The sequence below is a fragment of the Chenopodium quinoa genome, unplaced genomic scaffold (assembly GCF_001683475.1).
Source record: "Chenopodium quinoa cultivar QQ74 unplaced genomic scaffold, ASM168347v1, whole genome shotgun sequence".
Lineage (NCBI taxonomy): Eukaryota > Viridiplantae > Streptophyta > Magnoliopsida > Caryophyllales > Amaranthaceae > Chenopodium > Chenopodium quinoa.
The window spans coordinates 6,756,819-6,828,907 of record NW_018743292.1 but is presented as its reverse complement, the minus strand read 5'-3'; the positions used below and the strand labels follow the sequence as shown (position 1 = coordinate 6,828,907).

General features: G+C 35.5%; 4 protein-coding genes across 5 annotated transcripts; 2 read left to right on the top strand and 2 right to left on the bottom strand.

Annotated features, from left to right (window-relative positions):
- Window positions 1-13,493: 13,493 nt before the first annotated feature.
- LOC110736723 (MDIS1-interacting receptor like kinase 1-like) lies at window positions 13,494-17,782 on the top strand. The gene is made up of 2 exons (XM_021917020.1): window positions 13,494-16,555; window positions 17,100-17,782. Exons 1-2 carry the CDS (start codon window positions 13,912-13,914, stop codon window positions 17,516-17,518), a joined length of 3,063 nt encoding a protein of 1,020 aa, XP_021772712.1. The 5' UTR covers window positions 13,494-13,911; the 3' UTR covers window positions 17,519-17,782.
- A 74-nt stretch (window positions 17,783-17,856) lies between these two features.
- On the bottom strand, window positions 17,857-31,175 carry LOC110736722 (probable inactive ATP-dependent zinc metalloprotease FTSHI 5, chloroplastic). Its single transcript, XM_021917019.1, has 20 exons — window positions 29,902-31,175; window positions 27,332-27,806; window positions 26,911-27,114; window positions 26,542-26,835; window positions 26,177-26,446; window positions 25,315-25,404; window positions 25,106-25,237; window positions 23,556-23,729; window positions 22,519-22,640; window positions 22,219-22,420; window positions 21,620-21,748; window positions 21,294-21,476; window positions 20,948-21,067; window positions 19,858-20,043; window positions 19,626-19,700; window positions 19,030-19,089; window positions 18,808-18,915; window positions 18,398-18,478; window positions 18,226-18,309; window positions 17,857-18,152 (listed from the first exon to the last, which is right to left on the bottom strand). The coding sequence occupies exons 1-19, from the start codon at window positions 30,876-30,878 to the stop codon at window positions 18,238-18,240; spliced, it is 3,954 nt and encodes a 1,317-aa protein (XP_021772711.1). The 5' UTR covers window positions 30,879-31,175; the 3' UTR covers window positions 17,857-18,152; window positions 18,226-18,237.
- A 10,783-nt stretch (window positions 31,176-41,958) lies between these two features.
- Window positions 41,959-61,000, top strand: LOC110736721 (protein CHROMATIN REMODELING 20-like). 2 transcript variants are annotated; one of them, XM_021917017.1, is made up of 26 exons: window positions 41,959-42,036; window positions 42,683-42,906; window positions 42,991-43,053; window positions 43,153-43,248; window positions 43,336-43,428; window positions 44,075-44,265; window positions 44,355-44,601; window positions 45,235-45,348; window positions 45,793-45,873; window positions 46,324-46,776; window positions 47,511-47,791; window positions 49,007-49,097; window positions 49,228-49,440; window positions 50,396-50,515; window positions 50,713-50,879; window positions 54,257-54,401; window positions 55,333-55,482; window positions 55,561-55,616; window positions 55,693-55,993; window positions 56,458-56,575; window positions 58,021-58,061; window positions 58,489-58,715; window positions 59,161-59,364; window positions 59,457-59,535; window positions 59,617-59,873; window positions 60,286-61,000. In XM_021917017.1, exons 2-26 carry the CDS (start codon window positions 42,706-42,708, stop codon window positions 60,704-60,706), a joined length of 4,410 nt encoding a protein of 1,469 aa, XP_021772709.1. In that variant the 5' UTR covers window positions 41,959-42,036; window positions 42,683-42,705; the 3' UTR covers window positions 60,707-61,000. The 2 variants fall into 2 exon arrangements, with proteins under 2 accessions (XP_021772709.1, XP_021772710.1); XM_021917018.1 differs by lacking the exons at window positions 41,959-42,036; window positions 42,683-42,906; window positions 42,991-43,053 and having other exon boundaries at window positions 43,157-43,248; window positions 43,340-43,428.
- A 3,043-nt stretch (window positions 61,001-64,043) lies between these two features.
- On the bottom strand, window positions 64,044-67,648 carry LOC110736719. Its single transcript, XM_021917016.1, has 2 exons — window positions 67,239-67,648; window positions 64,044-66,048 (listed from the first exon to the last, which is right to left on the bottom strand). Exons 1-2 carry the CDS (start codon window positions 67,345-67,347, stop codon window positions 64,511-64,513), a joined length of 1,647 nt encoding a protein of 548 aa, XP_021772708.1. The 5' UTR covers window positions 67,348-67,648; the 3' UTR covers window positions 64,044-64,510.
- Between the last annotated feature and the right edge of the window lie 4,441 nt (window positions 67,649-72,089).

The following is a 72,089-nucleotide window of genomic DNA, read 5'->3' as shown; positions in this document are numbered from 1 at the left end:
TACGATAATGATGATGTGTAGAAGAAATTTCATCAAAAGATAAAGCTTTAAAGCATGTTATGTATGATGATGATGATGGTAAATGCATGATCTTGGAGGGAATGTTGACCTCTAGGCAAGTCTGATGCTTGGCTTTCTCTCTACATCTTTTCTCTCTTTTTCTCTCTCTTGATCAAAATTCCTTCTTGTTTTTAATCTCTTTTTTTTTTTATTGTTGTGAGAAATTGAGAGAATTGATAAAAATGGGAATTTTTGATCTTATAATTATAGTATATTAATTAGTTTGTAAGATTTTAGACTCTTTAATTTCTCTCTTCTTCTTTGATTGATTAATTAAGCTTGTTTTGATTACATAAACTTGGCAATTAATTAAGTTTCACTTTAATTTTTATATTTTAATTGATTGTATTTATCTAGTTTGTTGATTTATTATGTAAAGGTAACGAAAAAGTAAACATTGTATCAGAAGACTCTTCTCGTGAAGAAAACTCCTAATGCAATATCGATATTTAAGTGGATCCTCCCAAAAGATTCATCTTTTGACTTGGTCTTTATGTCTTCAACCTTGGTTCTTGTAGTCTTCTTGATACTATGTGATTTATTTATATAAAGATTTCTCATTGGCTATTTCTAGGCGCATGATTCCTTAAATTTTGGTTTGATTTAATTGTACCCATCAAATGGGGGAATCCCATAAACTATGCCCCTTTTCAAAAGTCAATGGTTTGATTGATTTTAATTCTAGCTAGCATATAATTTGAACTTGGAATCTAAATCCAAAATCGTGTGAAATAAAGAAAAATAAAATCTTTTTAAATATAGAGTATCTTTGTTTGCAAAACAATTTAACAATTTTTTGTGTCTCCTAAACTCATAAATTTTGTGTCTTTTCCTTTACTATTTACTCAAGTTTGCATTCTAGAAGAGAAAATAGTAAAGGAAAAGACACAAAATTTATGAGTAAATTAAGAAAATTACCCAAATACCCTAACAATCTTGTTACTCGTATAAATTTTACAGATTGTAGCATCCTTAATTAAGATATGCAAAATTTGAAATTCTCCAATACACCTAGCTTAGCACCTAATCAATTGTGCATTTGTGCACAATCATTGTTACCCCTAGGCCCTAGTCATTTCATACAAATAGTAGGGCTTTTAACCTTTTCCAACAACTTGGATCACTTGTAAAAGTCAGCAATTTGCTTATTATATGAATATACGTTGTACACTTGTACTACATACATGAATATGATCATAGTTATATTTCTTATTTTGAGAATTGAATCGAATTTCATATTCATTCTTTCTAATACGTTACTGTACAAAAAGTCGAAAACTTTCAAAAAAAAATTACTCCGTACTTAATAATTTGTATTGAATAATGATTATTCTTAGTAAAATCAATCCTTGAAATTGTAGGATGTGGGGAGAGAATGGTCAGAGCACTTTATCTACAAATAATTAGTGTAGTACTCGTAATATATTTAGGGTAGTTGGTTTAAAGTGGGAAATGAATTGTAAGATCCACCCAAAAAACCTAAATTTAAATTTACTGTTTATTTATGATAAATAAGTACTTCGATATTTGGCCGACAAGTGATGAATAGAGTTTAGGTAACACAAAGATTAAGGCTTGAATTGGTTGTCTCATGTCACTCGTCATATCAAAAAGTAAAATGAAAAAAATATATATACTACTAGAATTTTGTAACAAATATAGCGAAAAAAAAAAAAGAAACTAGAAATTCAAATAAATGAAGTATTAGTCACTTTAAAGTAACCAGCGATAGCTCGCTAGATCAAGGAGTAGTGCGTAGGCAAGAAATTAAAGTTGCAATGAACGGTAAGCTATAGCTCTAGACGAGTGAGCTTCATCAACATAGAAGCATCGAGCTACAGCTCTAAGCTAGGCGAGTGAACTATAGCTTAGCTTGGCCTTATGGAAGCTTGCGGCAGGCTAGATCTAGCTTATGAGCTATAAATTTGACAGTTTCGATCAAGGTGTTATAACTTATGATATTATTTCCTAATCAGCTTTCTCCACATGACGACTATTAGAATTTACTTGGGGAATACTCTTAGGGTTTTTATTAGGATTTCTTTGATTATGTTATAGAAGGACCCATTAGATGATCAATTAGATCACGCCTTTTAAGCCATTAAGATTTAAGACTCCTTGTATTATTCTCTTTCTTTCTCCATTATAGTGAAGAAACTCTTGAATCCCTCACATGTGGACCGTGGAAGTATGTTTAATTTGACCGAACCACGTAAATTCTTGTGTTCTTTAATTTGTTTATATTCTTTATTGTCTTTTTCCGTTCTTAAATAATTTTCATTGACTTGTTCAACATTAATCAACACAACACCACTCGATTTCCTAACAGAGTATTTTGAGTACGTTCACGTTACATCCTTAATTGTGAAAGAGTGCACGAGATAACCAAACATATAATTAGCTTCAGATGAAATTAAAGCAATAAGGAAGTTGATGTTATGAATATGACATTATGCGGATTATGCCCCTATTGCCAACAACGGATTGTGTCTTCTAATAGTAGTTCCATATATTGCAGACTATGTACGGCTTTTTTTTTTTTTTTTTTTTTTGGGGGGGGGGGGTTTGACAGTGAAATCGAGATTGCAATGATCCACGCTAGAACTTACAAAGATGTCAATTATAAACGTATCAAATTACCAATTATTGTATAGCTTAGCAATAATGTTACAATATACACCGTATGCACACGTATAAGCATAGGAGGTACTGAGGTAGGACTGGTATTAAAAACTTAACTGATCGACACAAATTGATTTGACTCGAAAAATACCCGGTTTAGATTCTCATATGGACACAACCCGAACCAACTTTGCAAAACCTGACCCGAGTTCCCGAATTATTAACACCTCTACGGTAGGAGTTTCACTTGACAATCCAATGAAAGAATGTTTTTATTTGATTCAATTTTCATACAGTAATTAGATATAAATCATTTTGTAGATGTCAGTATGATTTTTTATTTATGAATTGAATCAATCTTTAAAACAAAAAAATAAAATAAAATTACGGAGTATTTATCTACCAATAAATGTCGTATAAATTGATCGAAACTTTCATTGTTTTACATTATCTTCTTTTTATTAAAATTAGGTTAAATCCTGTGCAATAGATGCACGGTTTTTAAATACTTTTAATGACAACAAAGTTATAAAAAACGTATAAAAAATAAGTACTCGACACACCAATTATTTAAAAGTATGAAGTATATTTGAAAAAATAACCACAAATAATAGTTATAATAAATTATTTAATATTTCGGAAAGTTTAATTAAGATTTTATGTAAAGCGAATGTAATAATCTAGATACAATCCTTTGTTAGAGTAAGATTTTTTTTTCGCAAATACTTTTGGAGGGAAAATTTCAATTGTAACGCCGCCAAGTGTCTCTCTTAATTTTGCCTTTAATAACATGTAATAGATGATCATTTTTCCCGTTTAATTTGCGTGAGTGTAATTTTTACATGAAAATGAGATTCTTCTTTCTATTTCTTTCTCTAATCATGCTTTTCTTAGTTCATAAGGGATACGTAATAGTATATCATTGTTGCTCGTCATAATTGACATGTTGCGCACATAACACGTTTGTTATATGATGGACCATTCACACATAGTAATTGCACTGAGTAACTCGCAAGTTTTTTTTAAACATAAAATCAAAAGGAGTAAATTTATTTAACACATACTTAGTAGTTAGTACATATAGTATTTGGAACATCCGACAGTACCCCTAATCTGAGGAAATATGAAGTTGCATTCCGGGAAACACTCTAAAGTCATTGACAAATTATATTAAGAACTAATTGTAGACCTTGTAATGCAATTTTGTGAGAATTGGTCCTAATAGGGTAATATCAAGTATGTAGTAATCCATAATTAAGCATCGCATTTGTCTGTATTCATCATTACCATCCAATTACTGTATTAATTAATTTTGGCACGTATTATTAGAGATTTTTTAAAGTGATAATTAATCGTTCTTTTTAATGAGTGCCTATAGAACAGTACTTTGTATAATTAGAGGTATTGATGATGAAAGTTAAATATTAGCAATAAATTGTAAAATCGACATGTTGCATACTTGATAGTACGTATGTGCATAGACAGTGATCAACCACAATCATAATGAATAATTAAATTTTTTAGCACGAAAATAATAATTAACTAACCATAATCAATCTCTCCACAAAAATTTTCTTATACAAAAAATCAAAGTATCGGTGTAGTGTACAACTGTGCATAGACTTTTTTTTTTTCTTTTTTTAATAATAATAATAATAATAATAATAATAATAATAATAATAATACAGGATCTTCTCCTTTAACACAAATTGGGCTATCTGTCTTTGTTCCTGGACGGGTTGTGGCTGATGTGGCTCATCGGAAGCGGGTCAAGTACGAATCCAGTTGTCAAACAATTGGATATGGTTTCCTCCCCTTCTCCTTTTCTTCACTTGGAGAATTAGAAAAGGAGACTGTTGCGTTGCTGAAAAGGGTTCAGAATTTCTCAGCGACTCAAGACATTGGGGCACATGCTGCTGCTCATATTTTCACTAGGATAGACTTTGCTATAGTTAGAGGAGTGGAGGCCCATATTGTATCTCGGCTTCCCATTAATTTTCTATAGGTTGTATGTCTAATTTGTCTGTTTTAAGATATAATAATAATAATAATAATAATAATAATAATAATAATAATAATTAGATTCAGATTCTTGCCATTTCCTTAGTAAAGATGGAATCTTCATAGCCAATTGTCACGATGATAAAGGTTGCAGTCCGTATTAGAAAGTATATTAAACAACTAATCGGATACCCTTTCTTCATTGATTTGGATTAGAATATATATGAAGACTTAGGCCATCTATCACTTATAAGCCATTAAAGATATGAATTTGATGGTTCAAAGGACAATTGTCAATCAATCAACATAAAAGAAAAATAGTTTTATTAATTTGATCAATTAAATAAACATTGGATTTTTTGAACATAAACAGACAAACCTTTGGCCGGTTCTCCCGTATTGGACAGAAGTTTGTATTTTTTCCTCCCAAAATGGACCAAGCAGGTCACCCTACCTGTTTATACCAGGTAAAAATCCACTTGTCATTAAATCATTGGTCGCGTTTTTTTTTAATTTTTAAATTTTGATAATTTTTACAAATAAAAAAAAAGAAAAAAAAAAACTCCAAAACCACCCCCTCACCACTGCCAGCCCCCTCCCCTCACCCCACTGCCAGCCACTCCCCACAACAAAGAACAACCACAACGTCACCACCAAACGCCAGCAACACCTCCAAGCACAGCACCGCACCGCAACAATCAACGATACAACCACCTCCTTTGCACCCGCTAACTAATTTCTACAGCAACAATTCAGACAACCACCACTGCAATCACAACAGCCGCAACCCACACCCCTGCTCACCCACGCTCCCGAATCAACCACCCACAAATCAACACAACAACAGCTAACACTACAAAAAATAAAAAATAAAAAATAAAAAAAATTGATAAAATCAGAGATTATAACATGAAAACCAAACACCCACAGAGCAACCACACCAAAAACCCACAACTCTAAAATAATTGAGAAGTAAAACGAAAATTTAAAATGAAAATCAGATATTTGAATTAGAATGAAATCATGAACTTTAGATCGAAAAAAAAGCCAAAAAAAAGAATATCATATCAATCACCTTAAAACAACCAAAACACGAATTTGAACATTGAAATTCGAACACAAATGAGATTAATCTTCATTGAGGGGTGAATTGTGGATAATTGAGGGATGAATGGGCGCTGGCCGCCGTCAGACGAAGGGAGGAGGCACTACTAGAAATAGGCCGTTTTCCGAGGGAATCGTTCCGACGAACCTAAATTCCGTCAGAAAACTAACGGAATTTGTTAACGGCGGGATAACGACAAGATTAGTGTATATAAACTAAATGTATTTTGTGGTTATAGTGTGGATTTCTCAAAAAGGGAGGCACACTGTAGAAAATAAAAAGTTAGAGGGTTACTATATTGAAAAACCCAAAAATAAAAAAAAGTGGCATAGGTTACAAAAGTTGATGCAAAAGCAAATGACATGCATTCAAATCGACGGTGAATTATTGGAGTACAAAAAAAGTAATTACAAGACTGCGTGTTTCTGTCTCAGCTCAACACAGTCAACAAAAAAGTACCATGCTCAAGAATATTCTACTTGCAGCAAAGTAAAAGACAGCTATATTCGATTTTCTGACAGTAAAAAATTACTTTTTCCATGTAAAGATATACTTGTATTGATTTAATTGAGATCAATCCCTACACACTAGATAGTAAATACCAACTCTAAACCTTTAATTAACCTTACCAACTTAATTTAGCTGACATTCTACTCAATTTTATTACATGTAAAATGTTTAATCAGTTCTTTAATAATACTTTTGATCCCTAGAGTAGAGTATGATTAGCCGCTATACTCATAGTCATCAGAATAAGGAGTTGTGAACTTGTATTCTCATTCAGTCATTCTTATACGAAGTATATATACTTGTATATTCAAGTTGTTATATGTGTGTCTATTTGTCTATTGAGGCTCCATTTGATAGGGTGTAAAACATTTTCAGTGTAAAATTAATTTTTTGTGTACAACATTTTATAATAAAATGTAAAAATACATTGGGAAAAAAAAGGTGGAAGGGAAAGGGATAGGACGGATAGGAGGAAAGGTAAAAAATTGCTAAGGAAAAAAGAAGAAATGAAGGAAAAGTGTTTTCCCGCCATTTCAAAAGGAAAATAAATTTCACTCATACAAGAGCTTTTATACTCTTGATGGAAAATTGTTTTACATCCAAATAGTGGAGAAGAAGAGAAAATGATGTAAAACATTTTACACCCTACCAAACGGAGCATGAATTTGTTTATTTTTTTGACAATGCCATTGAATTTCTTAACCCTACTAGATGAATTAATAAGCTAGGTCCACAGACCACCATCTACACTTACAAGTCTTGCTTGTACCACCTTTCGTACAGAGTACACAACACTAACTACAAAGGAACACTGTACGACAATACTCTTTAGTTAGCTACACCAATAATGTTGTTATTAACACTAGTTCCAACCACACACAAGCCCCCGCCCAACGGCACACAACACACACATTTCACTTACTCCTATCCAATGGTCCAACGATAATTAATATATACTTGTACTGTATTACATATACATAGTAACATAGACGACGTATTACACTTTAATTAATATGAAAACAAATGGATTAAGTCATATTATTTCTTGAAGGGATCGGAATTGGTTTGGTTTAAATAAGTAGTTGTGAGTCAAACATTTTCCAGTACTATTGAATAGCTTAAGCTGAATTGATTTTGATAAGTGTAATTATTGCGCAATATTATTGATTTTGATAAGTGTAATTATTGCGCAATATTATTGATTTATTGCACTAACTTGGACACCGTATTCATGTCTCCTCTTGCATTGGATGCTAAATTGCCAAAATGCACACATGAACTTATACTAATTTTGGCAGGAAAATAATGCTCTTAATTCTTAAATCAACCTAGCTATTATTTTAGGCAAGTATTACTTCCTAATTCAGTAATTTGTATTAAGATCACCTTACAATATTTTTTGCACCACGTATATAGCTTTCAATGTGGATATTCATGCAATATTCTTTGTTGGTTTAAAATACAAAGAATTGTAAAACAAAAACTTTTAGCCCTAGCCTGAACTTATTTAAACTTGTTAGTCTAAATCTAATCTTATCTAATTATACTCTAAATACTCCGTAAGTTAAAATGAAACAATAGGCGAATGGAGCCTAAACATGATCTTAACTCTAACATAAAAATGTCAAGGTTAATTATGCATTTATGGTCCGTTTAGCTTGCCCTACCATGCCACGCATATTTTTTTCTTATAGCCCACATAAAACACATGATAATGCAAGTTGATGAGCTGGGACCATAATTAGCCAATTGAACTTTGATTAGATGATCCTTTTATCAGATAAATGATGAGAACATTTTTTATTTTTTTTTAAAAAGATTTCTTTCATATAAGAGTAATAATTAGAAAATTAATAGCATGAACTGTTAAAAACGGAATTGCACAAATAAAATAGTAAGAACAATGTTACCGAGAATAAGACTGAATCGCGGACTATGTCGCTCTCTTTAGAACATTCGCGGCACTGCCTCAAACTTGTGCAAGCAGCTCGTACCAAACCGGATGCCCCCAGGATAAAACAGTCTTTCACAAGTATAAAATACCGGCGGTTTTGCACCGAACCACCGGACAACGGAACACCAGAAAATCAGAAAGAAACTGCTGGACTGTTTTGAGAGGAAGAGAAAATATATTTTGCAAAGTGGTTTTCTGTATTTTTTTGGTGTATTTAAAAACAAAGCTGGAACCGTCCTTTTATAGGTAAAGATACGTAACTGCAATTAGTGTATTCGTTAAGCAAGAATCAAGGCATTAAATCAGTGCAACGTTTAGCAGTAAAACAACAACGAGAATCAAGCAATGTAACGGAAAAATTTAAACCAAAACAGTAAAACGTTTTGTAACTGAATATTAATCAAACCGGTAACAAAAATTAAGTTTGTTTAATAACCCAAACCTAACCTGACCCAGCCCGGCTCGGTTCGGCGCGTGTGTGATATATGGTTTACCATATAGATCCTCCCTCTCCACAAAATGTGGGTGGCCCAAGGGCCACACCCCTTTAGCTCACTCTCTATATTATAAAGAGAGTAAAACTCTCATTTCCCACCAATGTGGGACTTTGAGTTTTTTCACAAAATTCACATACTACACACTTGTTGTTCCAACATGAACTAGCTCATATTTTGCTACTTTAATTCTTCCCCGTCAACAACCTTCATCAACGCAATGCAACTTGTTCAACCACAATCATTATGAGCATATACGAGTAGTTTCCAATAAAGTGGGAACAAATTAAATTAATACCACGTATTACGGAGTATATTATAAGGTACGAGTAGTATGCATGAAAAAAAAAATATTCATCAAAATTAATAAATCAAGATTTAAGCTCACAATAAAAGATTATGATGACTTTTTCACTTTACAGCTAACTAAAAATCTATCAATTTTTTCTCTTTTTCATAACAATAAACAATATTTTGTACGATTATCTATAAACAAGTTTCATTATGAGTCAATGGGTTAGGTTTGGTTGTGTCCAGTCAAGTCTGGTTTTGGTCGAGGTTAAATCATGCTAAATTACTGTGTTTATATAAATTGGAATATGAATTGGGTTACTTTTGAATTAGATTGAATTGGATCTAGTCAAGTCAATTTTTAACACCTCTAAAAATTTAATAGTCAATTTTTTTTTCTCCTTGGGGTGTGGGGTGGGGATGGGAGAAGATTAGTGTGTTTGTGAATCGAAACATAATGAGTATATTTATGACCCACTAACACTAAAGTCATAAGTTGCTCATTAGTCATTATCCATGGAAAAATTGACTAACTGAGGATTACACGAATTGGGCCAAACATGAAATTAAGAAATTGTTGTGTTAGATTATTACTCCTTATTTTCCATTCATAGATTACAGCAATAAATATTTTTACTAAAATTTAGCTTTGTGGTTTTGGATAAGGCATTAGAGATTGTAGGATTTAATTTCAGTCGCATTTCATTCCTGGCAAAATTAGCTAGATCCGAAATTCTATCTCAAAATTGCACATAAATCTATCCAATTTAATCCCCATGGACCACAAGTCAATAACTACACCAAATTCAAGTGGACTTAACCCAAATTGTTCTAGATTTCCATTTACTCAATCCAAACTTGATTTTAATGACAAAAAAAAAAAAAAAAAAAAAAAAAAAAAAAACTAAAAATTAGGCCGACTTGATATTGACTTAAATCGAACCCATTAAAAAATTGATAAAATTGATAGGGACTAAAATATATCTACAATTACTATTTCTTAAAGTAATTGACATTATAACAAAATTTCGTACGACATGAATTTGACATGAACACAAATGACAAATCACTACAAATGAATCTAACAATTAGTTTACCACCTTAACATGGCTACATAACTAACTACATCCATCATCAGTGTTACAACTTATTAACTAATATTTGGGTTCCAACGATGTCCCAAATCATTACATGAATTTGCAATCATACACTTAATTACATGATGGTCAATGTCACATGACAAGTAGACTTTCTTTAAAACTCTATTTAATATACTACGTAGAAGTATAGATTTACTTTTGTAATGCTTCTTCATTTGGTGGATAGTAAGTGGCCGAATGTTGCCCATAAATTTCGGTCCAGGCATAAAGCTCGGTTCAAGCCCAAGCCAGAAATAGTAAGGCTGGGTTCAAGCCCAAGCCTATATGTTCTTTACCCAATGGACCTGATTTCCAACATTCATTGAAACCTCTCAGCCTAGAAAAGGCTTTTTGGCCCAAAGTTAAAAAGAAACGTACCTAACTGGCCTTGTTAACTTGTTGTCCACAACAAATTCTTCGTTGCTAAAAGCTTAATTTACTTCTTTAAAACTTATTTTTGAGGGGAATACCAAGATTTCCAATTAATCAAGGGATAAAGTGTCCGAGAGTATATATAGGAAATTTTCTTCGGAGCATGATTTATTAACTTAAATGAACTTATTTTAGTCCCTCAAAAAAAAAAAAAAAAAAAAAAGCTTATTTTAGTTATAATTACACTTATTTTCATAAACTTATTAAAAACTTAATTAAACTATCGGGAAATAAGGTGAGCATGACCTAAAATACTATTCCCTCAATAAAACTAATTTGTACTTTATTTTTATTTATTTTTTATTTTTTAATTGTCATTAACTAATTCAAGTGATATATATTTTTTTTCATTTAATTTACATTGTTATAGTAATTGAGTAGAAATTGGGGAAATAAAAGAAATGCTGGTAAATGATACTAGTTTTTGCACTGAGACAATGTCTCTGGTTGTAATCTTATGCTTATTTTTTTTGACGGAATGTTATGCTTAAAATTGATGAATGCACAATATCATCTTTCCTTAATTTTCATTAAAATATCTGTATTTTCTTAAAAAAAAAAAAAGTATATGTGAGTTAGTAAGTTACTTCCTAAAAAATATCATGATTAAGTGCATGGAGAAAAGTACACAAAGACAAAGATAATAAAAATAAAAAAAGAGTGGAATCTAAAATAGATAATTTAGCATAATAGAGCAAGTTAATCATCTTATAAATGATGGAAAAAGGAAGGTGGTGTAGCATAATCCCATGTGGGGCAACTAATTCTCACAAGCTTGGATTCTCAAAACATGGGCTCAATTACAATTTTACATAAATCACAAAGATTTCCTAAAGTTTAATGCCAAAATCAAATAATCCTACAACTAATTGAATAACTAATTATTGTACAAATAAAAAATTAAGAAGTAAAGGGTAAAAAAGTAATTTAAAGGGTGTCCCACAAATAATGGGACAGTACAGTAGTCCTTTTATCTTTGCAATGTTGCCTGGGAAGCTGCCCTTCTTCACATGGTCTCCAGCAATTTCCAACTTTTTCATTCAAGTCCCTTAAATGATTGCTCTTATAATTATATATTGAATCTCATTTTTATTTTCATTATTTATTATTTTTAATTTTATTTTTATTTATTTGGAAATGCACCGTTTAAATTATTTTGGAATTTCTCTTTTAATTGAATCATATAAAAAAAAATAAAAAAAAATATGTAATGTATAGTTGATTAAAGACAGAGAAGTGCATGTGAGCTATTGGGGGTTCAATGGGCAAGGAATGGAACTCCACAGTAGAACATACCATGAATCTATGATTGATAAAACAATATATTCCTTTTCTTCAAGAAAAAAAAAATAAATAAATAAAAACAATATATTCCTTCCTTGTTTTTGATTAATTTCATTTTATTTAGATTTTGGAATGAGTATAGCAAATATGCCAATAAATTACATGTTGTGATTATCTTTGTATCGATACATCCATAAATATTGTGTTAAGGTGACATGCGTAATAGGTTTATCTATCCTTAAGAAGGGTTAGTAGTGCCTAATCTAGTGTATGTTATATGTTTGAATATTAATTATTGTAACAGGTTAAGATTTTGAGTGTGGTAGCGTGGTAAGTAGGATTTGAGATCAAATTTCATCTATATTATTGTCTTTTGTAACTTTCTTGACACCAAAAAACAAAAACAAAGAATTATTTGTTTGGATTGTTCCATATACTATCCAATAAAATGAAAAGACGCAAAACAATTGCAATTTATCTCCAAATTAACACAACATTTTAACCCCCCAAAAAAGTAATTTAACTTGCATTGCCAATCTTTTTTCATTGAAAATGGTTTAACTCAGTTGCACATCATGATTATATTATTTTGTGCCTAAAACAAGTAAATATAAATTTTGTGCCCAAAATCATAAAACTAACTTAAAATTCAGAAGTAATTCCTATTCTTATCAAGTCAGAAAATTGGCACAGGTAAAATTATAGATGTCGGACGTTAATAGGCAACTTTTTGCCACCTCATAAGGTGCAAAGATTTTTGATTTAGCATGAAAATTTCTTTTAGGCAAAATTAAAGTCAGACGACAAATTGGGAATAAATACAATTTAAAACCAACTGCTATTCATTTTTGCAAACCAAATATTACAAAAAGACTATATTTTGTGCATATCCTTATACCAAACTTTATAGTGGGGTTATCAAATTTTGTGGGGCTTTAAGTTGCATAAATAGCAAACATCCATATCAAAAATTCTATTAGAAAATGACATTTCTGATCTTAAATCAAATTGAAAATGATTTTTCATTCAATTCCAACAATTAATACTTGTCTAAGTATGGAATCTGAGTTGATGATCATGATAGGTGATTGGACTAGGATACCGGTGAACTTGTAAGGTGAACTTTAAGTCTTGGGAGGGTCCTTAAGATGGAACCTCTGAGAAATTCAAGTTAGTTGTCATCCACAGTAATAAAAGAGATAGAAATAAAGGAATCATCATATTTGTATCTCGTGAGGCTATACTTGATGACTTAATGTAAGAACAATTGGAAATCTAATGCATTTATAAATAATGCAATGTCATTAGTGCATAACTATAGAAGGCTTAAAGGTGTTACTTACCAGAATTCTAGGATAAGATGAGTATTGTATGGTAAGGTAAGAGTGACTTTGTACGAAATATAAGATAATTTTTATGAGTGACTTTCATGTAACTTATCATATGAATTAGCATGTTATATTTCTCTAATTCTCTGACCAATAATCTTAGTTATTATGTTTTATGTGCAACAACTATCAAGTACAAAACTTACAGCTTTAAGAAGAAAAAATTGCACAAAACAGATAACATCACTAACAAAAAAAAGTTAATTTATGTAATTTAATCAACTAGAGGCAAAAGACTATAAATTAAGAACATAATTTAATTAGAAAAATAATTTGGGTTGACCATGATCCTAATCATGCAAACTAGAAGCATGTCAGTAAATGACCACAAAACACATTCTCTCCATGTTTTAATGTCGGAATATAACTCCAAAAAACTTTTACATTCATAACATTACTTAGCTGTTTTAGATTCCCAAGACCTCACGAATTAACTTAATTTAATCATCTCACTAATCAATCATTTTAATCTAACTTTATTTCTTTCTTATAGAATAAGAACCTGCCACTTTTCTTCCATAATCTCTGATCATCATAACCTCCAAAACACCCCATTTTATCCAAAAAAATCACACAAAAATGTCTTCATAACGAGAAAAAATTAAAGGGAAGAAAGATTTGATTGAGCAAAATGCAAATGAAAAACAAAGTTTTGATCTTTTTGTGTTTTTGTTCATTTTGTGTTTCTCTTGTTTTAGCAACACCAAATGATGAACTATCAACTTTGTTGTCAATGAAGGACTCCTTTATTGATCCCTTGAATCAGCTCAAAGATTGGAATAACAACACCAAAAACCCGGCTTCGCATTGTGAATGGAAGGGTGTTTGGTGCAACTCTGAAGGTTTTGTAGATAAACTTGATCTTTCCAACATGAACATAAGTGGGAAGATACCAGATACTATACAAAACCTTAAGAGTTTGACAGTTCTTAATCTTTGTTGCAATGCATTTGCTTCGTCGCTGCCTAAATCCCTTTCTAATCTCACCTCATTAGTAAGCCTCGATCTTAGCCAAAATGACTTCATTGGTAGGTTTCCTTCAGGTTTCAGCGAAGCAAAAGGGCTAGTTACACTCAATGCTTCTAGTAACAACTTTGAGGGTAACTTACCTGATGATCTCGGCTTCTGTAACTCCCTCGAAGTGCTAGACTTTCGAGGGAGTTTCTTCGAGGGATCGATCCCTACTTCCTTTCGAAACCTACAGAAGTTGAAGTTTTTAGGCCTGTCAGGAAATAATCTTACAGGGGAACTTCCTCCTGAACTTGGTTTTCTGTCATCTTTAGAGACTATGATTCTTGGGTATAATGAGTTTAATGGGTCTATACCTTCAGAATTCGGAAACTTGAGTAATCTGCAGTACTTAGACTTAGCTGTTGGAAGTTTAAGTGGGAAAATTCCTGCACAACTTGGGAAGTTACAGAAGCTTGACACAGTTTATCTGTACATGAATGAGTTTGAAGGGGCACTTCCATGGGAATTGGGAAATCTTTCATCATTGCTGTTCTTGGATGTTTCAGATAATCAAATTTCCGGGGAAATTCCAAAGAGTTTTGGGAGGTTGAAGAATCTGCAGCTTCTGAATTTGATGTGCAATAAGTTGACAGGTGAAGTACCAAGTGAGATTGGTAATTTAACCAACTTACAAGCTCTTTCATTGTGGAAAAACTCCCTGACAGGTCATTTGCCTGTTAATTTAGGTGAAAATTCCCCTATGAAATTTGTTGATGTTTCATCAAATTCTTTGTCAGGTGAAATTCCTCCCAATCTTTGTGATTCTGGCAATCTCACAAAACTTATACTCTTTAACAATTCTTTCTCTGGTCCTATACCTTTAAGCCTTTCGAAATGTGCTTCATTGGTCAGAGTTAGAATACAGAACAACCAGTTTTCTGGTAGTATTCCTGCTGGTTTAGGTACCTTACCTAACCTTGAGAGGCTAGAATTAGGAAACAACAATCTAACCGGAGCAATCCCGGATGATCTTTCCCTCTCATTGTCGCTTTCCTTCATCGATGTGTCATACAACAACCTCTATTCATCCCTCCCTTCAGGGATTCTCTCCATTCAGAACCTACAGAATTTTATAGCTTCTAAGAATAACTTAGATGGCCATATTCCTAGCCAGTTGCAAAATTGCCCTTCCCTTTCTGTCCTTGATCTTTCCTACAATCATATCTCCGGCGTGATCCCAAAGAGTATTGCTTCATGTGAAAAGCTGGTCATTTTGAACCTTAAGGAAAACCAACTCTCAGGTGAAATTCCACACTCAGTTGCAGGAATGCCCACTTTATCAAAACTTGACCTTTCTAACAATTCTTTAACTGGTCAAATACCTGAAAATTTTGGGAACTCACCTGCTTTGGAAATGCTCAATTTGTCCTACAACAAACTTGTAGGTCCTGTACCCACAAATGGCATGTTTTCTGTTATTAACCCGAATGAAGTCAGAGGCAATGCCGGACTTTGTGGTGGCGTACTTCCCCCATGTTCTAGGAGCAATGAAAAATATTCAGGTCGGCCAAAACACAAGCACATTAATCATGTAATAATAGGATTTGCAGTAGGAATATCAGCCATTCTAGCTGTCGGGCTAGCATTTTTTGCAGGAAGGATGGTGTATAGAAGATGGTATTTGTATAGCAGTAGAGTAGAAGAGTGGTTTACAAGCAGCAGCAAAGAATGGCCTTGGAGACTTGTAGCATTCCAAAGGCTGAACTTCACCTCTCCTGACATATTAGCATGCTTGAAGGAATCAAATGTGATCGGAATGGGTGGAACCGGGATTGTTTACAAGGCCGAGATCCAAAGGCCACACTCAATCATAGCAGTGAAGAAGTTGTGGAGATCAGCAGGTGACGCTGAAGCAGGGGAAAACTTGCTAGCAGAGGTTGAACTTCTAGGAAGATTGAGGCATAGGAACATAGTTAGATTGATAGGATACTTGCATAATGAGAATGATGTGATGATGGTTTACGAGTATATGCCTAATGGGAATTTGGGAACAGCATTGCACGGTAGTAAACAAAGTCCAAAGAACAACATGCTAGTCGATTGGGTGTCTAGGTATAATATAGCACTAGGAGTAGCTCAAGGCCTGTCCTATCTCCACCATGATTGTCATCCTTCAGTGATTCATCGCGATGTCAAGTCAAACAACATCTTGCTAGATGAGAACTTTGATGCTCGAATTGCTGATTTTGGGCTTGCAAAGATGATGCTTCACAAGGATGAGACAATCTCCATGGTTGCGGGATCTTATGGATATATAGCACCTGGTGAGTATTCATATCCAGTTTCTTGCCTATTTAATCATGCTTATATTGGTCAGTATCATTTTGACTCTTCTACATAGTTACTTGTATTATTTATATCATGAACTTCCACATAAAAGCTTAGGCACTTGAAAACCAAAAACCGGGTAATTCAGAAGTGACGATGCCCAAATAGACTGTTCCTAAGAACTTTGCAAAATTGTTTCAAACTTCCATATGATTAAAACTTGTGAAATGACTGTGCGAAGATGTTTCTAACAAGATTTTTCTAACAATATATCCCTTCCCAACCAGATCATTTAATTCAGAATGGACATTATAAAATCCAATCTTGAACGGATGCAGTTTTAGAAAATGTGACAACTTTTTCCAGACATCCTATAATAGTATTGTGGCCCTTCTAAATTTAAATAGAAGAAGTATATAATGGATTGAATATGGAGTGCATTAATTGATCATTACATCTATAGTTGAACTTAAATTCTTGAAATGCTTTTAACATATTTTTTTCAGCTAGAAACTGAGTCTATGAAATTTTCTGTCACAGAATATGGTTACAGCTTAAAAGTTGATGAGAAGAGCGACATCTACAGTTATGGAGTCGTACTCCTAGAGCTCGTCACTGGCAAAAAGCCATTAGATCCAATTTTTGGAGAATCAATCGACTCAGTCGGGTGGGTGCGAGAAAAGATTAGAAAGAACGGAGGATTAGAGGAAGTGCTTGACCCTGAAGTATCAGGCCAATGCAAGTACATACAGGAAGAGATGTTACTGGTTTTGAGGATCGCCCTTCTTTGCACAGCTAAACTTCCAAAGGAAAGGCCTTCCATGAGAGATGTTATATCAATGCTCAAAGAAGCGAAGCCTCGGAGGAAGAGCATTTGCAACAATAATGGATATCAAGAGTATCAACCTAACATTGACAAACCAGTCTTTAGCACGTCCCCAGTTACAGGCCTGTTGTAGAGAATTTCATGTATTTACCAGCATTGCTTGTAATTCTTCCACCCCACCTTAATTTTTCTCCTGTAGATTCCTACTTTTCTATTTCTGCTTCCATTTTTTTTTCTTCTTAATATAAACTTCTAGCACAGATATAGTTGAAAGATTATAAGACTACACTTGGTAGTCATTTATAAGTTATGTACATTGAGATCTGTATTATAAGATTAGGCGGGAGCTTCTTGGTTGAGCTCCGCCAGCTTTTCTTACCTCGTCAAGGAAATTAAAAGAGAAAGCCAGACTTAAAGAATAGCAGGTCAAAGAGACAACAATCGATGATCAATGCAGACAAGAGAATAATATTAAGAACAAAAAAAGAGATCATACTCATTTTTCCTTGCATTATACCTTAACTTTCAAGATCAAAATTTCACAAGCACGAGGCTCAAGTGCTTAACTGCTTACAAAATCTCCAGTTCAAAACAGCTCAGGCTTATTTCTGTACACAACTGTGGGGTGAAGAAAGAAGAAAACACGGCAGCTTCTTACATTTCATGCTATGTATGTACAAATGATCTCCAGTCGTGCAAAAAACATGTATAAGTGAGTGTACCAGACTTCCTGCAATTTCTCACTCCCACTCAAAATCATCATACTCCTGGATGAAAGAGATTTGAGCCTTAGAAGAAAGAGAGGCATTCAACTGTGTCCTAAAGTGGTCAATTGCATACCTTTGACAATCTCTAAGTTGCTGCACCTAAAAGAACAGTTTTTGATGCACTGCCATCATCATCGAGATACCTAACAGACAAGGACTGCAGAAACAAATAGAGCACCAAACTATCAATTCTAAGAATAAGTAGGCTAATATGAGAAAAAATTTCATAGTTGGAACAGTATTACCTCACTATCATAAACTCTTGACAGGGAGAAAGGCTCAATCTCTCGAATTCCACCATTATTTTCATGAATTCTGTCCAAATCCTATTCAGGGAAACAGAGAATATGAAAACTGTCAAGAAAGCTTGACTAAATAGTGAAGAGAGATAGTGTCACTTTTAAAATCAAGGGGTAGCTAAAAATGCAGCAAATTTTCCTAATTCATCCAACTAAGTTAACTAAATTCTTTAAATCTAGTACAGGGTGATTAAAAAAAAAAGTACTCGCTCCATTTCGGAACAATTGGTAAGCTCCCTAGGGCACATAGTTTAAGAAAATAATGACTATATTTACTAAGCTGTATTTTGGTTTTCTTCTTCTCTGCGAGTTCTTAGTGAAACAAGCTATCATTTCAACAGCAGAACAGGTCATACCTTTCCTGTCAAGATTTCAAAATCAAGCAATTCATCAACAATTTTTTCCAGCACTGGTCGATTTTTCAGTAGCATATCTTTAGCTTTGTCATATGCAAGATAGTACATCTGCCAAAGAAAGGCAAGGTTTCAGTTTCTGAATCATGGATTTTGCCTCAACAAATCTATGAAAGCCTTAGTAGAAGTGCATAATATATTTGAAAAACTGTATGGTGTACAAACCTTCTCAACTTTAGCTGCCATCTCAAATTCATGCTTGTTTCCCATGCTTAGAGCGGTAGCCTGTAAAAGATTTGAAAAAGAGGAAAATAAAAGGCAGAAGAGCTAAAGATAATAGATTTACAGAACTCAAAGTAATATTTTAAATTATATATAAAAAGGGATCCCAATAAACGAGACAGATGGGTGAAGCATCACTGCTGCTGATAATTTTACTCTTCCTTTCATGCATTGGCTTATGTAAATCTAGTTAAATCCCACAATAGTAAATCATCTCTTAATTCTTCTACAAGTTCCCATAGTTTCTCCCTAATGCTAAATGAGAGCCATACAAGTTTTCTTAATTGACCAAAAATCAAATGGGAAGTTTATATATGGACACAAAAAAAAGATCAGGGGGAAAAGAAGTAGAAAAAAGAAAGTGGACACTTCTCAAATGATCAAGAATGCAATTGGCGCTATCAAGCGAGGTACCTAGCAGTTCTCCCTCCTGAATTCCCACTAATGATATTTAAGGATCAAACAAGCATCAGTTTAACTTTCCTGCCCGTAATTATGACACAATAATAAAGATCAAAGATTGAGTATAAGAACAATACCGCATTTCCATGATAGTAAACTGTAGGACTGTCATCAGGCCCCCATCCATACTGAATCACCATCCTAGTAGCTATCTGTGGCAAATAACAATATACAAGGTTCACATCAAAGTATTACTTTTTAATTGATTTGAGGTTGAGAAAAGATGAAAGAGAAGCAAAAGTGCGATGATGCAGTATTTATGAAGTCATACACAAGATCTAGCATGTGAAGTCCCAACATATAACCTACCTCCTGCGCCTGCTTCAGTTCTGAAGCAGACAGCAAATTTTCTTCCCCAAAAGGAACTAGCAATTGTGCTGCAACATGTGATCCAAAGCAAAACACCAGCCTTTTCTCCAGATATGATATAGTTTCTACATTTTCGTTCATAGAGCCTTCATTTTTAGCTTTAGTGATCTTGGTACATCCAATTCCCTGCATAGGTATCACAAAAAATTACACTGCTTGACCATAAAACTTTGACTAGTACAGCCAGACAAGTTATTGGCCTGCCATTGTTAATATGTAATCACTAATCCCTAACAACTACAATTGGGAAAGGAATATATTAAGTATATATGTGGGAAACTAAAGCAGACCTAACAGCCAGTCTAACTGCATATAGAGCTGCCTTCCTGAGCTTGGGCATGAAGAAGAAAAAAGAACTACCAGCTACAAGATTACTTCACATGGTCATACAATCCAGTATTCCCTTTTCTTTTTTTATTTTAAGTAGATTATAGCTCAGATTGTATAGCACAAGAGACAAATCTCAACAAAAGAACTGCCACTTATCATGATTACCTCACATGGTCAGATCAATCCAGTTTCCCTCCCTTTTATTACTACTCAAAGTAGGAACACTCAGACAAATATATCAGAAGATAAATCAGATTCTCAATGAAAAAGAGAGGGAGAAGAATGGATATGAGAAGGATAGCATGACGAAGATAACCAAAGGGCAAAATATCTCTCCTTTTTAGCAAATTTCACATCCAATATGGCCAATTAACCTAGAAAAATAACAGAGCTCTGCTATCAAACTCAACCTTTCAATAGGATTAAAGGATGTATGTTTAAGCATTATTCAAAAGCGTGCAGTTATATGGTAGGCTGATGGACGTATTGCTGAGATGAGAAAATTTTGAAAAGCAAACTCAATTGTATAATAATAGGAGAGCTCATCAGTTTTATTCATAGAGACAAATGCGTCCAAGTTCTAATTTTCACCTTTGCTTAGAATATTCTTCTAACCGATTGCAGTTTGGCAAGCTTTCTCATATTTTATGTAAAAAATAAATCAACGAAACTAAAGACAAAAGGCTTCAAAATTACTAACCTCCCAGGCTAGGGGCTCAAGCCATATATTATCAACAACGTCAAAATTCGGCAAAAGAAGAGCAATTAGACCTCGACCAGCAGCCCATACAGCATGTGGAAACTTTGTCTCCCTTGTCCACTGTCAATATATATATGTAAGGCTTATATGATTGATCTAGAGCATTGTATATCTTAAGAAAACAAGGTTGGATCACTGGATCAATTAGCAATACTAAGATCAACATAACAGAGACACTATTTAAGTGCCAAATTAAAAAAGTATATAATCAAACTTGCCAGACATATATGATGGACAAATGGCTCAAAAAAAATAAAATAAAGTTGATAAACAGAAAAATTCTTACATCAAGTGGAGGAGTATATAATTCAATTCCATTGCTAATTTGACCATATGGTTCCATTTGATCAACAACATTCTGTAGATCCTCTCTTGTCAATGTCAGTCCCAGATGGTTTACAACCACGCTGCTTATCTTTCTCGCGAGTTTTGTTTTCCTTAACCAGTTAGGGATAGAAGCACTGAAAGTCTACATGTAAATAGCAGGATCATAAATTATATGGTTACTATCATGAAAAGAGATGAAGTAGGCCTAAGGCTAAAATCCCATGTTAAGGATTTGACCTAGGTAAAAGCAGTGTAGTTGAGAAATTAGTAAAATTGGCCACTAACCGCAAACCAACTACAGTAGCTCATCAGCTCATCAGTGTCGAGAAATTTACTCCTGAAAGCACTACCTTCCAGAGCCACAGGGACGAGTTTCAACTCAATAGGGCGCAGAAGGGATGTTTTTTCAGCTACCTAAAACAAGGAAGTTAGAACCAGCTGTTTCAGAATTGACATAAGTATAAAATAGTACTAGATATGTGATTACTGAAAGTACAATTTCCAACTCAAAACCATAAATCAATAGTTATAGAAGCTAGGCTGCACTGCCTGCACAACTTGTTCAGTTGTTCGGCGATTTATCCATCAGGGAGATAGATGAATGCAAAAGTAGAGTCAGTAGACAAAGAATACATGCCTCTTTTAGTTCTTAATTGTTTTCCAGAAAGAGAAAAAACAAACAAACAAACAGGGAAAATAACTAAAGATGGGTTCAAATCATAATATATAATCCTATATGCACTAATGAAAAAAATAACAGCACCAGAACAAGATATATTGGTCTTAAGTATTCCAATTAGAGAAAGGAATAATAGAAAAGCACTACAAGAAAAAATCTATAGCTTGCAAAAGATAGAACACGTTAATTTAGTTTTTCAGTTCACCTTTTTCCAATCCACAAAATCAATAACATCAGGATCCATAGTTCCTTTTGCTGCAACGCGCAATATCTTCTCTCTTTCTGCTTGAGTTGGACGCTGCAGATTAAATATTCTATCCATTCGACCAGGACGACATAAAGCTTGATCAATTTGCTTCAGATTTCTTGTAGTAGCCATCACAACCACACCATCTTGCTTTTCAAACCTGCAAGTATTTGGTTTATATCATATATTCAATTAGCTAATACGAGTGATTTAATATAATAAACACATACTAAAAATTAGTCATATAAGGAAGAATACCCATCAAGCTCCACAAGCATTTGATTGATAAAAGCCTCGTGATCCTGCTTTTTTGTATGGATAAACTTTCCACGGACACCAGCAAATAGATCAAAATCTTCCACAAATATTATCACAGGTGCCTAAGGATAGAATCATATAATATTATTAGTAAACCATAAAGACCTTCCCAACTTTTGGAGTGAAATAAACACATACAAAAGAGACAAATTAACTATGGAGTATATGATGATTTTCCTTTAAAAGGGTACAATAAGATATAATTGAGAAGATAAATATTATGTAAAGCCATGCCTTAACATGCTAGGGAATTTTTTTTTCTTTCACCTTCAGCTTTCATGAGGAATACATACAAAAAGAAAGCATCAAGATACTTCATAGCAATAAAACCAAATTTAACCAACAAAACTACTTAGGTTTACAATTAAAGTTTACGGTTAACCATATTTTTTCATTTACAGCTGATATTTTTAACAAATATGATACTTTCCCTTGGAAAGCCATTATGAAATTAGGAAAGATAGAAGAATATCCATCTACTTCTTCAGACCAAGGTCTCCAAGACTTGCTTTTATCCCCATAATGATTTCTGAACAGAACTGGCTGAGATTACTCTGAATATTTGCAACAAAGTTGATTGAGCCTCTAATGAGCAATTTACCAACTTTGGATTAAAATGATCTAGATCAAAATGTCCAAGTAAACTATACTTTGCTACTTATTTGACATGAAAATTGTGGATAGAAGAAGACTGGTAAGTTGTCTCTCACATCAGCAATTAGATGAAATATTTTCTTCACAATTGTACAGCTAAGCCTGCATTCATCAGAACCCCCTTCTAAACCAAAGCATTAGGGATGAGGGTAAGTAAAAAAGACTACAAAAGATACTCCTCTATTTGCCAAAATTAACACCACAGCTTAAGATCTTGAACTTGGATTCTCCATTATTTTTTTTTTCTTTTTTTTTGGAAAAGAGATTCTCCATTACTTGAGCAAACAGATAAAGAAAACAAAGTTATGTCTATAGAGATCTACCAAGTCTCTTGCTGTCTGGAACAATTCTCTGACATTGGATGCACTTTGCCCAACCCAGAGTCCAGCTTCCAACTGCTGTGCTTTGACCTCAACAAGAGGCACCCTGGCTTCTGCAGCAATAGCCAGTGCCAGGGAGGTTTTTCCAGTCCCCCTCTCCCCAACTATAAGAACACCCTGCAAGTAACAAAACATAAGTTAAATAGCAAATAAGCTTGCCAAAGCTAGTAAATCGTGAAAAAACGAATAGCACAAATTATATTGAAAACTATACAGAATCAGAAAAGCTCGTTTACTGTCCGAAAGCTATGTGCCCAAGAGAAATGAAAATCTTTTAGTGGGACCGAGGAAATATAGAATATTGTTCTCTTAGTAAAATGCTTAAGAATAAATAAAATTAAATTACGTTGATGTCATCATTAAAACTTTTTTGCTTCATAATTTCATAAATCATAAATAATAGCCCGATCTTGAAAAACTAAAATCTAAGTTTAATCGGACCCAATATGGACCAAACCCTACCCAAATTAGACCAAAATTGAACCAGAACCAACCTGATACAGATCCAACCCAAAAGTGGGACTGACCCAAAATGGGCCCGATTCATACCTAATTTGAACAACTCGTTTTTGGTGACTGATGCTTGCCGATTGGTCTCATGTCATGGTCAGTAGTTGTGGGCTTGTGGCAGTAACGAAATGAATTTTCAGTTGGTTGGTGACTTGAAGGGTTTGTATTTAAAGGAGGTGTTGAAGGCATTGGAATTGTGAGAAAGGTTGGGAGTTAGTGGCTGTTTGCGGCTCTTGTGGGTGTGGTATATCAGGATCTGGAACCTTGGGGCTTGTGGCGGCCGGTGCCGTGGTGGGGTTGTCATGGGTTGTTGGTCAATGATGGTCATAGTGTAGTCATATGTGGTGTTAGTCAAAATAGGTCAAAGATGGCTATGGTGTAGAGGTAAATGGGTCCCAAGGGAGGGTAAAAAATCATGACATGGAGCTTTTAGGGAACTCCAAAAAAGAAAAAGGGAAACAAAAATAAGAGAATGGCCAACCAAACATCAGGAATTAGGGGTGTTGCTTTTAATTTTGTTTCTTGATGAAACCCTTGACCAAACAGCCCCCAAGAGCTTTTCATGGAGCTGATAGGTCCCCAAAGTCATTCACAGTTTCTTGGAATTAGTAATATTTGTTGTTCTCTGTTTCTGGAAAGAGTTACTTTCTGCCTATTGCTGTGGTTTGAATGTGATACCATCTATTATAAACATGATGTGGTTCCCAACAGAAACCATTCCCAGATAGCAATCTACTGAAATTTTGGATAAAAACTTCTAAATGCTTGGTTAGTTACACCGTATCAAGCCACATAAGAGAGCACAGTTCGTTCAGAAATTCTCTTATTATCTGTTTTATTATGTTTCTGCAATAGTAGTTGGTTTCAGAGTTATTGACAAAACAGAATATTAACTTAGTTTTCTGTATAGCAAAGATCTTAATATAACAATCACCAAAAACAACAAACTTTTCTGTAAAGTCAATTTTTAAAAATTAACATACCCGAGGTGCCCGAGCTCCCAGCTTCTGGAATGCACTTGGATTTTGTAAAAAAGCCACAACTTCATTAATCTCCTCCCTCATAGAATCCACACTTGCAAAATCTCTCAGTGGTATTGGTGGATTTTTCACTCTCTGAAGAACAGAGAGCCATCAGTATCCAACAAGAAGTAATTTGAAAATAAACCAGCAATCAGCATACAAGCTTTTACCTTCATATTATCAAACACTGTTCTGATTGGATCAACCCCAGCTCTCCTTTTTCTTAATATTCTCCGCCTTTTATATTTCACGTACCTTTGCTGCAATGAACACTCAATACATCACATTATTTATACATAAAAAAACAACTGAAAAGAGGGCAGTATAAAATGCAGAAGCTAATTGCTTTAAGGCATTCAAATCAGAGAGATAGGTTACAATTGCTTTAAGGCATTCAAATAAGAGAGAGAGAGAGAGACATAACACAGAAGAAAATTGCTTTAAGGCATTCAAATGGGAGAGAGAGAGAGAGAGAGAGAGAGAGAGAGATCAGGGGAGGGGGAGGGGGAGGGGAATGAAAAGATAACACTAGTTCACCAGCTCACTGAATGTGAATGATATTATACTGTAAGTAAAGGGTCTAAAAAACAAGAGGTGTTGAAATTAGTCCACGTACTACTTTCCAGCACACAAGCAAGAAACAAATACCTGTTAAACTATTTTTAATCTAGATTAGTATAGGAAAATATAGTGGTAAAGTGTATTAAAGCTAAATCTTCTTGCAATATATGTACAAAGACTAACCATGAGTCCATGAAACTGCAAATTATTGGTTTAAAGGAAAGCCAAAACGTTGGGAGTGCAAAAGGTTTAGTCGTGTAGGAAAGAATTGCAAGTTCAAGAAAAATAAAATGCTGGGAGCACTAGAAATTTCTATTGCAAGCAAATAGGATTATGTGATAACATCCTATTATACCATGGTATAAGCAACTAAGAAGTAAAGAACTAACATCTTAAGTTGTATATCAGGTGGCAGTTACAATAACTGTAACTAGAGGATAGATCATTACAAAGCTGAAGCTGAAGACATACCAATCTCCCAAGCTTCCGAAAATTTGGATCTCGGCGGTAAGGCCCATAACCAAGTATTCTAGGGAGCTTTTTCCTCATAAACTGGAACGTATGATACAACACAAATCCATATATAGCACTTCTGATGAGAAAGAAAAAGTAATAACGGAGCGTATTTGATTTTCTTGATTTGAAACTATACTCTGCTTCAGATTGCAATTCCAAATACCATGTTGATCCAATAGTCTCATCGTATTCCTCAGGCCAAGCCATTCCCAACCTTATCCTCAACTACAGAGTGGAAACAATCTGGAATGACTATCAAGGAATAAATGAATAAAATAATAACTTAAACAGACAAAAAAAAATGCAACAATAAAGAATACCGGATAAGGTATTAGGAACTCCACAATCGGAAACACAAACACCATCAGCACGTCATCATTAATGTATTTTATTTCATCCAACAACAACTCTCTCCCACGAGAGACATACTGGTTGTTCCATATGCCATTAAATAATTGATGAGACAGTCTTGCCACCAAAAGAGCTTGCTGATAGATATTCAACTCAGACAGTGGAATCCACATAACGTGTACAGCAGTCGGAACACCAGATGCAAGCATTTTGAGATACAATTCATCAAACCCTCCAAGATCTTCGAAAATAAGTTCATATTCCTGTAATAAAAAGTTCTTGTAAGAAACACCAAAATCATACCCACAAAAGATTAACTGTAGTTTACAAAGTATGACCTTTAAGTCGACATAATATTCCTTATCTTCCTCCCCCTTTAGTCCAATGTACATGGCACCCCAATCGTGCCTTATTCGAGCATACTGCACAAGGTTCTTGGAGACAGCACATGGAACTGCAATGGACTCCATTTCCCTCCGATTCTTCTCCTCATTGTAAAATGTCTTCGACACCACTCTATCGCGATCCAATATAATGCGCTCCTGGGAAATATATGTAAGCAAAACCTTCAGCAGACTATAATTCTAAGAATCACAAAATATCTCTTTCCAAGCACGTGATATTTCTCTCCTGCATAAAAATGCACAACCTTATACACATTCATGCATGAATTACTCATATATGTCAATTACTTGACAGTTGTGTGTGTGTGGACTCAGAGAGCATGCTTTACAACAATGAGTATGCACAGGAAGTTACCTGTCTCTTAGACACATATTGTTTACCAAGATCAGCATCCTCCAATACACTTTTTTTTAACTTTTTTTTTGCATCTTCACGCCATCTCTTCCATCCATGATATAAGTGGATGCTTACAGCCTTAGGGACCGTGACCTCTTTATCGCCAAACATCCATTTCAATTCAGCTTCTGGAAAACCTTTCACAATCTCATCCTCTGGTGTATTCACTAGAATACGCTTTTCCTCCCCGTGTTTTCTCATATCTTTTCGAATACGAGCCTCTAGTTCTCTTTGCAGATTCTTGGATTCTTCAAGGGCTTGCTTTACACGCTGTGCAAAGTTTGTTAGCTCCCCTTCAAAGAGTGGCCCAAGTGCATCATCAAAATCCACCACGCCAGGCAATACCATCTGTTTTAAGTGTTCTCTTTGAGCAGCTTCTAAGCCTTTCTGTATATCATTCCTAGAATATGCTACAGAAGGCACTTCACGTGGACTGCAATGATACAGCCATAATAGTGTAAGATAAAACAAATTTACTTAAAAAAATTCTGATGGCTTCATACTTACAGGAATGACTGCAACAGAGAAATAAAAATAAAAGCACAAGCAGCTAGGTATTAACATCAAAAATCGGCAAATGAAGCGCTATTGTTCCTAAACTTTACCATTCAATGTGTCCCTACCCATGAAATTAAATGGAAGACTGATGTAGCACAAAATTGAACTAGCATTGGCTTTAATAGGAAAGCCATGGATGACCACACTACTTTAAATTTATTACTCCTTAGCTAAATGTAAGATTTAGAAACTATATAATATGATTTAGAAGGACCAGCAGTCTACTGAGAAGGGAACTTATGGGCAACATCCGGCACGTAAAATATTACTATGTAGTAGCCGTAACTTCAAAAGATTTATCATTCTTTTCCAACTACAAAATCTGCAAAATTGCAGAAAAGCAATCACTCAACATAAACAACAATCAAAAAGCCACCGAGTACCTCAATGGGAAAATAGATGACTTACACTTTGTTTAGATAAGAAGATACGTACAGAAAGGGGGAAAAGGGAACAACGCACCAGGGGGGGTAGAGCAGAACAAGCTCCCCTACTTGGATAATAGGTTGGGGAAGAAAAAAGAGGGCGAGGGAGAGATCCAATTTCCTTATCTTTAATAAACAATTAAACACCACTACAAAATTGGGGAGATTTGGAATGAAAATGGAGCTCCACCTTCTCCTGCACTTTTTTTCCCCTACCCTTACTCCTCTATCCCTCCCCTTCCTTTCCCTTCGATCTAGCTATCCAAATGAAGTGTCAAAGGCTCTCTGCTCTTTAGATAAATTAAAACATAGCAGTGTAATTCTCCATTAGACATCCGGGTTTGCAATCAGTCAAACAAAAGATTTTTCTACAAGACAAACCTACGCATGAGGTTAATCAATACTTGGCTATGAATAGTAACAAGATTAGATGCCCATAGAATCTTCTGAACAGACTCTTACACCCAAATGAAACCCCCCACCACCCAAAAAAGAAAAAGAAAAAGAAAAAGGAAAAGAAAGAACAATGTGAAGGTGGGTGTCGCAAGCATTGCAGACAAACTAAGGGAAAATCGTTTGTGTTGATTTGGGCATATAAGACGGAGACCGAGGGTGCACCGGTACGAAGGGTGGAAGAGTGGGACCATGGAGAGGTTAAACGAGGTAAAAGGAGACCGAAAATGACTTGGTTGGAATGAATTTTACGTGAGAATGAGGTATTTGGTCGTAAGGGATGGAGGAAGATTTTTGTGGATGACTATACGGAATAATCACTTTTGGTTCATGTAGCCGACCTCACTTATGGGATTAAAACTTTGATTGATTGATTGAAAGTAACAATTAACTAAGCAAAGAGTTAAAATAACCCCCCCCCCCAAACCACCACCACCCCCAAAAAAAGGGAGAAGAGGCAGCGTCACAAATAGTAGATAATTTGTAAGGCCAGGGAAAAAAAACGAAGATTGTTTGCTCCAAATCTCCATACATAATACTCTTCTCTCTGATTTGCTTATGGACCATTTTTTTCCCTTATGAAACGTCTTTACAGGGAATCACTTGTTTTCCCAGTATGCAACAGTATATGCAGTATGTAATCAAATAAAGCCTCTTCTGTGACGTAATTACAGACCATTACGTTATCACCATTATAATATTTTATTAAGGACTTATACATGCTGATATGATTGCAGATCTGACATACAAGAGGACTAGCACTAGGCTCATAGTTTAGCTACATCGAATGTTCAAAACCTCTAATATCTTCAAAAAAATAATAAGAGAGGTGCTAAAGAACACATCTTCAAACATTATCTACAAGAATTTGTTCCAAAAATCTTGGAATTGCAATGATGTCAATTCACACGGCAATTGAAGTCCAATGTAAGTGAAAACTGAACACGGCAATTGAAGTCTAATGTAAGTGAAAACTGATCCATCTCATGGTACTAATCAGTTATGATATACAGTTTAAACATCATTGAAACTTATAATTAGCATACTGTAATTGTAAAAAGCAATAAACAATAGCAAAAATCACCAATTTACCTTGCATTTCGCCTAATCTCGAGAGTAAATTTCTTCACCAAGAGCTCACATTCCTTCTCAACAAACGAAAGCTCCCTCACACCGATACTAAACACCATCGTTTCCCTTCTCGATATCTTATCCTCAATCTCCCCAATCCTCTTCTGCAGCTCATTGTACTTCTTCTCACCCTTATCCAACTCCTCCACCAACTTATCTATCCTTTCTCTCACTTCCTCATCGCCACGACTCTCTTTCAACTCAATCAACAATTTATCCTGCTCCCTTTTCGCCCTCAATACCTTAATAAGTATCTTGTCAGCCCTATTAACCAACCCTTCCTTCTCATTCTTAAGAACTCTCAAATCGGCGTAAAGTGCATTCATTATCTCACCTTGTAGCTCATTTTTCTTTGATTTAACCCCCTTCAAAGCAACCTCTAAATCCTCTATACTACTTTCCCCTTCCCTAACCTCCTTCATCACCTTCAACACACCCGAAACACTCTCTAACAACCTCTGTGTATAACCCGAAAACTCGTGCTCCTTCCATGAAACCAATGTAGGCTCTTCCTTCACAATTTTTCCCTTCTTCCCCCACAACAAACTACTAATCACAGGCAAAGCAATAGCATTAGGTTGATGCCCACGAATTGGGCACATCCCAATCACAATCCAAAACAATGTAAACACAATTGACTTTGAAATACAACTAAACAAACCATCTTTCACCTCAATTTTATCACAATTACTCGAATTTACACTAGAATTAACCACTTGGGAAGCTTCAAAATTACTGGAGAAGCAAACCCCAGATGAATTCTTCCTAAAAAAGAGGATTGAACGACATGGGTATTGATTTTTTGCTACAATTTTGGTAGAAGAAGCTCGAAATTTTCGTTTATGTGGATGGTGAGTGAAATGGGGGAGAGTGTGATGTGGGATTGAATGAAGAGGAGTAACAATGGAGTTTGAAGAAGGTGGGCATGTTGAAAACATATGGAAATGGAGAATTTTAGTGGAAAAATGGGAGTATGAGAGAGAAAGTGAGAGAAGGTCAAGATTTCATGGAGAATTTTGAGGTTTTTTTTGGGGGGGGGGGGGGGGAGATTTTGCAGTGTTTCTGAAAGAGTGAAGTGTAGAGTAATTTGGGGAAGGATGGCAGATACTGGGGTTTATCGGAAAAGGGTCTGGGGGTTGGGTTCAAAGTGATTGTGGTCGTGCCGAGGTTAGAACCGCCGACTCAGCCAGCGGGTTTTGCGAATTTGTGATATAGGTTAAGTTGATTTGTATTCGGGTTGCAATTAAATAGAGAGGTTGAAATAATTTGACATTTTACATTGTAAGAACGTAAATGTGTAAGTACGTCATCACAAGGTGTTGAACACGTAACGTAACCTTTGAAATTAAAAATGAAAACTTAACCATCATTCCAATATAATGTTAATGTTTAATATTTCAAAATAAAAGATAATAAACTCTTGAAATTGTAGTAACAACAAACAAAGTATTAACATATTTTCTTATCTTAATTTATTGTAAAAATTATATTAATATAGCTGTTTTTTAATATCATGGCATCAAATTTTTCTCTCTAGATAAATATTACAAAAAGTTACTCACTCATTAATTACTGCTTAAATCAAATATTTTGACATTTATTATTGTGAGAACGTGACTATATAAGTACATCATCACAATATCTATACAAGGTATTAAACACGTAACCTTTGAAATGAAAAATTAAAACTTAACCATCATTCCAATGTTAATGTTTAATATTTCAAAATAAAAGATAATAAACTCTTGAAATTGTAGTAACAACAAACAAGTATTAATATTTTTTCTTATCTTAATTTATTGTAAAAATTATATTAATATAAGCTGTTTTTTCAATATCATGGCGTCAAATTTTTCTCTCTAAATAATATTACAAAAAGTTACTCACTCACTATTTAGTGCTTAAATCAATATTGTACAATGGAGTAATTGCTAAAAATGATTTTGTGTCTGCTACCTTGATTACTTTACCCATATCAAACTTAATTCAATTGACTTACCACTTTCAATATTTGCATATTCAAGTTTTTCAATTGAATAAAATGTCAATTTTGCATTACTTTGTATGCCATACTGAGCAGTTTTAAATCATAACATGAGTAGTTTAATAAACCCTTTGTAGTAGTTCATTATGTTCAAATGTTAGATTACCTGTGAAAAATATCTATGTATTTATATAGCTTATTCTTCCCTTAAAAGAAAAGGAGCAAAAGGAATATGTTATCACTCCCCTCTCATCTCTAATTTAAGATTTAAAAATTGTTTAGCTAACACAATTGACTAGACAATGAAAATGGAATGTTACTTTCACATGTTGTACATTGAGGCATATAACTTCATATTTATATAGTATGAGGAGTAATTGTTTCAATTAACTTACGCTTTTTAATACACTCTTAACAGTACATTTTATAAAACATAATAGTATAGTTTAAGAATCACAAACTATTGGGTGCGGCAGTCCGCACCCAATAGTTTCGTGCGGCGGAGAAAATGATGATGAAGATGACGACAAGGACTAGGACGATGACGATGACGATGGTGGAGGAGGCGGTGGTGGAGTGTCGGAGTCCTTGGCCATGGCTGACTGGTGGTCGAACTTTTGAGTTCTCAAATGCGCAGCTCTGTGAGGTAAATGCAATTGATAAAAGTCAAAAAGAAGAACTATAGCACTAATGGCAGTGCATGAATTCGGTGAGGAAAACAAGAAATCAATGAAGAATAATTAATACATTAATTAATTATAATAGTAGAAATAAAAAAATTTGCGGAAGCTAGATCGAAAACCTAAGTTGGATGATATCATTTATAAGTTGGATGGTATCCTTAATAATTGGATGTGATATCATGTATATCGGCCAACAACAAAGACATATCAGTCATCTGATGTCAGATATCAGTCAATATTAAGAACATATTAGACATTAATAAAATCATATCAGCCAACAAAAGGAACATAGCAGCCAACAAAAGATACATGTCAGCCAACAAAAAGAACATATCATCCAACAAAAGATACATATCATCCAACAGAAGGAACAACATATCAGCCAACAAATGCATATCAACCAACAAAATGATGAAATCAGCAAACAAAAGCAACAGGTAAGTTAACAAAATAAACACATCAGTCAACAAAATAAAACATATAAGCCAATAATTAAAATATACATATCAGCCAACAAAATAAAGATATCAGCAAACTAATGAAACATATCAGCCAACAAGTGAAACATATCAGCCAAGATTGTTGTACGACAATCCGCACTCAATACCTTCTCTTTAAGAATACCTCGAATTAGTATACCAATACTTCTTTATTTTCTTCTTATTTTATGTACTTACTACAATCAAATAGGGACTATCATGAAAGAGTCAATTCTCAAAATTAGATTAAAGAATACGCATTTTAACAACCTAAGTATTTTTATTTACTCCAATGACAAATTAGTACCATTTTTCCACGTAGTAATTAACCCGATGGTATATACAAATTCACTATGATTAATTTAGGGCTCGTTGGTAATTAGCTATGGTAGTTGGTTGTATCAACTGATTTGATTGTGTAATTGCATTAGAGATGATTTAACTAAATGTTTAAATTGTCTATTTTACCAAAGACAAAAATATCTATTTTTATTTGGGTTTTTAGAGAGCCATATGGGTGGTTGATGAGAATCGGTCACAAGATTATTGGAACCGGGAGGGGAGCCCTAACCACTTGAGCTATCGCTCACTCTCACAAAAATATCTATTGCAATAATTGATCAAATACTTCTTACAAAAAGCTTAGGTTGAATAAAAATTTCATTGAATTCCAATAACTCTACAAATCATTTATCTTTCAAAAAAGCTACTTATATGGTCAAATTATTGTTTTATTTTGGCTACTTAGCCGCATGTCAAATGGGATGATAATGTCATTGTCCATCATCTTAATAAAACAATTCCGTTTGGACTTGAACAAATACAAGAGCGTCATTGTTTGTAACACCCCAATAATTCTCTCTTTAAAATATGTATTAACCTGTAATAACCTGTAATCACCTGTAAATACTTTTAATAACCTGTGAGAGAATTACTGGCGTGCTACCGCCACGTGTTCAAACGTTAAGGCTGGTTTTAGAAATCAGCAGCGGAAAACTAACTTAGTTTTAAAAAGAATATAAGTTTCAAAACTAAAAGTCAAAACTCAAAGTCTTACAAGTTGGAACCATAACGGCCCTTATTCAAAATCCAGTAAAATAGGAAGTAAATGGAATTAGAACCAAAACAAAATTCAATCTATGATATAAAATAAACTAAGTGATTAGCCAACGCTCCACTCAAATCCCATCACCCTGATTCAATCAATTTATGCAAAAACCTGTGGTTAATCTGCTCCTCAATTTTACAAGTGTAAGAATTGGATCATTACAGGGTCATTGAAGGCGAAGGCCATGACCAAGAGAAACACACAAAAGCACGCAATCAGTAACGCTGAGTACTTACAAGCTACGAAATATAATAAAGAGTCTTAGCATGATACTATCAAGCATTCCATACACTCACAATATAATCATTGACTCGAACACATGACTCAATTGTTACTTATTACAAAGTTTCTCTAAATAGTATTGATCACTTCGTTAATTTAATTGGATTAAGCAATAGACCGGGTTGTCCCTATGTGCTCCATTCCGGAACATTAAATAAGAAAACCCTATGCCTCCTTTCGAAAGACATTAATAAACATCTAATGGCAGACGGGCGCGACTCCGTGGCCATAGCTAGTATGAGATCTCATCTAACTCATTATAATTTTAAAAGAATTTAAAACAAGAGAATCGTAGATCAGACGGCATCTGAAAAGTACACGGCTAATACCCCGTGAACCCCAACCCCTGTTTGTCCATTATGCCCTTTTTCTAAAATTGAAATAATCTCGGTGTAAAAAATGTGGAGCCGTACTGGCTCGCCGGGGGAGACCGGAGGGCAGGCCGGAGATGCGGGGGACGCCGGAGGTACGTCGTCGTCGACGGAAAACGAGGTAAGTCACCGTTAAAATTCACGGTTTACCGTCGGAGTGGCTCCGGCGCCTAGGGTGGACGCCCAAACCGTAGCCTGGACGTCCAAGCCAGACGCCAGAACCACCAGAGTGGCGTCCAGCCTAGACGCCCAGACCACCAGACTGGCGTCCTGGGCAGGCGCCACTCCATTGGGTGAGGCGGCCCTGCCAGGCGCCAGTCCAGTGGCTGTGGCAGCCCTGACAGGCGCCACCCTTATAAATTTAATTTTTTTTTTCTTTTTTGATTTTGTTGTTGTTTTTTATTTAATTTTTTTTAAAAAAAAAAAATCGAAAATGATTTTTTTAAAAAATTCGAAATGGGTTTTATTTAAATTAAATTTGAAAATTCGAAATAGGTTTTTTTAAAATTAAATTTGAAAATTCGAAATGGTATATTTTTAAATTTAGTTTGAAAATTCGAATTGGGTTTTTATAAAAATTAAGTTTGATTATATATAATTATGCTTTTTTTTGTGTTAATTCTGTGTAAATATAGAAATTAAATGTATTATCCGTTAAATGAATTTATTGTAATATATAATTAATGCAGGAATATGGTGGAGACGGAAATGATTACAGTGGGATATTTGGACATGATGGTCCATTCGAAGAAGCTCAACAGGCGATTGATTGGGCAAAACAGGTTGCAATTGCAGCTGGATTTTGCTTGGTAGTAGTAACTCATAAATCTCAACGGGATGGTAGAATGGATCGCATTTTGAGATGTGACCGTTATCGCAAAAGAGAAGAAAGAGATTTTCGTACAGCCACTCGGTTTGATACAAAGCGGAAAGGTTGTGGGTGTGAGTTCAGAGTAAAGGTTCGACAACTACGGAGTCGTGACGGTTGGGAAGTGATTGGTTACTCTAAATGGGGGTATCACAACCATGAGATGATAGTATATGAAGAGGGTCATCGACAACTGAGCGGCTTAAGTCCTGCTGCGAAACTAGTTGTGAAAGAAATGAGTGATGCTCAAGTGAAGCCTGCTAAAATATTAGCATCTGTGTTAGAGAAATTTCCAGAAGACCATCCAAACCGAAGACACATCTATAACGTCAGACAGCAACTCAGGTTTGAACGGTCAGAGGGAAGGAACCCTATACAGCAGCTGCTACACCAGGCACAATCACGTGGTTACCTATTCTGGTTTGATTCTGATGAAGATACAGCGGAGGTGACTCATCTTTTCCTTGTGCATCCTGATTGTGCTGATATGATCAAGTCTTGGCCATTTGTGATTTTGATCGACTCAACGTACAAGACAAACAAGTACAAGTTCCCACTGGTTGAGATGGTTGGGATGGCTCCAACGAACCAGAACTTTCTGATTGGTCATGCAATCATCAAGGATGAGACGGCTCTAAGTTATTATTGGGTGTTGGAGAAGCTGAGAAACTACATCGGGCCTAATGTTCATCCAGCAGCCATCGTCAGCGACTGTGAGGGAGGTCTCTTTGCCCCCATAGCAGAGCTGTTTCCCGAATCGAACCACTTATTGTGCACATGGCACATCAACAACTGCGTGAAAGTGAAAACCTACAACCTTTTCAAGAAGAATTTGGAAATGGCAGAGAGATTGGTGAATGGTAAGTGGCGGAAGATCCTACAGGCTACCACAGAGGAAGCGTATGAGCGAGCATTGGCTAACTTCAGGGATTCGTACCAGTGGTGTCCGGCACTGGTGGACTATGTGATGCATCAATGGGTCCCTCACAGGGAAAAGTTTGTCAAATATTGGACAAACCAGGTACTTCATTTTGGGAACACTACAACATGTAGAGTTGAGAGCGCTCATAGAGCTACCAAGGACTGGATTGATTCATCGACCGCTGCTTTGGATACACTGTTCGCTAGACTGAACAAGTCAATTGAAACTCAGAAGAACGACATCAGGAACTCTCTAGAGGACTCCAGACGACGACATGGTACGATGTATAGCCATTTTATATTTAAGATTCTCCATGGTCGTGTGTCGCACTACTGCTTGGGGTTGATTCTCACTGAGTTGAACAGGGTGAGGGACTTGGCTGACGAAGTGTATGCTCGGTGTGGGTGTACTATTTCAGTAACTCATGGATTACCTTGCGCATGCACCATTCACCGCGTTATTACAGAAGAAAGGGCGTCGTTACATGTTGATCAGGTCCATTCATTCTGGAGGACGCTTGTTATTGGTGAGCATGCAGACAATCAAACGGCCGACCGTGAACAGGAGGAGTTGGAGCAGTTCCGTTCGATGTACGATCGAGTGTCCTCCAGCCATCCTTCTATTATTCGTGACGCTACTCATGTACTTCATGACATGTTCCACCCGTCTAACTTAGATTATGAGGAACCCGAAGGAGTTGACCGTCCTCGAGGTCGACAACGGCGGAACAGGAGTGCGTCCGTGGTCTTGGTCGTGGTCGTTCTCGTGGTCGGACATCGTCATCTAGTCGTAGTCAATCTTCATCGTCTGTGAATATGCCCCTGAGAACTGGTACGTTTTGGTTGTTTTTATTGCACATAGTTTTAAAGTGTTACTCATCCTCATCTGCGCCCTCCTCATGCTCCTCCTCCTTGTCACCCTCCTCAGCATCATCATCGTCATCGTCATCCTCATCCCGATGGTGGATCCGTTCTCTACGAGCTGAGGCCAAAATACCACGGGATCTGACATGTCTATGCCCAGACCTCTCCACTGAATAACTTCTACTAAGAAGCTCTATATTCTTCCCCGCACCATGACGACCCAGTGAATTCTACACAAAATTTTAAAATATATAAACATACAAAAATTTATACGATAAATAATCATCATCGCAAATCAAATAAACTAAAAACATACAAATAATTGTAAACAAAATATAAACGTAGAAAAAATACAACGAAATTGAAAAAAATTATAAAAATAAACAACAAAATATAAAAACAATTCAAAAATATATTACACAAAAAAAAAAAAATTAAAAACAGTTTTTTTAAAAAAATATATAAAAAAAAGGGATTTGTTAAACATCGCCCACAAAATTCACTTGGTTTGCCAAAATTGCCCTTGACCTTAAAAAAAAAACACTCACACTCTCATCACTCACTCACACTCTCATTGCTCATCTTCTTTCAACCTCTCTAAAAAAAAAATTTCAAATAACGGCAATGTCGAGGCGGCAAGGCAAGGAATTGGCGGCGACGGCGGAGGGAAGGATGTCCCAAGGAGGAAAGGTACATTTTGTTAAAAAAAAAAAAAAAGGGAAAAACCGCCGTGACGGCGGTGGGGCGCCCTGGCTGGACGCCCAGCCAGCGGTGGTGGCGCCAGCTGCAGACGCCGCCACCAGTTGGCTGGCGCCTGGGCTGGACGCCATAGCCACGGTTGTGGCGTTTTTTCAAGGCGCCGCAGCCGTGGCTGTGGCGTCCAGCCCAGGCGCCAGCCAACTGGTGGCGGCGTCTGCAGCTGGCGCCACCACCGCTGGCTGGGCGTCCAGCCAGGGCGCCCCCCCCCCCCTTTTTTTGGGATTTGTTAAACATCGCCCGCAAATCTCCACATAAAGCCCACAAATTAGACATGGTTTGACAATTTTGCCCATTTCTAAAATCGTACCCAAAGTGAACAAATCTCGATCTAACAAATGTGGAGTCGTACTGGGTTGCCCAGGGAGGCCGGAGAGGCGAGGGTCGCCGGAGATACGTCGTCTTCGACGGAAAACGAGGTGGCGCCTAGTTTGGACGCCGGAACCATGGAAAGGACGTCCAGGCAAGGCGCCACAACCAGTGCACTGGCGTCCAGGCCAGACGCCACAACCAGTGCACTGGCGTCTAGCCCAGGCGCCTCAACCAGTGCACTGGCGTCCAGGCCAGGCGCCACCACCAGTGCACTGGCGTCTGGTTTGGACGCCGCCCTTACTTTTTTTTTATTATTTTTTTTTGCCTTTTTTTTTTAAAAAAATTATGTTTATTAAATTTATGTTTTGATTTAGGATGTGGAAATTTATGTTTTTTATTTGATTTTATAAAAAATATATATACTAGACTTATAAAAAATAACACATAAAATTAATAATTATTAAAAAAAAATCAAACACATTAAAAAAAAAAATTAGAAAAATTTTCTGATTTTCCAAAAAAAAAAAAAAAAAAAAAATTAAAAAAAAAAATTTAAGGCAGCTGGGGCGCCTGGCCAGGACGGCCCGTGGCTGGTGGTGGCGCCAGGTCCGGCAGCCACGTCCACCGGCCTGGCGTCTGGGCAGGACGCCCAGCCACATGGACTGGCGCCTGTCCCAAACGCCACTCACCGTGGCTGGGCGTCCTGCCCAGACGCCAGGCCGGTGGACGTGGCTGTCGGACCTGGCGCCACCACCACCTTGCCGCCACGAGCCACCACTACCTTGCCGCCACGAGCCAACCACCTTTCCGCCACGAGCCTCGACATCCCCGTACTTTGATTTTTATTGAGGTTGTGTTTTTTTTTTTAAGGTCAAGGGCAATATTGTAACTTCAATATAAGTTTGTGGGCTTTATGTGGAGATTTTCGGGCGATGTTTAGCAATCCACAAAAAGTTACCTTGAGGTTTGACGGCTTGAAGGAGAGGAAGATTTGAAAAAAAAAAACGAGAATGGAAAAGTTAGAAATCAGAACTTTAGATCCAAAACAAAAATGAAACGAAAACAAAAACCCTAAATAAAAAAAGTAAAAAACCGAAACGAAAACGAAAAAAATCAAAACGAAATCAACAAAAATTAACAAATAATTACCTTGAGGTTTGACGACTTGAAGGAGAGGAAGATTTGGAAAAAAAAAACGAGAATGGAAAAGTCAGAAATCAGAACTTAGATCCAAAACAAAAATGAAACGAAAACAAAAACCCTAAATAAACAAACCGAAACAAAAACGAAAAAAATCAAAACGAAAACAACAAAAATTAACAAAAAATTACCTTGAGTTTTGAACTTTTGACGGCTTGAAGCCTTCAAATTGAAGGAGAGGAATATTTGAAAAAACAAAAAAACGAGAATGTAAAGCGAGAAATCAGAAATGTAGATCCAAAACACAAATGAAACGAAAACAAAAACCCTAATTAGGATTTTTAAAAGTTGAGAAGTTGAGCTTGAGATTCTTGAGAATTTCAGAACGAAAGAGTGAGAAACTGAGAAGTTAGATAGAGAAACTATGAGTGAGTAAAACGGCTGAATGGCTGATAGAGTGGGTTTTTTTTTTCTAGGTTTAGGTTTTACTTGTTCAGTTGATCTAACCGTCCATATTCAATCTCAACATCTAACCGTTCATTTTTTTTTTGTAGATTCCAGAATATTCATCTAGATCTAACGATCTAGATTTTTCTTTGTGCTTTTCTAGGTCTTTTTGACCGTTTTTTTTAATTATTTATTATTATTATTATTTTGAGGGATTATTATTATTATTATTATTATTGTTAGTATAATTATTTGTTAATATTATTATTATTACTAGTTTACTACTACTATTATTATAATATTATTATAATTATTATTATTATTTATTATTATTATTATTACTATTATTATTATTATTAGTTTATTACTTATAAGTTATAAATTGTAAGAAACGCAAATGTTTCAAAATTGAAATTGATTCAATACGACATAGTTAATGACTTAATGAGTTAATGCACATCAATATCTGACATCTCTATATGTATATTATATATATATGTGAGTCTGTGACTGTATATCAGTATATATAATAAACTAATAATAACTTAATAAGTAATACTAATAACTAATAAAGTAATGAAAATCTAACCATTGTTTTTCATGGGCATTCAATCTAACCGTTGTATATTTGACTATTCGTACATTAGTATTGCATAATGATTTCATCACCGCTTTAATTAGTGATTTCGTGATTTCGTGATTTCGTCCATTTAACTTATTAAGTTGTTTGAGTTAGTAATCTAAATAAAGTAACAAACTAAATAACGAATCCATTTAATCTCGTGTAAGTTATAATTTATAAGAAATGCAATGTTTGGAAATGGAAATTGATTCAATACGATATTGTTAATGTATATGTAATTATAGATTAATTATTATGTATATCATATCGTACGAATGTACGGTTGGTATCATTATCATACTATCATAAGTATCATTGCCTCATTGAATTATTGGTATGTACTACAATCGATAAACATATTTACATATCTGATTATTAAAACTTAAAAGTTTAAAACACTTGTTGATCAATCTAATTGAATACTTGTACATTCTTAATTATCGATTTATCGTATTATAAGTATCAACTCATTAAATCATGGTCATGACGCGATCTTTAAAACAATCATGAATTCATGACCCAAACCGCGTATAAACCGAACCGACATGATCCAAACCGTTCATAAACCGAACCAATTGAACTGTGTAAACCCTCCACTAAACCGGCCCATTTCAAACTGAACCGACATGATTCGCACCGTTTATAAACCGAACCGATATTGACCCGGGTAAACCCGCCCCTAAACCGACCCATTTCAAACCAAACCGGCTTGATCCAAACCGTTTGTAAACCGAACTGACATTGACCCGGGTAAACCCGCCCCCTAAACCGACCCGTACCAAACCGAACCGACATAATCCGAATCGTTTATAAACCGACCCGCTTATGACCCAAACCGAATTTAAACCGCAAAGAAATAAACCGAAACCAAACCGAGCCGTGACTAACCCAAACCGAACCAAACCTACCCGCCAGCTAAACTAAACCGTTTCAATCCGAACCGCTTTAAACCGAAACCGACTCAAACCGAGGTCAAACCGAACCGCCAGACCGAAGTCCCACCCCTTAAAACAGGATTTGAATTTAGGAAGACTGACTATTACAAGAAAGTGAGAAACTATCTCGAAAGTCGAAACCCAATAAAAAAAAGTTCACTGATCACACGTCCTGACTACATAAAATTCGAATTTCCTCCATTTTCTTTGTCTTTCCACCTTCTTTAACACCTGTATTCCCCCCCCCCCCCCCCCCCAAAAAAAAATCCTCCCTCTCTCTTCTCTTTCTTCTCAATTTTTCCTCTAAACCCTAACAATTTCAAAGTAAGTTATTCATCCAATTTAAATTGCAATGTCTACTGTATAATATTTGTGTTTGAATGTGGTATTATGCATATTTTAGCTGAATTGATAATCGAACTCTGATTATGCTTTACCAGTGTAAGTCCAAACTTTGTTATTGTAATTCAATTATTCATTGTTAATTATTTTTAATTTACTTACATTAATTATTTTTATTATTATGTTGATTTTTATATTTTCCATTGGACAGCTCAAATGTTTTTTCAAATTATACGTTACTAGATAAGCCTAAGAATTATTATTAAATTGTGTGTAGTTTTGAGGATTATGAGGCATTTGTTAGAAAAATAAGATGGGTTTGAACATTGCTCTATAATTGAATGTTGATGTGTAATTATATAAGTTATGACTACTGTGTAAAATTTTGTGAATGTCGGATCATATAAGTTTTAGGGGAATTGCTCTCTTCTTTCGTTATGAATATTTGTTGAAACTCGGAATTCGAAACCTTGTGTTATAATGGTTAATTTTGTATTGTAATTCATATATGATATATCTTTGCTGAAAGCCATGTATTATGTTCATTTTGACTTTCTTACATGTGTTCATTTAATGTCTTCGATAATACGGAGTAATAAAGTTTGCCTGGGGGTGCTTAATTTCTCAGCTAATTTTAACGCATACGTACTGATGGATGACAAACCTAATGGAATGGAAGATGATAATGAGAAAGTGGACGAGGATGTTGATGAGGATGTGGACGAGGATGTAGATGAGAAAGTGGACGAGGATGTAGATGAGGATGCCAGGGTTTATGAGGAATTTTCTTCGGAGGAATTCAGTGAAGAGGATGGTGAAGTGGCATTGGAAGGAAGTGGATCACAACCTGAGGTTACCCTAACTTCACTGTAAAGATTTGATGAGATGCTGACTATATTTGTTTTCTCTCATTTTTGTATCGATGATCTTTTGCAGGGCCCTCTGACAGAAGCAGAGATACAAGATTTGATTAATGAATTACTTGAAGTAGAGAGTAAGGTATCAATTGTATCGTTAATGCTAGTGTCCTCAGAGTTTTGATTCAACTACTGGCCACCTTAATCGTATTTCCTATGTCTTTGTGATTCCCATTTTTAGGCAGCAGAGGCACAAGAAGCGCTTGAAGAAGAGTCTTTGTTGAATGTTGAGAAGGAAGTGAGAGAAGAGTTGGCTGTAAATCTAAAAGGCAATGATGTCAGTAAATTGCTTTTGTCTTAAATGTGTTATTACCTATCTTTCGTTCGTTAAATGTCTTCTTATGGTCCTTTTTTGATATGGTAGTTAGACAAGGCTGTGGCAGAGGAAATGGCAACATTTAGAGAAGATTGGGAGGCAACGCTTGACGAGCTTGAGACAGAGAGTGCTCACTTACTGGTTTGCACCTATCTTCTTTGCTAGTAAACTAATAGTCTGCGCACATTTAAAATGATTAAGCTTTAATTGTCTAAGTTATTAGTAGATGCTGTAGTTATTTTTGCGTTAATCTTTTGCAAAATTATGGGATTTGATTTTTTGATGAATTTGTGCTACATAAAAGATCTTGAATAATCATTGACTTACTGGATACTTGGCTACTTGCATAACCATATCTAAAGAAATTTTTATAATGGTGTAGTATTTCATCGTAATGCAAGCAACGTAACTTAATTCACTAATACTCCCCATGAACTACGACCCTAATTGTGTGAATTGCTCGTGTAACTCGTGTTACATGGTACACTTTTAGATTAACTTGTCAAAATAGGTAGCGAATTGTGTTCTTGTACCCACCCGTGTACCGAAGCGTACCACAACTTAGGTAACACTAGGCAAAGAAAATTTTGTTTGCTAGTGACCTGTTTAATGTTATTATTATAGCTTTGTGTTAATGATTATTACCTTAAAAATATCGATTAAGGTTTCATGATGTCAATAATTAACAAAAGGAAAACATGCTTTCCTCTGTATTCTGTAGATTTGGAATGATGCTGTTGCATTTTGTATTTACCAGACTGCTTTTCGTCATTGGTTTTTTCTATAGGAGCAACTGGATGGTGCTGGTATTGATCTACCAAGCATCTATAAATGGATTGAGAGCAGTGTTCCAAATGGTTGTCGTACTGAAGCTTGGAAGAAAAGGACTCATTGGGTTGGAACTGAGGTTGCCAGTGATGCTGTAGAATCCATTAAGGATGCTGAAAAGCATCTTCAAGCCCTTAGGCCCGTAAAGAGGTATATGCATGTCTATGTCATTCTGAATTCTTACATATCAAGGATGACAAATTTTTTTGGTAAGTAGCTGATCTATTAATGAATCTCAGTCGACATGGTAAAACTCTGGAGGAGGGTGCTAGTGGATTTCTTGCGAAAAAAATGTGTGCTAACAGTATTGGTGAGAGTTCAACTGAAAACCCTGGAGTGGAATGGAGCTCTTTTAACAAATTATTCTCAGAAAAACCATCCAAGGAGGATATGGCCTTTGGTAGCAAGCAGTGGGCTTCAGTATACTTGGCAAGTACTCCTCAGCAAGCTGCAGCTATGGGGCTTAAATTTCCTGGGGTGGATGAGGTAATTTTTTTTTCCCCTATGAATCCCTCATCTCTTATCAACTATAGATTGCTCTACAACTACAACTTTTCAGAATAATATAGCTAATGGACTATTTCATCAATTCCAATGTTTCAAATCACTTGTCTTCCCTTTTTCTTTTCCTTTTCTTTACTTTTCTTTTCTCACCTATTGTGTTCCTAGACACCTGATGTTATATAGCGAGGACATTGAGGTGACTTCTTGATTGCTATCTAGACTTGAATACCACTTATTGAATGAGTTATCTTTCCTTGAATCAACATAAAGTAGGCCATCTATTGTTCAGTTTAGTTCTAAGTTTTCGGTGACCTCTTTGTGTTGCTTGTTGATGACCTGATTGCAATAATTGACATCTCTTATGGAATATAAGGAGAGTATAATTTTTTTTTGACACGTATTCAACTTTTTGGCTCTCTAGGAGTGAAAGTTTGTTCATTAAAATTTAAATGAAAAGAATTAAGTGGATATTGGTTGGGGAAAGGGAAAATTAAATCCATTTCCTTGGTGAACTTCTATGATTGATTCTTATTGGCTTGAAAAGAGCCTATATTTCCATCTGTATTTTCTTTGCTTGGCATTCAACACAGTTTATGATATTTCGGGCTCTGTTAGGTTGAGGAAATTGATGACATTGATGATGATCCAAATGATCCATTTGTTGCTGATGCTGTAGCAAATGAAAAGGAGCTGTATCTCTCAGAGGAGCAAAGGAAAAATTACAAAAAGGTTGGCTCTAATTTTTATATTTTTGTATCTTGCAACCGATTTAATTATCAGTGTACCTATGATCTTATGGCGGAAAGTCTGTATCGTTCGCTTTGCTTGAGTCTTGCTGTGCTTGATTACTTAGCCTATTATGCTTATGAAATGTAAGATGGATATTATCTAATGATGTGTGTGCTTGTGAAAAAATTTGTATGAAGCTATCATTAGTTCAAGTGTGCAAGCTGCAAAACCAAATTAGATTTTTTTTGTTTGAAATGAGCACAATGTTTTTTACTATAAGGATGTTTCAGTGGGAGGATAAAGACTGAAAAGAAGCAAGAACCGGTAAATTGAGTAGTCTAATAGTGATAGTAAGATATATATGAAGAATATAAAGCAAATACTGTAATATAGGGATATATGGTGTATTGTTTTTTGATGTTATGGTATTACCTATGTTGGCAGGTCAAAGAGGAAGATGATTTGAGTTATGATCAAAAGCTTCAGCTTCATTTGAAGCAAAGAAGAAACAGAAAAAGGAAACAGGTGAAGTCGGCTTGCTTCCTTATTAGAAGTTTGAATATCAGTTTTTTGGCTTGTGTCTGTAAATTTTGTAGGAAAGTTTTTTTTGAGGAAAACTTTTGTCTTGCTTTTGAATTGTTGAGGGAACTGTGGCCTTTTCTGTTAGTCTACTTTTAATGAGTAAACTGTAGATTATGCTGTTTGTGTCTTATTATGACATTATTAAACTTGTATGTTGTATCCATATTCTTCTAAAGAAACTAATACCATGGTTCGTCAGCTATTAGATTCTTTGATGTGACCTGTGATGATCTTAATATTAGCTCTTCCGGATGAGTATATTCTGGCAACCCTGGGATAGCTGTTTGCTTTCGTTTCAATAGTGGAGTTTCGAACTTCACCTGCATCTGAGAAATGCTTGTCTAACTCTGTTTTGTTTAGCTGATTATATTTTTCATTAATTCCTTTTTATAGAACCCCAGCCTTGCTGAAGGTTTATTGAGTGATAATGAGGAGGTCATCTGCCAAGTTGCGAAAGCTGCAAAGCCTGCTAATTGTGGACTTTCGGCTGATGCTGTAGAGGAAGCAAAAACTTTTAATGGTGATTCTTCCGAGCTGTCATTGGCTAAGTCAGTCGAACCTTCTCGTGGCTCCAAGCGTTCTTGTGATGATGAGGCTCTGGACCATGAAGCTAAGAGAAGTCGGACTGGTGTTCTGGAGAGTGATTATGAAGCTCAAACATCAAACCAGGATTTTGTTGGTTGCCATGAGGCAGTAGAAGATCCTTTTACTCAAGAAATTGCTGATGAGTTTGGAAAAGTTTGCTGTACTGCCTGCGGTAATGTTACAAAGGAGATACATGAACATCCTCTTCTGAAAGTAATTGTTTGTGGGATTTGCAAATCTGTCATTGAGGCAAAAACGAAGGTAGGTCCTAGATTTGAATTGCTTTCTTTTTTACCGTATGGGAATTCAAGCTGCGCCAGTTGAGTATTTTTTTTATAAGTTTATTTTATATGTGGCCTGATATAAGGATCCGTGTGTCCATTGTTAAAACTTTTCACAGAACCTTTTTTTATTAATTGGTTTTTTTAGACTTTAGATGATAGGTGTTCCTGTTGTCTAGGCAAGAGTCAAGAGTCAAAGGTGTGCCTAGGTAAAGTGAGGTGCACATATTCATAATTAAAATTATAGCCATTCATTCATTCAATAATACTCTGTATGTGACTAATACTGTTGAACATGTGCACTAATACATCATGATATCATATTATACAAAATCCACAATAAGATTCATGGTATAATCTTATGAGAGGGCATTTAAGTAACAGTGCTTTACTTAGAAAGGAGCTTGTCTTAGGCATCTTTAAGCTTTAGGCCACCTCATCTGGGCCATTGCAGAGCCATGTAGGCAAGCTGTCTCTGCTCCTTAGGCGTGCGGTGTGTATTTTCGGTTTTTATGTGCTGTTCTAAATTTAAGAAGTAAAAAGGCCTGTATATTCTTTAGCTTTCCTAATGAAATTAGTCTTAAGACTTAATCACTGCCCTTTACAGTTTTTTATTCTTTTAATTCCTCAGATATGTTTAGCCCTTTTTTCTTTTTGCTGGATGAAGGGTATGGGTGGTTCTTTCTAATGGTTAATAGCTCTTTATATTGGTAGGATCTCCAGTGCTCGGAGCGCTATTGTGTATGGTGTGGAAGAAGTAATGACTTACTGAGCTGTACATCCTGTAAACTTTTATTTTGTTTATCATGTATAAAGAGGAATATCAGAGTAGAATGCTTTCCAGAAGGTACATGGAAATGCTGTTCCTGTTCTCCAGAGCTCCTGCAGCAGTTAAATTTGGAACTTGAGATAGCTGTTGGGTCAAAAGAATCAACAGTTTCCAGTTCTGATAGTGATACAGATAATTCAGATGATGAGATTGATGACTCTATCAGGTAATCAGAACTGTTAGTGAGTTTTTGAACATTTTCTGGAAATTTACGTAATTTCATTGGCCTTTTCAATTAGCCTCTGTTCTTCGTAGCTCATATAAATAAGTTTTAGCAAAAAAAATTTATTTTAAAACATAATAAGTTTTTAACTAAAAAATTAATTCAGCAAAAATTTGCTAAGTTCAGTAAAAAAAATGAGCTGCAAAATTAAGTTATGTTCAGTAAACAGAAGGTGAGGACAACAGAGCCTTAATCATTACTTGTTGAATGCAAAATGATTCTTTGTATTAGTTGATCATCTGTCCCTGTAGCTACCAAAATTTTAGTCGCAGCATATTAAAATAAATTTAGTGAAGCTAAATAAACTTTTTAGGTTGAAAGTACTAAAAAATTTCTAATGTTGTGTACACATGGGTTCACGTCTTGGTTTTTATGGGAGGGAATTAATGAGGACATGCATATGAGGTGCAGGTGTTTTAAACTATTGGTACATCATTTTTAAGGTGCATTGCATATTTTTTGTTAGGTTGACAATACAAAATTACAAATCAAGTCAAAAAAATCTGTATGTCCATTATGCAAGAAAGTAGTTTACAAAAATATGAACTTTGAGGTTTAAGCAGAGGAATATTCTTCTTGCACTGCGGGGTCACTAATGGCTTTGGTGCTGCAGAAGCAACATCTTGCAGGTGTTGATCTGTTGCGGCTATCACAATGAATTGACAATTCAAAAAAGATCCACTTTATGATTGTAGTTCAAGAATTTTGATAAGAAATCAGCAGAATATAATCAATTATGCTTTTACAACCTTGTCATATTATAGTATTTAGGATGTAATTCCTTAAATTTTATAGTGATTAACATATGACTGTAATTTATCTTATACGTGGATCCAACTGTATAATCATGCTTCAGGGTTTTAGTGATGGATTATAATGGCTAATATGGTATATTAGCGGATGTTGTGGACTTGTAATAATTATAAAACCCATAAAGAAATTTATTAATGAAATGTCAAGTCCATATGCTGCTGCAGAACAACCCTTATGTAATGGAACAGTGCTGTTTCAGAACAACCCTTATGTCAAGTTCTATGGTGTTTCAGCATTTTTGTTTTTCATTCTGATAATTTTTTCTACTTGGCAATCTCGATGCTGTTTTTGTTACAGTAATTGTTATTTTGAATGTTGTCTTTAATAAAGTTTTGTACAACTCAGCAAAAACAAGTCTGGGAAAAAGAAAATTCGAAGGATTCTGGATGATACTGAGCTAGGAGAGGAGACAAAGAGAAAAATTGCTATGGAAAAGGTACTATTGGCATTGAATATGCACTTTGCATTTTATAAATAATTATTCGTATATGTTGAATAGATAAAAATCAGATTGTGGGAGCTTATTTTGGCGCTATATTCTTTTTATATGTGCTGTATGATTACAGGAACGTCAAGAACGACTCAAGTCTCTCAAAGCGCAGTTCTCAGCCATGCCCATGATGATGAATACTTCTACCTGTAATGATTTACCTGAAGGTGCTAGCTCTGAAGTTCTTGGTGATCCCTCAACTGGTTTTATAGTGAATGTTGTGAGGGAGGAAGGTGAGGGTGCTGTCAGGATTCCTCCAAGCATTTCTGCCAAGTTAAAAACTCACCAGGTATATACTTTATGTAAAGAGTTTTATTTTTACTGCCAAATTTTATATTCCTAGTTGCTATTTTTTTGTTAGTCCTGCTCATATAACTCCATTTTTGATGTACCTAGTGCTGCATTAAAAAGAACCTCTGATAAGTGTAGGGAGTGCCCATAGGGTTTGGAGATACTGTAATTTAGTATCTCCACTTCGTATTGAAAAAGCATACAATGTTGTTTAGTATATTTTTTGGCTAGGCATGAAGCTATCATCACAGAAGTGGAGGTTTGTGCCTTTGTGTTATGTCGTGGAGGAACGCTTGTCTTGAGGTTTGTGCCTTTGTGTTGTGTCATGGATGGAGTAAATTGATTATTTCATACCTATCTGTTAGATCCATTGTTTCCTTCTACACCTACATTTTAATTTAAATAAAAATACATGTACCCACTAATTCCTATCACACTGGTGTTGTTCCAATATGGGGAATAAGACCACTTGTCTGTAAAGGTTGTCTAGGTGCTCTTTTACATCCAAACTTGAGAGTTGAGAAAACAAAGGGCAGATGCCCCAAATTTGGGATTTATCTGTCGAGTTTCCTTCATCAAATTAATTTTTGGGTTGTACGAAAATCGAATTTCCTAATTTGAGGTACTTCTCGATTCTGATTAGGCTTTCAGTTCGCTAGGTTTTGCAAGTTATAGTGTCAACTGTCAAGTGATGTGAGGGCTAGGGAGCTTAATTTGAGCTTGTCTGTACTAAAGTTTTAAAAATTTAGATTGCATTTCTTTGTAACTTCTCTCCTTCCTACTTATCTACATGGTTATTTTTTCGAAGACTGGGCTCATTGATCTCTGTTAGCTCGTCCTTTTCCATGTCACTGCTTATAGCGTTGAAAACTAGTAACAATTTTGCCATTCTGTAACTTGGTTTTTTTAATTGCATTATGCTTCTGTAGCATTATATTAAGCTATTGTTGCAGGTTGCAGGGATTCGTTTTATGTGGGAAAACATTATCCAGTCTATCAGAAATGTGAAAGCTGGGGATAAAGGCCTTGGTTGCATCTTAGCTCATACCATGGGTCTTGGTAAAACATTCCAGGTAGATTCCTTTTCTCAATTTTACTTCACTTCTTGAGGTGTTTTAGCTTGTAGTTTACTCATCTTTTGTTTTTGGGCATTTATTCCTTTTCAAGTGCCTTAATGTTGGTTATTCAACGCTCAATTTAGTGAGTAATTGGCATAACCTGTCTCCATGCTGTTTTGCTTGCTTATTCTTTGACTTTCCTGTTCTCTCAGGTCATAGCATTCTTATACACTGCTATGCGAAGTGTTGCTTTAGGTCTAAAAACAGCATTGGTTGTCACACCAGTGAATGTGCTGCACAATTGGCGGCAGGAGTTTAAAAAGTGGGAGCCTGAAGAATTCAAGCCTCTTCGTGTTTACATGCTGGAAGATAAATCAAGGTTTTTCATTTACTAACTTTCAGTTGCAGTTGGAGTGTTATTTAATTTTTAATCTGCTGTTTATTTTTTGTTAGCTGGAAGGTAATCTTCATTTCACCCAAAATGAGTAGTTTTTGACTGTTCACCTTTAATAATTTACGTCAGTAATACTCCCTTTGTTCTTATCAAATAAAAAAAAGTAATACTCCCTTTGTCTCAATTCACTTGCACCATTTCCTGTTTTGGAATCTCCCAAATTACTTGCCCCATTGTCTTTATCGATAATTTCATCTTTTAAGTTGGATACCAAACTAACTCACCCACTTTCCTTACTACTTTTTCCTCTTTATAAAGCTTTATTAATAACCAATACGCAAGTAAATTGAAAATTATTATTATTATTTTTTTATTTTTATTTTTTGTTTCTAACATAGTAACTTAATTTTGTAGCCAACAAGAATGTTTCATCATCAATTTTTTGTAGACTTTTATTTGGATAGACTCGTGATATTATAGAGATGCTGATACAAAGTGAATCACTTGAACATGTGATCAATTGTGGATTTAATGCATGCCTTTGACAATAAGTGGGGGATCATAAAGATTGTCATGATTTCTTGGATATATGGAGTTAAAAATGAGATTAAGAAAGTGGTTTGGCAAATGCTAGTAGCGATTGATAAAAGCAAATAGAAGAAGAGGATCCATGTCGATGACCATAGGATTCTTGGTTCGTTCTGTAGCATCCCAAAATTTGTGCCTTTAAATAAATAAAAACTCACCTTTAGTTAAGAAAACCATTCTTAACTAGGTGTAAATTTTCTTGAGGTAGTTGAGATTAAGTAATTAATTTCCTTTGTGTGGATACATTTCCACATTTGGAGTCGGAAAGGTACACAAAAGAATGTGTGGATGCCTTTTTGAGTGTTATTATTGTAATCTTTAAGTATTGATTTAGGTGATAACTTTCGATGGCCACAGTTAGATGATGGGCATAAGCTCAATCATTCTCTTTGTATTCCCTACGGATGTTTTAGTACGAAATGGGAGAAGAGATGGCGTTTTTTCTTGCTGTACTTATTACTGATTTGCAGTACTTGCATTTGGTGACATTTCTCCCATAAATCCTTTCCTTTGATCCTCACCATCATGACTTTCTTAAATTTTGTCCTTGATTTGCTTGTACTCATTTACTCCCTCCGTTTTTAAATACTTGCTCCATTTCTCTTGGGCACATATGCCGATGCTAATCTTTGTTCAATAAATTTTAACAATTGAGAATTAATAATCTATTCATTGAGACGATTCCAACAAGTACCCACAAGATTATATTTTTTTGTATGTATAAATCACAAACATTAGCCAAAGTAGGACAAATGAATAGTGCAAAAAGTAGAAATGGAGCAAGTATTTAAAATCAACTGAGGGAGTATGAATTTCAAGCCACTTATGGCTCTTTTTTTTTTTAATTTTTTTTAATTTTTTTATTTAGAGGAAAGCCACTGATGGTTATTAATTCTTAATTCTTTTTAATTTAATTTCCTAAACTTAATTTTAGAAGAAATCCTTGAGATATGATTATTAATTTTTCTGATATAATCCTGCATGAGATACGTAGAAGATATTCTAGCTTATGGTTATTGTCTATTATGTGTTCATCAAAAACTATTATGTTAATCAACTCTTCAAAGGTTTCGATTGTGACACACTGGCGAGGCAAAAATACATTCTTGTGTGCACCCCTACCAGAAAGAAGGATGTTGGAAGATTTTAAGAGAAAGTATAGTGACATAACAACTAATAGTAAGCGAGATTACGATCAATAGAAAGCTAGATGAGGGGTGATAGTCTCACGGTAAAGAATGATTCTCTTATTTCAAATACCTTTGAAAAAATGAATGTTGCTGTAATAAGGGTGGTTTTCTAATTAAAAAGAGTTGCTTATTTTTGAAAAGGTTGGAAGTTCAGGGGTTTTACACATGTAACCAACCCCATCCATTTGGAAATAAGGGATTTGGTTATGTTGCTGTTTAGAGTACATATAATTGTAGAAATTAGGAAATCATTACAATGGCAGAATGAAGTTATAATACATCAGCCAAGAGCCCAAGAATAAATTTTAAATGCTTGTTCTGTCTTGAAATCTTGTATGGTTTTCTCAGTGGCTTACGGTTAAGGGATACATCATAATTTTACTTAGAGACAACATGATTCACTAAGATATCTTTTGTAGTAGTTTGTCCATTCCTTCAACCTTTCTCTTGCAGCCAATATTGTACAGTTTACTGTTCTTTATGGGAAGGAGGGACTTATATTAAGCAAATATAGGAATTAAATCATTTCAGAAACATTACTGTACTTCACAGCTTGAGAAACTACGATGGCTTTAATTAAATAGTGGTGCTACATCATTTGCTTTGTTTAAAAGGTGAAGAAAAAGATGTTGTATTGCATCTATCTTTATTTATGTATATTCTTTCTTAGGCCCTGTTTACTTCACCTTAAAAAAAAAATATTCAGTATAAATAATTTCATTTCAGTAAAAATAATTTCATTTCAACAAAATTAATTTCATTTCAGTATAAATAATTTCATTTCAGTAAAAACAAGTTTGGTTCAGTAAAAACAATTTCAGTTTTGTAAAAATCAGTAACTTTAATGAAGAAATATAACAGAGAATTAGTAAAACTAATTTTAGTTTAGTAAACGTAATTCAAGTTGAGCAAAATTAATTTCAGTTCAGTAAAAATAATTTCAATTCAGCAAAAATAAGTAATTTCAATTTAGCAAAAATAAGGTGAAGTGAGCAAGGCCTTAGTCAATTGAATTTCAGATCGAGATTCTAATTGAACAATATTCTCTGTGATCATTTGGGTAACATAGTGCACTCTTTCCCTTCTCCCCAAGCTCTTGGTGGGTGCCTACCTCATTTGTTGTAATTATGGTATCATAGCACCATATGGTGAGGGTAACTAGAAAGTTATGGATGACTTACTTATGCCATTCTATCTTGAAACTTCGGCTAATATTTATGTTGAATAAAAAGCTGTGCTGTTTAGTAGTCTTGGTACAAAACCTGCTGGAAGTGAGCTCATTTTTATGAACTTTTGTTCAGTTTGCTTTTATGAAATGTTTCAATGCTGCATCAAAGTTCGACAACTCTAAAGCTTTAGTTTAAAAGCATGACTGGTACAAGTCATAACCCCCAATACCTGCTGAGAGGGGAAAAAAAAAGAACAGTGGTAGAATAAAGTTCTGCTGATTAATTAGTGGGAGTGTGGGACACAATGCATTGTTCTTAGTGCTTAAGAGATAAAAACTGACCTTGGTTTAATATTAATTATTTTGTACTCACTGTGTCATTTAATTATACAAGTTCTGATATGTGTAATGGTCAGGGAGCAACAAAGAGCTGAGTTACTAATGAAGTGGAGAAGAAAGGGTGGGGTATTCTTGATTGGCTATTCGTCATTTAGAAACTTATCCCTTGGAAAGAACATGAAAGATCGTCAGTCAGCCAAAGAAATATGCCACGCACTTCAGGTCAGCTGCCTTTTTCATTATCTCTTGGTGCAATAAGGCTTTTTAATATATATATATATATATTTTATTTATTTATTTTTTTCTAGTATAAAAATTTGATATGCACGCTAACATCATACTATCATATGATGTGACATTTTTTTTTCCAACTAATAAGAGTATGGACTCGTTATTGTTAAGTTTAATCAGACTTTAAACCTTTGGTGTCATCATTTGTGGCTCTATTAAGGCTTTGTAAGGGGTACAACAAAACGATGCAATCTAAATTTAAGGCGAATTACTCATGCTTTACCTTATTTACATGGCAGTTGATTACAAAATAATGTCTCTCCTTAACATCCTGCGCTAATCAGTTATTATGAATTTATGGTGTTCTTTTGCGTTAATTTTATTTTAATGTTTTGAGTTCTACATAAACATCGTTCCTAGTTTTGCTATATCCTCTCGTTATAAAATTTTCAATCATCTCTCTATTGGTGCTGTTATGTATTGGATACTTTCCTGTTTTTCCCTTAATTATCTGGCTGATTAAATACTTGCTAGTTATGGAAATGTACTTAGAACATGAAACTCATCTAGGCTGTGACAAATTTCTCTTTCTGTCATGCAATATCAATTTGGGCTACTTGTTGCGATATTTACATCAACCATTGTGTCAAAATATGAAATTGAAAATTATTGGCAGGTATATAACATGTAAGATCTTTATCCTTAACATATGGTCTGATCTGATTTGGAGTGTCCTGATGCCTTCATAGATTTGTTATGACCCTGTGCTTCCTGGTATAGTCTCTTCCAGTGCTATTAGCCAAAGCAATTATGGACAGTTTGAGACTGGTTATCTGCCATTTATTGCATCACATTAATATATTTCTCTCATGACTTCTCTTTGTCATTGTAATTCACCTTTCCTTTGTCCATCCCATTTCAGGTAGGGCCTGACATACTTGTTTGTGATGAAGCTCATATAATCAAGAACACCAAGGCCGAAATCACTCAAGCTTTAAAGCTAGTTAAATGCCAGAGAAGGATTGCTTTGACAGGGTCCCCTCTTCAGAATAATCTTATGGAATATTACTGTGTCAGTGTTCTTGCCTGTACTAATATTCTGTCTGGATGCCTTAGTATCTTTGAAGTAATGATATATATCTTGTGACAGATGGTTGATTTTGTGAGAGAAGGATTTCTTGGAAGCATGCATGAATTTCGCAATCGGTGGGTCTCTGCTGTTCTTGTTTGTTCTTTTTAAATGTTTTTTCATGGTTCTTGCTGACATAAATTGCCTATACAGGTTTCAGAATCCCATAGAGTATGGCCAACATGCAAATTCTACTGCTGAAGATGTGAGAATCATGAATCAGAGGTCACACATACTATATGAACAACTAAAAGGGTTTGTCCAAAGAATGGATATGAGTGTGGTGAAAAAGGACTTGCCTCCTAAGACTGTGTTTGTTGTAGCTGTGAAGGCTTCTTCACTGCAGAAAAAATTATACAAAAGGTTTCTTGATGTTCATGGATTAACTGGTAACAAGGCTTCTTCTGAAGGGATAAGGAAGAATTTTTTTGCTGCTTACCAAACCTTAGCCCAGGTACACTGTTACTTTTTCAACAAAATAAAACAGCCAACTATTGATTAAAGGTGTAACTTCTAAATGATTCATCATTGTTGGACAAAGCAGAGGACTGAAAAATGTTTCTCAGGGGGGGCAACATGGACAGCTAACATTTAAAATTTTAGAATTTAGCCACTTTACCTGCTGAATAATTTTTTCTCCAATTTGCAATTGGCATTAATATAAAAAATGTTATAAGTAGTGTACATAAGAGTGTTGTTAGAGTTCTTTGCTCCCCCTCCCCTAAAGAGAGATTAATTGCTGTCCTGAAATAACGCGCATGTGCTGAATGTTTTCAAATGTGACCAACTTGAAGGTATAATAGCAAGGGTCACATGATTTAGGTTTAACTGTGGAATATTTTACTTGTGCTAGTGGGATGGAATATTTATCTTTATGCTTGTTCTCTTAGATTCTCATAACTGCCTTAAAATTGACAGATATGCAATCATCCCTGTATTCTGCAAATGATGAAAGACAGAAGGTATGCAAAACGAGAAGACAATCCAGATGATAGCTCTAGTGATGAAAATATGGATGCCAATTTAGTGATTGGAGGTACTTATCTCTGCTGCAATGTTCCAGACTTTAATTCTTTAAACATTGTCTCCTATATTGCGACCTTCCTTTTAACTCTCAACTGTCTAGCCACTTCTGCCAAGATATGGTCATAAATCATAATGTGTTGTTGATGCCCTCTCAACTTTGGATTTACATAGCTGAATAGCAAACGTAGTTGTGTTGTGTATTGCACATGGTTGTTTATACTTTATAGTTCCTTGTTGGATTGTGAATTGTCTTAAAGAAGTTTTTTTTGTCCTTATCAAAGTGCACTCGTCACCTGTTAATAGCAGAGATTTTCCCTTGACTAGCTTGCAGAAATATGTTATTCATTTCTCATTCAATGTTTCACAAAAGGTGAACAATTAATTTTATCGGGAACGTCTCCATCTAAATAAATTTAGTTGGTAACTGAGATTGCAGAAGAAGATATCTACGCTTGCCCTGATTAATAGGACATTAGAAATGTTTATAGCAGGCAATTTGGAAAGGGTCAGTGCAGTTGTCATGCGCCAAATTGTAATTATAGATGTTAAGACTCTCATGGTTATTAGATGCATGTATTATTTATCAAAACTCTGGACTTTTAAATCTTAACAAGAAGCAAGTAAAGGTGTAAAGCACTGTCTTAATTAGCAAGCTATGGCCAATATACTGCTCATAGATTAATGTATTGAAGCTGATTATATTAGATCTTTGCATTGTAAAGGTGTTCCTTTTGCAACGAACTGCAAGCTGAACGCACTGTTTCCTTTATGGGTGAAGCACTTTGGTTTTATTTATTGGTTTTGCTATAAACAGCCCAGAGGGCTATATAAAAATTGCGACTCCTTAATAGAAGCTCCATTATTGATTGCTACATCACCTTATTTTGGCAATGTGTTATCTCTATCCCTCTCCTCATCACGTGCTTCATGTTTCTATCTCTCTCTATTTCTCTTCTATTCCTTAGTATCTGTGACACCAAGTATGTACCAGTAAAGTATGTAGCAGTATACAGAGAACGGGGGAAGTAATTGTTTAGGAATTCATGACAAATTCACACTTTTGATAAAAAAAAATTCACTGTTATAATAGAAAATCAATTATAGTTATAAATCTCTCTGTGATTAGACTCATCTGCTTACAATATGGTTAATTGAGCCTGCTTCCATAAATATTTGTACAGAGAGTAATTGGATTTGGTAAGCATGTCAAAGAATAATCAATTCACAACATTCTGCCAAATTAAGTATGGGCCACTTTTAAATATATTGCTTCTCTGGAAACCCTATTGCATTACATGTAATCTCTGGCCAGTTATGTTATTGGACTTCATATTTTTATGTCCATTTTTACGCTTGTTAGTAGATATGAATATGAAGGCTGAATCATTTTATAATGCTTTTGACTTTTTGCTGACATTTTTTCCCTTTATCTGGTATACTTGAACTTCTTGACAGAAAAAGCAAAGACGAAAGCTGATAAAGGCTTCCTTCATGAGGTAAGTATTGCTCTTCTTAGTCACCTTTTTTCTTGTAACTTGTTTGGTTCTGTATGGTGATTTGAAGGGAATGGGAAAGAAAAGGCAAAGGGTTACAGAAAGGAAAGGATAGGTCTTTCTGTTTTTTGTTTTACTTAGTAGAGTCACAGAGGAATTTTTTGTTGGCTAATTAACTAATGATGACACTTTTTTTTGTCCAAATTCCACCAAGGTATCTAGAAAGTGAAATGTTGTTTTTTCTTTCCTCCAGAAAATAATACCAAGTGTAACTTAAGGTGAATAAAAAATGGATTAATAAGCCAAAGAACATGTTCGTTTGAGAAAAGAGGGGGGGGGGGGTGGGGGGATACAAAGACTTATATATAAGCATCACCTTCCACTTAATTTTATTTAGATATCTATTTTAAGGCTTTTTCTTTCTTTGCAGGGTTGGTGGAACAATATTCTTAATCAGTATAATTACCAAGAGATTGACTATAGTGGCAAAATGGTTTTGTTGCTGGATATTCTGACCGCGTGCACCGAAATTGGTGATAAAGCATTAGTTTTTAGCCAGAGCATTGCAACTCTGGACCTGATCGAATCCTATTTATCAAAATTGCCCCGGCTGGGTAAGAAGGGGAAACATTGGAAACGAGGAAAGGACTGGTATAGGTGTGTATCTACTAAAAGGATTTTCCCTAATTTTGTATAGCTGATTTTATGTTACACTTCCAACTAATTATGTTTAAAAATGAGTTAATTGCTGATGGCTCAGCATTTCTTTGGAATGGTTCACTGTTGCAGTTCATTTTCCATTCAGGAAATGTTCCGCTAAAATCTCAGACCCAATGTTATGGGTAGTGAGTGATGCTTTTTAAAGTGTTTGGCCGATGTTTTTATGTATAATGTAATATCTATCTGACCTGTAAGATGGCCCTTACAGAATCATGCCAAACCTTCTGCCCAAAAGAGCATGCTTTCCAATGACTATCTTCTTTCTCATCCTTTTTGTGTGGGTGTGCTTGTGCACTTGCTTGCATATGTTTCTTTCTGTCTGTCTTAGTTGCCATGTCGAGTTAGCATTTTAGTGGTATTTCTGATGTCTTGTATGCGCCAGGATTGATGGAAAGACGGAAGGTTCTGAAAGGCAGAAGCTTGTTGATGCATTTAACAATCCTCAAAATGGAAGAGTGAAATGTACTCTTATATCAACAAGAGCTGGAGCTTTGGGGATCAATCTTTTTGCTGCCAATCGCGTAATCATAATCGATGGTTCCTGGAATCCAACACATGATCTCCAGGCTATATACCGTGCATGGAGGTGTGTTGTTATTTTTGTTGCTGATTCTGACTGATTTATTTCTCTGAAGACTCCTTATCTTTTGCTCCTCCCCCCTCCAAACACTCATGCAGATATGGCCAGAAAAAGCCTGTATATGCTTATCGATTGGTGGCACATGGGACTTTGGAAGAAAAGATCTACAAACGCCAGGTATCACTTAAAGATTTTAGCCTCAAGAGATTTCTTGCCTCTCTTTTATGAGTTAGTCTCCTAAGAGTGCAAGTTTTGCAGGTGAAAAAGGAGGGTCTTGCTGCAAGGGTGGTTGATAGACAACAAGTCCTGAGGAGTATGTCTAAAGAAGAGATTTCAGATCTCTTTGACTTTGGTGATGATGAGAACCTTGATGTGCTTTCTGATTTGGAAGTGAATAATGAGCGTATGAACCGCAGAAAGGCCGACGATTCGTTGAAACTGAGTTCATCTGAATGTCCCAGTAGCTGCTCTTCTGATAAGCTAATGGAAAAGCTACTTGATCGGCATCGCCTAAGGTATTCTTCTAATTTTTAAGGGTATCTAGTGTTGTTTTATTTTTTGTTTTTTTTAAGTAACTTTTGTGATTTATAATTATGATAATAATACATAGTCATGCATGATCTTGTTTGAATTGTATCAACGCATATTTTCATAATATCAAATTTTTATATTTTTTACTGATTGATAGTTTAAGATATTAATCGTTGAACTTTTGTGTTGGCAAACATAGTAAAAGAAACGTGTCAACTAAAAAGAACGAGATTTAGTTCATAACCGCTTAAAGTCTACACTGTCTAGATCTGATTAGCTCTCCCCTTGTGCATCCTGTATGGATTGAATTCATCTCCAGCTGTCTAGTTCTATCCTCTCCTATTTGTTAAGTCTATTACTACCCTGCCTACATGCTAATTCGCCTTCTTTGTTCAGATGGATAATGAATTTCCATGAGCATGAGACGCTGCTGCAGGAAAATGAAGAGGAAAAGCTTACAAAAGAAGAACAAGATTTAGCGTGGGAAGTATTCAGAAGAAGTATGGAGTGGCAGGGAGTGCAAAGAGCTCCAGTTGACATCGAGTGGCAGGAAGTGAGTAGAGTTCCAGTTGACATGTCAACATTTGAGCAAAATAAGAGCACCCTCAACACATCATGCAGTTCACAGAAGAAAACCTGCGATTCCAATCCTTTGGCTAATATTCCTACAAAGTACAGTATGCAGGCACGGAAATGCACCAATATTTCCCATTTGTATACTCTGAGGTTCCAAGGAACAAAAGTGGGTTGCAGTACTGTTTGTGGGGAATGTGGCCAGCATATTAGTTGGGAAAACCTCAATAGGGATAGCAAGTGAAAAGGTTAGTGGTCAAGGATCTCGTTAGGGCGATAGCCCATTTTGCATATAGCTTGATCCTTGTTAGTAAATTTTTGTTTTTTTGTATAGTATCTTGCTAGCTATGCCCCTTTAGATGCCATGATGATTCTTTCCCTATACTACACTTATGACATTGGTAGGCAGCCGTAGGCCTTTAACCCCTGATCCTGCTCCGAATTAGGATCAAATAGTTACAACCTTACAATGTACAGCAAACAATGATTAGCCATTTTTTGGGATCACAATATGATATAAAACCTTCATTTTGTTCAAGCTTGAAATTTGTGATTTGTTTTTTTGAATTTGAGTTCATTATATGTCATTAGTGGGGGGTATGGTGATGAAACTGTTATATACTACGTATGTGGTAAGCAGGCATTTACAAGTCATAAGCTCAACGGTATGAGACGTTTCTTTTAGAAATTGTTATGTACACGAGTGTCAGTGCCAACTCTGTAAGCACTAGATTATTTTCTGAAGTTCTATAATGCTGCATGCCTTTATATAGTAATTGTCGAACATGTGTGAATTGTGATGCATCTATGAACATACGTTTCGGGGCAATTGTGCATATATTTTGGCCTTTAAGGTGCAGTGGCGCAAGGTTTAACACCCTTTTTGGATGTTTATGCAGTCCATAGGCACTTTATTTCATTGCTCTATCTCTTTCTACTCATCACAAGGTTTTTTGTTTTCAATTCATTTAATTTTTAATAAACTGTATCTTTATGTTGTGTTTATATGAGAAAGTATATAATATGTCGAATTTAATGATAGAGTATTCTTGTATGAGTTAGCCCTGTTCAATTAACCTTATTATAGTACTATTTATTTTAGGAAGATAAGGGTTATCTAACTTCAAACTACAATTACAATAAGTTCTACTAAGTTTAGATTAGATAATTTAGTTTAGATACTCACTACTCAGGTTAATGAAACACGAAAGTTCAAGCTTTGATGAGTCCCCTCAAGTCTTTTAAGATATGCCCACTTTCTGCAGCACTGTAGGAGTACATATTCTGCTAGAATTTTCTAAAATCACACTCACTTATTATATATCCAATTAATTAAGGGTGCATCAGAATAACATATAATACATGGCCATGTATCTAGAATAAATATATTCGTTCCCTCCTTTTTCTTATCTTTTTTACTCATTTTCAAAATCTTGCAATTCACTCTTTTCGCAAGTCTAAAAGTTTGATAAACAAGCTGATGTGCATATTTATCATGCATGTCACAATCTTAACAATTTAATATTTGCATTACTATACCACTACACCACTACTTAAACGAAGGCTTCAGCCATTTCTCTTCAACTCATTACACACCCTTCTCCTAGAAACACAAGTAATCTTCTCCGTCTTATTTTTCTTCTATTTGTCTCACTACGAAAGCAGTAATGATGGAAAATGGAGGAATCACAACTCTGCCACCAAGGCGAGGGCAGGTTAAGACCATGATCATCGGTAAAATTGCTGAAATGGTTAAAACCGAACCCCCTGCACCTTCTATTAACTACTGTCTTAGGAATGTGCACAGCTCCGGGGCGAATTCTGGTCATGGCATCAGGACTCACTAAGATTAGAGTGATGTATAATACATAGTTTTCGGGCAGTGGTTTACTTAACCTGGTTTTCTGATGTTATATGCTTATAAAATGAAGTGATGTGTTTTTGTTTGGTTTTAACTTTCTTAATTTTCTGTTTGTTTTTTCTTTCTTTCTTTCTTTTTTTCCTTTATTTTTTTCCTTTCCTTTGTTTGGTTCTGTAATTGTAGTCCTTGTGTTAATGGTGAAGGATGGTTCTTATTTCTTAAGTAGTTTAGTTTACTAGTTTGTTGTATAGACTGAAGTATTCAGTGTGCCCACTCTGCCCAGTGGTTCTCTTATTGTGGAATGAATATAGTACAGTATAATTTAATACTTAAACCTGTGTTTAATCTAAAAACAATACATAGTACTGTATGTTATATGTTGTATTGTATGTTATTGCTATCATAAATGATCAAATGGCAGGGCCGATTTTTACTTGTAAAATTATGGTTAAGGTGTTAACAAGGTGAGCTTGTACATGAACTAATTGAGGCTCAGCTAGGTCAAAATCCCTATCGAGCAGGCTTGCCTTGAGATCTAAGCGAGCCAAGCCTGAGCTATCTAGGCTCTAGCTCTTAACATGAATTTTATCCCCCCCCCCCACTTGAGATCTAAGCTCTAACTCTTAACATTAATTTTATTCCCCCTCCCCCGACTTGAGATCTAAGCGAGCTAAGTTTGAGCTAAAAAAAAAAAAAAAAAAAAACCCACACATTGAGCCTTGGGATTAAAAATAAATGAACAAGTTTTGTGTAACCAAGGTCTAACAGACTCAACACCCCCTTGTTATTGGGGATCCTAAAGATATTATGAATTATTTAATACTTTTTCCATTTCTAAATATTCTTCATATTTTGACATTTTTTTGTAAGACAATCACCGTTTAAATAGGAAAAAACTTATAAAGATAGAGTGAATATATTTGCAAAGTCTTTTAGGTTGTGTATAACTAAGTCAAATAGATTCATATTAGTTTGGGAAGCATAACTTAGGGTTATCTTTAAGTAAATATGGAATAATTATGTCTATTTTTTCTTCGAAGAAAAGATTGCATATGATAGTTTGGAAATGAATTTGTATGCCAATGGAAGCAAGGGTCCACAATTATAGAATGTCCATAAAGCTTTATGTAGCTTTCACGTATAGAGTAGTGAGAAAAATATTAAAATTTTTAGGTGCACCAGGTGTACAACAACTTTATACTACTCCCTCCGTTTCGTATTAATCGCAACAGTAGACCTTGCATGAAGTTTTAGGATATTTATAGGACAGGGATCATAGGGTGAATTTTATAATATATAGTTAGTGGGAACATATTTTATTGTTAGTATGAGAAAGACATAATAACAAAAAAAATAGTATAAGTGGGTTTGTTAGAGAGAGAAATAATTAAATATTTATGCAAGTATGGTAAGTGGGAGAGAGAAATAATAAAATAGGAGTGGGTCGTTACTAAAATAGGAAGTGTTGCAACTATTATGAAACGAATGTAAAAAGAAAGTATTGCGATTATTACGAAACGGAGTGAGTATATCAGTACATCGTGACTTATTGTCTAATTATAGGGTAATTTTTACCAAATTTTCAGTATAATATTATGTTTAATGAAACTTATCCTTTAAAAATCTCTTTACATAAAATTGAAATTGCAACAAATTATAAAGTTACCCAAAGCAAAAAAATTCAAAGGAAATCAAATCATTTTATCTAGACAGTACTACGTAAAATGAAAAGGTTTCTTCTCGAGTGAGATTCTGCATCATTGAAGCAGGAATAATATAGTTCGTATATCACATGTACATTGAGAAACTTTGAATCGATAAACTATGCTGGATTAACAATTGAATGAACTGAAAAATGAAAATATGGGCAAGTTATAATACAATATTTCAAGTATACGAATTATCGGGTAATCCCACTCTAAACAGACAATTAACCATTTCACAGTTTATGTCAAGAGTTTAGCCTCTGCAACACCCATGGCCCTTCTCGGAAGCTACTTTAGAAAGGATATCAGGGTGACCGAGAGACAAATATGTACATACTCAACTAACTCAATTTTCGTCACACCACTCAAACTGATGTAAATATTCAGGGGCGGAGCTAAATCCATCTAACCGGTATTGAAGGAAAACGATTGCTTTTCCCGTTCCCACCAATTGAAGTGCCTTAGCCTTCTTTGAAGGTGATCACCATCTTTCATCGCCGAACCAGTTATCCTTCTCTTTGGGTCCTGTTGGCCCTTCCTCGCCATAAAGCTCAGTTGGGAATATATCCAGCAAGTTTTCCATTGAGAATCGTACAAATATGGGAAGATGATTCATTAGTTTGTCTATCTCAGAACGTGCATCGTACATCAATGTTGGCCCCCATTCTCTCATGTACTGAAGCCAACACGGTTCTTCAATGGTGTCTCCAAGATACTCGGCAGCAACAATCTTGTATTTGGTACTTGAGTCCACATAATATTTGCTTTTAGCAACATCATTTCTCACCCCTATACCAAGCTTAGAAGGCCCTAAGAGATAAGTTCCGGAATGTGCATAACTAGCATGACCACATTTAGATGAATAAACAATAGCCTTGTTTCCATTTATGTATTCCAAATTAGTAGCATCAACCCACTTACCGCCGCTGTGTTCTGAGAAGTATATGCTCCACAGCTCCCCTGTGAAATTGCTCACACGAAGAGTATAATGCTCCCAATCACCTACGTGCTCTCCTACTCTAGCCAGTGGGATATTGGCCAATCCAACTTTAAGGGTTGCAGGCCCATTGAAGGGGCAAAAGACCCACATTACAATGTCAGTGAATGTACCACCAAACGCTGGTTTCACATGAACATACAATTCTGCACTCTCTAAGTTCCCGCGCTTGACATAATCCCGTTTCACTTCATCCTTTGGCAAATCTATCCAAAATTCCCCATCATTACAGCCATCCTTAGGCAATTGTGAACCTTTAGAATCAATTCTCTCGCCATCACTTTTACCACTCTTGTACAAGAGTGCCCCATTGTCGAAAAACCACTGCACTGATGAGGGCATATAGATCTCATCAGGGTGGAAATACACTGTGGGTCCATAGTGCTTGATAAGGGCATGGATTTGCTCCAAATTAGGCATTGCGTGTAGGGTAGGATCCCGGTTCTTCAGACATGCCGTGGTTACCACATCTTCATTGATTATCCCATATGTACTGCTAAAGAATGTACCTACACATACGCCTCTTCCATACAAACCCCTTTTGCAAGGTCTCGTCTCCCAAATTGTAAAATCATCATCAAGTATCATTTCACAAGCTTCACAATTTTGTGTCAAATCTAGTCGAACACAACGAATGCTGTCAACTGAAGGCTCAATTGGTGTATCTGTAACCAGAAGGCCCAGCGCTCTATAGCCTGTTGGAGCATTAGGCAACCAAATAAAACCACAATCTGAGCTCCAAACCAACGAATAGTTAAGTGGTCTTTGTAGAGCAGGAAGATCTAACGATTGTTTAACCTCCCTAGCAACCAGGACAAAACCCCATAACGGATGTTCATTTGATTGGCAATAGTGACCGAGACAAAAAAATCCATCCGGAATCCCCACAGGCCTATAAAATGTTACAACTTTTGCATTTTTATTTCTACGATATGGGTTGCAACTCCAAACACTTTCAAACTTGGTGATCTTGGCAACCTCCAACTCCCCGAGGCGTATCCTTCCCGTGGCAAAACCATCACCTAAGACCAATATGTCATCAAGATCATTAGCAATTAGCATCCCGAAAACAATATATGATCAAATCATGAACCCAGCAGAAAAATGGCGTTTCGTGGGATAAGTTATCAAGTCAGTATCACTTCACACCAAATCTTTTTCCCCTTAATTTGAGGAAAAGGTTGGACGATTAAACAAACAGAGGTTTACCTCTTCAAAACAATATAATAGCATCCAAAGAACATGTGCAGAAACAAAAAAAAAATAATCTTTGAACTTCCAAAATTGTTAATTTATACTAAGAAACAAACGTACATTCATTTGGCTTTTCTGTGTCTAATAATTAACATAGGAAGAAAAACAAACAACTTCTTGAAAGACAAAGATTTCCCTTTCACCTTGTGAAAAAAGGACAAATTCTTTAATCTTGGAATTGTGGATGACAAGATAAAACAATCATCAATCAAACTGATAAAGGGAGTGATGTACAAACAACAGAATTTAGTTTTATGTGAAAGTTTGCTAGCTTAATTGGTAAAGTCGTGCAAGTTAGTACCCAAAAATCCCATCTACCTGACTGCATCAACAATTTCAATTGAATGGTAACAAGAAGTAATTAACACTTTTAAATTCATTATCAGTTCAATTTTCTAGCATCTAGCAATTGATCAAAAGTTACCAAATTACAATTTCTAAACAACAATTATCCAATTTATGGATTAAAAAAATAGAAATTACTCCAATTAATGGACTATTTATGATTTGTGATATAAGACTCATCAATTAATGGCAATTTATGAAGTACTTTATGAAGACTCATAAATTATCCAGAATAGTCTTTATTGGAAAGAAAAACTACTAAATAAGCTTTTATTTATTTATTTCAAACTTCGGTTTTGGGTAATTGCCCAAATTCAAGGAGACAAATAACACATGCAGCACAACCCACAAAAAGGTTCAAACATTATCATCAAATTTCAGTTTTTGTTTTGTTTTTTTTCTTTTTTTTTTTTTTTGATAGAAAATTTTCACTGATTTCATATTCAAATTGAATCAAACAGGTACCAAAAAAAAAAAAAAAAAAACTTACTTATAAAAAAAAAGAAAGAAAATCAATAAAAGATCAAGTCTTTAATCAAATTCCAGTGATCACACACTCAAAAAATTCCAAAAAAGAAAAAAAAAATAGAATTAGAAATTTAGAAGCACATACCTTGAGGCCATTGAGGCAGAGGAGCAGGCAAAGAAAAGGGCTCAGGTGATTGTGTAACTTCAAAATACTCTAATCTTCTGTTCCAATGAAAACAACCCCACCCAAACATCTTTTTACTTTCCCAATTTGCAAATTTTACAATTTTATTCTCAATCTTTATTAATATATTTTCAATCTTTTTTCAAAATTTGCAAGAAATTACACTCTTTTATGCGAGAATTGGAAAAATTTGCAATCTTTAATAGGAAAATCGCAAAAATTAGACTACCATTGTTGACCCCTCTGCTCTCCTCAAGTGGGTGGGGAGGGAGAGCTAGAGAGAGAAAAATAAAAACCCACCTAAAATTTTCAAATTTAATTGTAAAATATCTTTATTTATAAAAGTGGGTTGATATTTTGGTTAGGTTTGAATTAAAAGAAGAGTAAAACAAGTAGTAGAAAGATTAAAAAAAAAAAAAAAAAAATTAAAGAAAGAGCAAGAAAAGAAAAATAAAAAAGAAAAAGGAAGGTTTGGTAACTTTGGTTGCTTGAGTTTTGGATAATCTATTTTGCCATTATTTATTTATCTAATTATTTAATTTGTGAAGTGGAGATTACTTTAATTAAGTATCAAGACTATTCAAATAAAAAAATATATTAAATATTAAAAAAATTATCAAGAGGGTCCCAGATTATGGTAAGATTGATGTGTTAAGATTGATTCGATTTGATTTTTTAATCAAGTATCTTAATCCTGAGATTAAGAGATCATATAAGAGTGATTTAGTGCTATTTATTTTAGTGCTAGTTGAATCATATCCTATGCGGCTATACCACTTTGGATTAATGATAATTTTTTTGTTATAGTAGGATTAGGTACGCTACCCTTGTGTAATCTAATCTAATCATTGTGCGTATTGTGATTATTAGGACATTAATTTAGTACACAATAATAATACGGAGTATTATTATTTATTATGAGCGCATTTGATAAAATATAGTTGTGGAGGTAGTTGTTAGCTATGGTAGTAGCGATTAGTTGTACAAGTAATTGTTAGCTGTTGACAAATTTTTAACTGTGAAAATAGATAATTGAAATATGAGTGTACGTTCGACGAGTAATTGTTGGTTAGCTGTTAACATATAAAAATTAATACTTTTTTTTCCTTTAACACTACTTTTAATTTTCAAAAGTTAATAAAAAGTTGTCGGAAGAAGAAGAAGAAGAAGAAGAAGAAGAAGAAGAAGAAGAAGAAGAAAGAAAGAAAGAAAAAAAAAAACAAAAAAAAGACAACCTACCTTCATCACTAAAAGCTACTCCAATCACTACTTTGACAAATATTCAGATTTTTAAAGCAGTGATTTGACTTGGTCAAACCACTGTAAAAAGTCACAAGCTTGTACTGAACACGCCCTACATGGCTACATCTTTTTTTCAAAAGATGTATGTAGATTAGTTTGTGGCCACATTAACTTTTAAGAATAATCCATATTTGTTTGTATGCATAACCTCATTTATACATAAGAGTAATCGTGGTTGTACCTAACAGTAATCAAATTTATTCAACGAGCAACATCAATTTATTTTTCTTAAGAAAAGTAATCTTATATTCTTCTTTGTTCATTCAAGTAACCTCCATTTTTCGTTTTGATTAATAAAAAAAAGGAAAATGCTATATATAACCCTTAGGGCTATGTATAAGAAGCTAAAAGTAGAAAGTGTTAATGAAATATATTCATTAATTACCAAATAAGGAAATATATTTAATGCTTATTCATAACCCTAAGGGCTAGTGGCTACATATAGCATTACCTATAAAAAAAATAACCTCATTTATGATATTAACCTCATTATCATAGGAGTTACCCCTCTTCAATTCTATCTTGCTAGGTAACCCCATTTAATTATTATCGTAACATCACTACTCAATTATTTATCTTATATATGAATTGATCATACCATCAACTAATGGTGTGGTACGGTGGCTAATATATATAACTACATATTAGAATTTGTGATGAGCATAATATGCATTTATATTTGTTTAAAACATTGAGAATTTTTGCACAAAAGAAAGATGTAGCTAGCAATAAAAAGGTTCCGTATTGTATTTTGGATTTAGAAAACTCGCTGAAAAGTACATACTTTGAATTCAAAGTTACAAGCAACTTGGTTGATTGAGAAAATAAAGGGTTTGTTAGCAATTTAAAATCAATGTAATTTAAAACATCTTAAAACCCAATTATATACTCCATGTTTGGGTCCAATTTAGTCCAATTGGGCCTAAGCACTAAATGATCCAATTAAAAGCCCAAGGTCAAGGTTCAACTCTCCAATTGTGCTAAAGTCAAAGGTCAGCCCACAAAGCAAGCCAATTGGGCTAAGGTCCAACCTCTCCATGTATGATGAGGTATAAAAGCCATCATATTGAGACATTCACATTCATATTCATATTCTGAGTTCATTCATACATTCTGATATATTCCATAAAAGCCTCAAGCTACAAACTCTCTTGCATAGTGTCTTCTTCTTACACATTGTACTGACTTTAGCATCGGAGGGGCCTTCCTCGGCAACACCCCCGAGGCTAGTTTACGTGTGTTTACTGTGCAGGAAACCTTCGGCCCAACATAACTTGGACCGAATCCAGTCTTCTCCATCTCAGCGGACCTTCGGCAAGGTCCCATTGTTTTCACCCGAAACAATTTGGCGCCGTCTGTGGGGAAGACTTTCAAAAATCTTTAAGCCAAATTCCTAACCAAGATCATCTTGCAATTATCTTAGCAGCAATGGCTAAGAACCGCAAGAGCAAAAGCCTCCGTCAAGGAGCGGGCGAAAAGCATAAAACCCCTACACCATCGCCCTCGCCGGACCGGAACTCTCCCAAGGGTGCCGGCTCGGAGGGAGGATCATACAAGGAGGATTCCCTATCTCCCGTAATTCATGACTCTCAATATAGGCCGGGCCACTCTCGGTCTAGCAGGGGTCAGTCCGATCATAGGACATATTCAGTGTCCCAAAGCCAACCATCGGCTGCGCGGCCTCATTCCCACACTCGGCCGAGGACCCCTTTGACGGGGCCCAGTTCGGAAGAGGTGGCAAGAGCGCTGGCAGTACTCATGGAGGCGATGAGGGCACAAAATATGCCACCACCTCGTGATCGAACTCCTCCGCATACCCGGCATCAGCGGAGGAAGTTAGACCATGATGGTGGGAAGCTTCCTTCCTTCCGGGAACTGGAAGAGTGGGAGGAGGATTCTTGGAAAAATGAAAAACAGAGGAAAAAGAACCCTCAATTTTTAAAAGGATCCTCATCCTCAAGACCAGAAGCGCATAAGAGCAGCAGCTCAGCTTCTCGGCCAGAATCTACTCACCGAGAACCTGAGACTGTTCGCAGAAGCGTCCTTGACCGACTCGGCGGCCAGGAACCGAGCGTGCGTAGTCGCCTCTCGTTCCCTGCAGCCGAGGCCCAGACTTCCCAGCCAGGGACGAAAACCACTCCTACCTCTCTAAGAGGGCGGAGCGCGGTCCCTTCGGCTAGGACAAGGGAAGGCCGTTATGCTACCCGCTAGTTCACCATTCGAGCAATGGATACTGGAAGAGCGCGTACCCACGGTTAAAATACCGTCGCATATCACATATGACGGGACCACGGATCCGAAGGACCACGTGGCCTCGTATGAGACTCATATGCATCTTTGCCCCAGATCCGAGGCGACTTGGTGCAAATATTTCCCAACCACTCTCAAGGGGGTCGCGCAAGCGTGGATCTCCAAGGGAGTAAGGCAAGGCTCCATAACAGGGTGGGATGATCTGTCCTCCAAGTTCAGGAGCAAGTTTTCCACGGCAAACCGCCGAGAGAAGACTACCGCAGAGCTCATGAGTCTGCAACAGGGGGAAACTGAAAGCCTCCGAGACTACCTGACCCGTTTCAGTAACGAGTCATCAAGCGTCTCCCAGCTGGACCAGGGGCTAGCCGTTTTCGCAATGCAGAATGGCCTTCAGCCAGGAAAGTTCCTAGACTTCATGGTCATGCATACCCCGCAGACTTTGGAGGAAGCTCTTAGTGCTTCGGATAAGTTCATCCGAGCCGAAGAATGGAACAAAGCGAAAACCCAACCTCAATCCGGGGGAGGGAAACAGAGGCAAATACCCTTGTCTGAAGGCCAAGGCCACAAGGCAAAGGGAAAATCAAAGGCCCCGGAGCAATCTTTGGCCAACGACCCAAAGAAGGAAAGATTTGCCTCGTACACAGGCAGATACGAGTCCTACACTCCGCTCTCTCTTCCACGCGCCAAAATTTACAGTGTGACGAAGGAGGAGCAGAGTTACCGAAAGCCGAGACCACTCCCAGAGTGGTATCAGCGAAAAAATAAAAATCAGTGGTGTGAGTTCCACGAGTCTTCGGGCCACAACACTGAGGAGTGTATCCAACTGAAGGACCAGATAGAGGACATGGTCCGGAAGGGATACTTGAAAAAATACATCGCGGATCACCGCGAGAAAAAAGAATCCGAGAGGTCAGCAAAGGACCCTCGGCAGGACCTTGATTTCCCCCGGAAAAACAGTAAAAAGCCGGAGGGGAAATTCCCTCCGATCAATGTTATCTCGGGAGGAATATACTCTCGGAGGGAGCACAAGCGCCACCTTAGAGCTTTGACTCACCAGGTGAACAACGCTGACATTCAATCTCCCCAGTCGCCGGTGCCGAACATGACGTTCACAGCCGCCGACTGCCGGGGGATTACGTTCCCTCACGAGGATCCGTTGGTGATCATTGCCACGGTGGCCAACCACGACGTCAGTAAGGTCCTTGTTGACGGTGGCAGTGGAGCAAACATTCTGTTCCGAAAGGCCTACAATCAAATTAA

What these genes read in the sequence shown, in the direction of transcription:
- LOC110736723 (XM_021917020.1), top strand. Translation starts at nt 13,912, where the DNA reads ATGCAAATGAAAAACAAAGTTTTGATCTTTTTGTGTTTTTGTTCATTT. An exon ending in TTATGGATATATAGCACCTG is followed by an intron (nt 16,556 to 17,099) that starts GTGAGTATTCAT and finishes TTTCTGTCACAG; the next exon opens with AATATGGTTACAGCTTAAAA.
- LOC110736722 (XM_021917019.1), bottom strand. Translation starts at nt 30,878, where the DNA reads ATGTTTTCAACATGCCCACCTTCTTCAAACTCCATTGTTACTCCTCTT. An exon ending in AACTGAAGCAGGCGCAGGAG is followed by an intron (nt 19,701 to 19,857) that starts GTAGGTTATATG and finishes TATTTGCCACAG; the next exon opens with ATAGCTACTAGGATGGTGAT. An exon ending in TTGAAATCTTGACAGGAAAG is followed by an intron (nt 18,479 to 18,807) that starts GTATGACCTGTT and finishes TTCCCTGAATAG; the next exon opens with GATTTGGACAGAATTCATGA.
- LOC110736721 (XM_021917017.1), top strand. Translation starts at nt 42,706, where the DNA reads ATGGATGACAAACCTAATGGAATGGAAGATGATAATGAGAAAGTGGAC. An exon ending in AAAGGAAAAATTACAAAAAG is followed by an intron (nt 45,349 to 45,792) that starts GTTGGCTCTAAT and finishes CTATGTTGGCAG; the next exon opens with GTCAAAGAGGAAGATGATTT. An exon ending in GTCTTGGTAAAACATTCCAG is followed by an intron (nt 50,516 to 50,712) that starts GTAGATTCCTTT and finishes CTGTTCTCTCAG; the next exon opens with GTCATAGCATTCTTATACAC.
- LOC110736719 (XM_021917016.1), bottom strand. Translation starts at nt 67,347, where the DNA reads ATGTTTGGGTGGGGTTGTTTTCATTGGAACAGAAGATTAGAGTATTTT. An exon ending in TCTGCCTCAATGGCCTCAAG is followed by an intron (nt 66,049 to 67,238) that starts GTATGTGCTTCT and finishes TATTGGTCTTAG; the next exon opens with GTGATGGTTTTGCCACGGGA.